The following is a 71,925-nucleotide window of genomic DNA, read 5'->3' on the forward strand; positions in this document are numbered from 1 at the left end:
TTGGAAGAAACTCCTGGTTTCTGGCTTAGGATCAGCTCAGCTTCAGCCATTGTGCCTTTCTGGTGAGTGAACTGGCAGGTGGAAAATCTTTATCTGTCTTTTCCTTCCCCCTGAAAATCTTCATCAAATAAAAATAAATAAATTTAAAAAATATTTTTAAAAAGTGAAGGAAAAACGGAATTTATGATAAATATTTTGGTCCAAAATTTGGAAATCCTTATATTGCAGGGGTTTTCAAATGTATTTAGAAAATGCTTATTATTCATATGCATTTAACATTTTTTGCTCAACATCATCTTCATTAATTCCATAAACATTTTGACATTGCCTCATAATCTTTAAACCTCCAAAAGTTAAGGGATAAGATTATGTTTTAGGCCAGTCACTTTCTGAGCTCAGAGCTACAGGTTATGAATCAGTTTCACTCCCTGTTGCCTGATTGCATCAGTTGACTACTGCCTGGATAAGGTGACGCAAAAGTCTCAGGAGGGACTAGGAATCATGGCAGCATGGGAATGGGATTGACGTGACTGGCAAGGGCGGTTGAGGGCTCTGTGGAGACAGCTGAGGAAAACCAGGAGCACAGTGAGGCTGAAGTCCTTGAGCTCTGCTGGGTCATGCTGTCAGAAGGGCCACTGATCTGACTGGGGAACTGACAGCTGCCAGTGCCGACTGTAACCTCCTGGAAAACATGAGCAAATGAGCCAGCACGAATTCTCTTGAAATGAAAGCTGTGGCTTCCATTAAAGTTAAAAAGACATCCATTAATTTTGCAAGATCTTTACAACTTTCCTAACAATTATCAAGAACCCTGTCTTTTTTTTTTTGTAATAACCTTTCTTTTATATAGCTAAATTTATCTGGTATAATTTTTTGATCTTTTTCAGTTTTCTCGTTTAACTTCTGTAAGGGTTGGTTTTGGTATTTAAGGTTTGTGAGTTGTGCTATTAGGTTTCCACAAGCATCTGTGGAATGTTTCAGCTGTGTTCAAGCCTGGGGGTTTTTAGATACTTTCAATATTCATAGTGTTGAATGCTGTCTTCCCCCCTGTGAGAATAGGTGGTGCAGGCTGTGAAGCTCAAGGACCCTCAAGGGAGATGGATTTGCTTTGGGCTCAGTGCAGTAGCCAAGGGCCTTGTCGTGGTTGTGTTTGAATAGTTTGTTTTGTGGAATTCATAGATCTGGTCCTTGTCTGCTATTTTTGTGTGTATCTGCTGTGGGAATCCATTATTCATGACTTCTAGAACAGGGCTCTGGCTAGAGTTGGGAGATCTCTGAGATTCTCTTAGACTCAGTGGGTTCCCCCTGCTCTAATGCCTCTACTTGTGGCTTTTCTCCTTGCACTTCTGGGAAAGGTGCCTGAGGAAGTGTGTGTTCCAGGGGCAGGCCAAAGGCTTGCTCAGGAGGCAGATGTTCGTTGGAGCAGTTCTGCTTGGCTATGTGTGGCTGCGCAGGCTCAGTCTTTAGGCCAGATCACCTGCAGTGTGACTTCAGCTCTATGCAGTGAGCATGCAACTGAAGGCAAGTTGAGTATTTTTCTTTCCTTACTCCTCTCCAAAATAAAAATAATCACAGGGCTCACTACATAAGATTATTTTGAGGATAAGCTTCATATAAAAAAAAAGTTTAAAGCAGCTGGCCCAGGAAGTAGAGTCTCAACTAGATTGGGGTTCTTAATATCAGTTATTTTCAGAACAGCACTATCTTTTTAGGGACAAACTTTTTTCAAATTCTGCCTGATGATCCTACATGTTCCCAAAGAGGAAATGGGAGGATATGTTAGACAGGGTCTCATTTTTTCTTTAATATTTATTTGTAGTTTTATTGGAAAGGCAGATATACAGAGAGAAGATACAGAAAGATCTTCTGTCTGCTGGTTCACTACCAAGTGGCCTCAAAGGCTGGAGCTGAGCCAATCTGAAGCCAGGAGCTAGGAGCTCTTTTGGGTCTCCCACGCAGGTGCGGGGTCCCAAAGCTTTGGACTGTCCTCGACTGCTTTCTCAGACCACAGGCAGGGAGCTGGATGAAAAGTAGAACAGCCAGGGTTAGAACCAGTGGACAGGGACTCATTCTATCTGTCAGGATTATCTGTTCTAGAAGTGACAATGTTGAACATGATTTCATTATCAAAAAGCTGTTAGAGTGCAACAAATTTTGATAATTTACTCCTCTTTGTCATTCTTTATTTTCTCATTCTAGGGCAAGGTTCCTAAAAACATGAAGGAAACAATATGGAAATAATAGTCTTACCCACTTTCCTATAGCCCTTGAACCTTTTTACCCCAATTAACTTTGTAAAGATTGTCAAAAATATAATTTAAAAAGTTAAAAAAAAACCAAACATGGTTGTATAAGACAATAAAAAATGATAATAAGTGAAAAAAACATGATAAACATAAAAAACACATGGTTCTTTTTTCTTGTGATTATATAATGCTGAATTGGACACAAAATCTATTCATTATGAAAATTTACCATGCCAAAAACTTGCACTAATCCTAAAAATATCAAAGTTTCCAACTGTACTATTAAAATAAGAATTTATGACCATTATTTTGAAGAAGTGGAAGTTAAATTTTAGCATGGATTTCCAGTTGCAATTTATTTAATCAACACTGTGACTGTTTTTCTTCTACTGTCATGCCAGATGCTAAACAATATTTATCCAAAGTTCAAAGGCTTTGTACCTATGTGGCAATAAGCTGGCATGCACTTATAAATAACTCTGGAATCTCAGATTTCAATTGCATCTGCACAGATCACGTCAATGGATCTCTTTGTTGTGGTGATTTGTCTCTCTTGCTTAGTTCTTCTTTTTCTTTGGAAAGGAAGCCATGGCAAAGGGAAGCTCCCACCTGGCCCTACCCCTATCCCAATTATTGGAAATCTTCTACAGATTAATACTGCGAACATCAGCAAATCTATGAGCATGGTAAGTATGTTTTTCTTTCTGTGTTTTGTACAGAGTTAGTAAGACTGTCCAACAGTTGAAGAATAAATGATCCCAGACACCATTCTTAAAGATACCAGGCTTGGGCCTGGCGCGGTGGCACAAGTGGTTAAGGTCCTCACCTTGAACGCCCGGGATCCCATATGGGCGCTGGTTCTAATCCCGGCAGCCCCGCTTCCCTTCCAGCTCCCTGCCTGTGGCCCGGGAAAGCAGTCGAGGACAGCCCAAAGCTTTGGGACCCTGCACCTGTGTGGGAGACCCAGAAGAGTCTTCTGGCTTCGGATCGACATAGCATCGGCCATTGCGCTCACTTGGGGAGTGAATCATCGGATGGAAGATCTTCCTCTCTGTCTCTCCTCTCTGTATATCCGCCTTTCCAATGAAAAAATAATAAAAAATAAATCTTTAAAAAAAAAAGATACCAAGCTTTTAAAAGGGAGTGTCTCTATATATCCTGATGTGGTTTTAGAATGTAGATGGCTAGAAGAGAGTGATATCTGTGAGACAGATGTTGAAAATGCAAAGAATGCACTCTCCCTATTGTGACATGGTGCCTTATTTTGTAAATATTCGTGGGCAAAGTCTAATGGAAATTAACCCGATCTTAGTTTCATTCATTGTTCTTCATGTAATAGTTCTAAAGGAAACCTGGTTCCTTTTTTTTTTTTTTTAAATTTTTTTTTTTTTTTATTGTTGCTTACATTGTATTATGTAGTACAGTTTTATAGGCACTGGGGATTCCCCCCACCCCTCCCATACCCCTCCCCTCATGGTGGATTCCTCCACCTTGTTGCATAACCATAGTTCAAGTTCAGTTGAGATTCATTGCTTGCAAACACATGCCTAGCATAAAGTTCAGCGTCTTATTGTCCAGATAAGTTCAGTGGCCTCTTGGGGAGACCTTCTATGGTCTGAAGATAGGTCTAACAGAGTAAAGATCCGGTCAGTTAAAAGCCCCAACAAGGCCTCAGTATCAATATACAACATTATGGAAGTAATTGACATAGTAATGGGTAAACAATATGTTAAAAATAATGCAAGTTCCATTCTTCGAAACATCTGGGTTGAGACAGTATCAATGACAGGTTCAAAAAATAACAAACAACCAAACAAAAAATTACAGGTTAAATCAAGGCAAACATGTGGTATCTAACCTTTTGGGATTCGCTCATTTCCCTTAGCATTATAGTTTCCAGTTGTGCCCATTAGCCACAAAGAACTGCATTTTGTTTTTTTTAATAGCTGAGTAGTATTCCATGGAGTAGATGAACCAAAGCTTTCTTATCCAATCTTCTGCTGATGGGCATTTTGGTTGCTTCCATGTTTTTGCAATTACTGATTGTGCTGCAATGAACATAGGGATGCATGTTGGTTTGTCGTAAAACAGGTGTTTTGGATATATTCCTAGGAGTGCTATTGCTGGGTCATATGGTATGCAGATTTTGAGTTGTTTGAGTGTTCTCCAGACTGATTTCCATTTTTATTGAAAAGGCAGATATACAGAGAGGAGGAGAGACAGAGAGGAAGATCTTCCATCCAATGATTCACTCCCCAAGTGACCACAACAGCTGGAGCTGAGCCAATACGAAGCCAGGAGCCAGGAGCTCTTCTGGGTCTCCCACTCAAGTGCAGGGTCCCAAGGCTTTGGGCTGTCCTTGACTGCTTTCCCATATCACAAGCAGGGAGCTGGATGGGAAATGGGGCCACTGGGATTAGAACCAATGACCATATGGGATCCCGGCGCGTGCAAGGCGAGGACTTTTACCATTACACTATCGGGCCAGGCCCAGCAAACCTGATTCCTTCCTATAGAAGGGTAAATTGTTGCTTCTGGGTCAGTTAGAGTTTGTGCCCTCTCTGAAATGGGATACAGAATGTGCTTACTGATCTGGACTGATCTGAGCCCCTGTTGCTCCCAGCCCTCTCAGATACCCATTAGTGCTCAGCCGGCACCACAAGAACCTTGCATGGCCAGGTTCCATTTCCTTATGTATTATCACAACTTAGAAACCTTAACATTCTGACAGTAACAAAAGAAGTCTGGGAGATTATATAATGAAGCATAATTGCTAATTTAAACTTTGGCCAGTGGGATAACTGTCTATTAAAGAGAAGAAACATTTCATTCTTTTCTAACTGCATAGAGAAGGCAGAGATTTGCTATATTTACAGTTTTTGTAGTAAAAATTAATAAAGTAACATGAACATGGCATAATACACATCCTGCTAAGTTGTTTGGACTCAATAAACTGCAGATGATAATGGTAACTGCAATGTTACTAATAATATAGTAATAATTATCATTTAAATAATGTATTTTTTTATTAAATTAATTACTTTGAATTTGAAATCTTTTCATTAAGAGCTCCAAAACTGCATACTGGCAATATTGACATACAAGTGCATGTTCTTTCTTCTCTGGCTTTTATTTTTAAAATTGTCTTCTAGTTTAATTTCATCTGCCATAAAGAAAGAACATGTGGTATTTGTCTTTCTGTATCTTATTTTTTTGCAGCATGATGTCCTCCTTGACATTTTTAATAATAAATGGAAAAATATTAAATGTGTCTTGAGTAATATTAAAATATTTGTCTTACCTATCAACACCAAGTCTTTGCTATTCCTTTCATTTTCACCTCCTGTTCTTTTTCTAGCTAGCCAAAGAGTATGGCCCTGTGTTCACTGTGTATTTTGGCATGAAGCCCACTGTGGTCTTGCACGGCTATGAGGCTGTAAAGGAGGCACTGATTGATCGGGCAGAGGAATTTGCTGGAAGAGGGATTTTCCCAGTGATGGACAAAGTGCTCCAAGGCTTAGGTATGTTTCTGTTGATAAAAGGTTCATTACTTATAGGTTGCAAAGATTACAAACAAGCTAAAGAATTGAGAAATCAGAATCATTTAGGGAAATGTTTGAAAGACTTGCCATAATTGAAAAATAAGCTTGAGAATAATTTGGCAAATGATTATTAAACCATTTTTAAATACTATGATTGTGATACAGTATTTTCATGAGATTAGTTTTACAAGCCTAGTAGTCGTCTTTGAATTTGTTCTCATTCATGTTAAATTGTACCTCTGAGACTAGGGAGATAAGGAAAGAGATCTTAGAGGAAAATGGCTAAGTGGTTGAATGGTTTTACTCACCAACTATTTTGCTTCTTAGCTTGAGTCATAAATCCCAAGAGTGTTTTTGGAAGCTTGTATAATACACCTGTGATCACCATAGGTTAGAACATCTAGACTTGTCGTCAGTGCTTTATTCCTAAGCATAAGAATTGACATCCAGTGGCCTATGCCACTTAGTGGCAGATGTGCTGTGGGGAGAGGATCATGAAGAAGCATACAGTGAGCAGAGACTTCAGTGGTCTAAGCAAAAGTTTACTCATCACATGAGGATGCTTCTTGACTTATGATGGGGTTATCTCCAGGTGATCTTTGCAGAAGGTGAATACTCCAAGCGTGTGGAAACCACAGCAAGTCACCTTTGATGGGAGTTTGAACAGAAAGAGAATGTTGAAATGAGCAACAAGATTGTCATGAAACACACAAAAGTTATCTCAACTTCTCTTGAACATCAAAGTCTCTTTTCTTTCAATGTTCATTTGCAATAAATATATTCATCTCTGAAAGTTTAACTGATTTATTACCTCTGTCATCAGAGGGCAGGCTCGATGACTCCACTTCAACCTGCTTTAAGGGAAAAATAGACACAAAATACTTCCATTACAGAGTAAATCTGAAGTTTTGAGGGTTTGATAAAATAAAGGTTTAGTGATATATAAGACCAAAAAGTGATGACAGTAGAATCCCAAGTTGCACTGAGAGAGTAGGCTAGTGCAGGAGGCACAAGAATAACGGTAGCTGATGTCACTATATTGGCATCTCTGCTTATCAGTATCATTTCTTGATATTGTCTGATCTCACCTGTAACGAATGACATTAATAGATATCCTTGATTTTTTTTTCATGATAGGAATTATTTTCAGCAATGGTGAATGTTGGAAGGAAACCCGGCGTTTCTCACTCACGGTTTTGCGGAATATGGGAATGGGGAAAAAAACTGTTGAAGATCGGATTCAAGAGGAAGCCTTGTGTCTGGTAGAAGAATTAAAGAAAACCAATGGTGCTTCTTTCTTTATTTAATTCACAATAACAGTTTGGGTAGACTAAATGCTATTATGAATGGGCTAAAAATTAGGTGGAAGATCCTAAACAACTGGAATGCACTTTTGTGTACATGAGAGTTGTAGAAGTTAAGTGGGGCACAAAATTCTTCTCAGACACAGGTTGATTTGGGCTTTAAACCTTTGGCATCTTGTCTCCAGTGTAACCCAGAGTCCAACGCTTAGTGTGGCAATGGAAGAGGAAAGGATCAAGAATAGTGCAATGAGTTTATAGGCCAGGAATGGAAGCAGGCCAAAAAACTTCTAGCACATCTGTTGGCTATAATATTGTATATGAAATAAAAGGTTATCTGAAAATCAGAATGAGAGAGAGAGAGATAGAGAGAGAAAACTTTCATTCAGGGGTTCACTCCAGAATTGCCACAATGATCTGTGTTGGGTCAGGTTCAAGCCAGGAGCCTAGAGATGCATTGAAATCTCCCACATGGCTGGCATGAGCCCATGAACCTGGACCAGCACCCCGTGCTTTTCCAGGCCCATTAGCAAGGAGCTAGATCAGAAATATAATAACGGGTGCTCAAACTTTTGCTTACATATGGGATCCCAACATTGCAAGTGCTGGCTTAACATAAAATACAGCTTCGTAAATGGACCACATAGAGTTGTCAGAGGAACTGGATGATGTGTTCAGCTGTGTGCACAGGAAATGTGAACATTGATGTAATGAGCTAGCAGCCTTAGGTTCTTATTGCCACACTGTGGTTTTAATAGCCCAATAGTTCTGAATTGCTGCCAATCTCACCATTCCAAACATGATTAAATATTTCTAGAACCCACTGACTGACACAGTTTACTTTAGAGTCTCCGTTTTCCCAGATTTTCACTGCCAACACATAGCTGGGGTAAATATTAATTTGTTCTATTCTCTGTACTGTTGTGGTTCCAGGTGTCCTCTGCAGGTTCCGATAGACTGCTATATCCTCCATGTACACCTGGATATGCTGTCTACTGTTCCATCTGAGCCTCTGAGAGGCTCGGCTTTGACACTTGCACTCTATAGTCAGACCATTGAAACCTGCACTTCTCTTCATGGTTGGGGTTCTGAGATCAGCAGTTCAGTTCAAGGGATCCTCAAACAAACTGTCTGAGGTGTTTCCTGGCCTGACTCCTGTGTGTGCATGCCAGTACAGGGTCCAGAACAGCCTGTCGCCCCCAATCAGCTTATGCATATGTTGGTGGTTGCAATTGCTGGGTTACTTCTGTTTCCAGCCATGTCTTCTATAAGAACCAATGGGTGCTGGCATCCAGCCTGATTCTGCCCACCTAGATATGTTAATATGCTTAATTAATTCAATGGTAAAACATTCCATTATGTTAGACTTACCACAATTTTCTTACCTGGCTTTTAGTTTTTGGCTAGGATTGTTTATACATTTTCTATTAGGACACAGTTACAATCTTTTTAACTCATTGTGTTTTTGGACAATCTTCTTTGGATGAAATTTATAAATAGAAATACTTAATGAGTATTGAACTTTGATATACATTTTGCAGGAATTGATGTTTTTGCAATGAATTTATATTTCAAGGAGAACTCACCATCAATTGATTTGACTTTTCCCACGTTGACTGTGATCTTTTGTCAGGAACCTGACCTTGCTAACCTACCTCTGCCTGATCCCCGATTTGTGGAACCTTATTGCTTTGGGGAAGCCCTTTCATCTCTGGATATTTCTAAGGGTTGAGAATTCTTTTCACAGATTTGTGCAGCATCTTGTGCATGTAATTTAGCAATTTGTATTTGTTGCTGCCGACAGGCAGCAGTGAAAATTCTCCTGAATTCTGGTTGGGATGTTGAGGCTAATGATGCCATGCACACATCAACATCCCAGGAAAAGTCTTCATTTACTGCCTTCTTTGAAGAGCAGGGTGATTTCCAAATCTGAATATTGTGTGAGAAAGCAGGGACAGAATATTGGTTTGAGGTTTTCATGGTGTTTAGGGAGGAGAGGAGTAAAATGATTGCCATGTGTGGGCAAGGACCTGTGTGGACTAGACCTGGTACTTGAGGTAAAGGAGAGAGCCGTTGGGCACTTTGATCCACTTGTCCATGTGTGAACAGAAGGGAAAATGGAGGACAGTGAGGTTTATGAGTTGTCAACAGTCAAATTTCAAAAACTGAAATTGTGTTCTTTATTATCTATGGGAAACTGGTTTCCAAAAACATTTTAGGAACAATTTGAAGGCAATTCTAAAGTTTCTTTTTATACTGCTCTTCTGCAAGATAGTATGACAGTTGTTTCAAATGAGTTTTGGAAATACAAATTCCAAGTTGTTTCAGTCTCTTGGCTTTGATATTAGCTTGCTCAATTTTTTGTGGACCTGCTGAGGAAGCATCCACACTGAGATTTAAATTGCTGACATTGATAGATATTTTAGAATAAATTCTTTTCACTTGTTCTCTTATCTTGGTTAAGGACATTTAGAAATGGCTTAAATAGGAGAAATTTTGGGGGAATACTAAAAACCGGACTGGATTGAAACATTGTGTTTGGGAAACATAATCAGCAGTCACTTGAAGATTTCTGTGGGGACTGTGTACTTACTCCCTGTTTTCGCTTTCTCTCAGCATCCCCCGTGATCCTTCCTCCCTTCTGTCCTACGTTCCCTGCAATGTGATCTGCTCCATCATTTTCCAGAATCGTTTTGAATACAGTGATCCAAAGTTTCAAGCGTTGGTCAAGTATTTTCATGAAAACCTCAGGATTGTAAGCAGTCCCTGGATACAGGTAAGGTCTCATTGTATTTAAATCAAAAGAAAATTTCTGGTTGATCTATTGCTCAAGTCTATCACCTTCTACCTGCCTATTTTATTTTATTATTTTTTAAAAAGATTAATTTATTTTTATTGGAAAGGCAGATATACAGAGAGGAGGAGAGATAGAGAGGAAGGTCTTCCATCCAATGATTCACTCCCCAAGTGGCTGTAACAGCTGGAGCTGAGCCAATCCAAAGCCAGGAGCCAGGAACTCTTCTGGGTCGCCCACGCAAGTGCAGGGTCCCAAGGCTTTGAGCTGTGCTCAATTGCTTTCCCAGGCCATAAGCAGGGAGCTGGATGGGAAGCAGGGCTGCTGGAACTAGAACCAGTGCCCATATGGGATCCTGGTGCTTTCAATGCGAGGACTTTAACCACTATACTATTGTGCCGGGCCCCCTTGCCTATTTTAAATATCAATATATTTACCACACTACCATTTGTAACCACATGTGTTAACATATCAACTTAATGTGTTGAGATGAAACTTGAAGCATGCAATAAAGCAGAATATGAAGAAAAACATACTATCAGAGTTCTTTATTGCTAGAAAGATTTGCTTTGAGACATCCTATATTCCATTTTGTGCAATGTTTACAATTATAGAGATTGATGATATAAAATTGATTTATTACTATGATACAGTATCGTAAAATATGTGTAAGTTATATTGTGCAATCATTAAAAGCTACAATGCAGGCTCAGTGTGGTAGCCTAGCAGCTAAAGTCCTTGCCTTACATGTGCTGGGATTCCATATAGGTGCTGGTTCATGTCCTGGTGGCCTTGCTTCCCATCCAGCTCCCTGCTTGTAGCCTGGGAAAGCATTGGAGAACGGCCCAAAGCTTTGGGACCCTGTACCCACAAGAGAGACCCAGAGGAGGCTCCAGGCTGCTGGCTTCAGATCAGCTCAGCTCTGGTTATTGCAGCCACTGGGGAGTGAATCAGAGGACAGAGGATCTTTCTCTCTCTCTTTCCTCCTCTCTGTATATCTGCCTTTCCAATAAAAATAAATTTTTTTGAAAAAAAGCTACAATTCATGATCTCCAGGGTTGCCCAGCACATGTACTTGGTGTTGTCCAGTATGCCTTGGGCATGTGCTGACCTTCCTACTTGGAAATGTTCAGTGTCAGCCTTTAGACCATGTGCCTGGGGGCCAAAGTGAATCCCAGGTACTACCAGCCAGACCTGACAATACTTGAAGTTCAACCAAAGTGTGGGGAACTAAACATGAGTCTATAGGTCTGAAAGAGAAATTACATAAACTCCAAAGTTCTTAGCAGTAGAAACTTCAACCCTACCAAGAGATCTGTGAACAACATTAGTTCAGAAATACATAATTTAAAAAAAATGTATAGACTCAAACTGCACATATTTTTAGTCCCCAATCCAATACTAACTGAAAGAGGAGGTGCTTAGTAGATAGTAACTGATACTTTGGAATTTAATTGTAATTCAGCTAACAATTCGTATGAACTTCAGTGTTCTTTCTCAACTTCTAATTGTGGTTGGAAAACACTTCAGTCTTTAACATCATGCTGTTATAAATGTGAATAAGCTTGGTTACAGTGGCAAATTTAGAATTATAAGCACAATAAAATAATATTTGCAGTGAAACCCCCCTTTAAGTTTCTGTGAAGATTCATGGTCAGGATACCTTCTTCCTGGCAAGTATCAAAGAATACAAATAGTCTAACCTGTTCAATCCTTGAAACAGGAAATTAGGACTCAGAACTAATCAGCTTATTTTCCAAAGTGGCTTATTGAAGACCACAGGGAGCTGGTTTTGAAATCTAGTTCTTGTTGAGTCTGATTCTATTATTTATTCCACTAGCAAGAATACATTGTTTCAGTGTCTCAAGGGTGTGAAGTCTCTAAGGGATTGTGTGAAGCAGAGTCAGTGGGCACTTGGAGCTGCAAAAGCCCAATGAGTCAGGTGGATGTGCACACTCAAAGGGACAGTGAATGCCTATGAACAGAATGCTTGATCGTTTGGGGATTAATGTTTATGATGTACCGTTTCTTGTCATAGCAAAAGTGCGTAAGTCCCATCCACTTTGAGGTGACACCCCAGAAAAATGCACATAGGCCAAAGTGGATTCCAGCTCTGGTCACACTCAAGTGGTGCCATAGAATCACAAACTTACCTTTTGAAGTCAGTGTTCTCGGGTGGATTGAGCTGACAACAGGGCAAGTTCTTGTATTCCTACAGAGAGGGAAATGAGTGTGAGAGGGTTTGAAGTTGATTTGCAACCTGTTCATCTTCTAACCGTAACTGTTTTGTTCTGTGCCCTCTTCTCTAAATGTCAGGAAGCAAGTCTTATTTATCTTTATCTACTCCACATGTAGCAGATGGTATGTGACACCTAGTAAGGTCCTGAACTGCTGCTGAATGAACTAATAAAGGATTCTTTCCTCTTTTAGTTTTATAATGCTTTCCCTGTTTTACGTTGTCTCCCTGGGTGTCATAACGAGTTGTTTAACAACATTGCCGCCCAAAAAAAGTTTATTTTGGAGAAAGTAAGAGAGCATCAAGAATCTTTGGACTTGAATAACCCTCGAGATTATATTGACTATTTCCTGATTAAAATGGAAAAGGTATGATGTGACCATACTTTTCTACTTAATCTCTCTGTGTGATGTGACTTCTGGATTACCTTTGTTTCTCTTGGTTTCTGGGATATTAAATAAAATTTTCCTCTTCTAAGATGTATTCATTGCTTGCACACCCTCTTTTTTATATGCTATTTATAATACATGTGCTGAACAATTAATTCTGGTATTCAATCCTAGGAGAAATACAATGAAAAGTCTGAATTTACCCTGGACAACCTGTTTGTTAGTATATGGGATCTGTTTACTGCAGGAACAGAAACCACAAGTACTACAATTCGATATGGACTCTTGCTCCTGCTGAAACACCCTGAGGTCGCAGGTACGATTCTAGATGAAAGCAGAACAACAATGAGAACTGTCTAGAAAGTGTATGGAAAGCATTTCCAGGAAAAGTGCATGTAACTACTACTAGATGGATTTAGTTCATGTGAAATAACTTAAAGATATAATGGCATATTTTAATAACAGAGACTGGGAGGGGAGAGGCAGCTGTTTCTCCTGACAGTGTGCCAAGTATACTACAGCAATAGCTACGGAAGAGCACCCTGAGTCCTTTACTCAGCTGTGGACAGGTGTAGAAGCTATTGTCTCAGGATCTGCAGAAAAGTAGATGCTTTCCATGCCCAGATAAATTTATCTTCTCAAAAAGCACTTCTACTCAACTGTTAGGATGCAGAGATTTGCCTAACAAGAACACAATCTGTGACCACAAAAAGATCCATTCATCTGTTAAGAGGAGTTATAGCCACGGTAGGAAAAGACCCTCTTTTTAAAAAGAAATTTCTTAAATGCGTCACCGACTTCTCTTGGAGATGTAGCTTTTCCATTTTTTTCTACCTCGTTATGGTGTCCTATCTAAGAGAAGGTGTTCTTTATTACTGTGTCATGTTTTAGATTTTGGTGCGTTGAGACATGGTTAGTATGATTACATTTAACAGTGCTTGTCTTCAGGAGACTGGCATCCCATGTTCTCACTTTTGGGTCCCCCTTTTCCTCTCCTATGAATAGGAGAAGCTTTCCTTGTAATGCCATGCAGAAGCACAGGCTGCACACCCCTTCTGCTGGCCTTTGTGAGTCATGCTACCTCTGGGCTTTTCCCATGACTCAGACTTCCTCAGCTGCATACGTCCTGCCATGATAACAGCTGAAAATAGTGTAGGACATTGACTCCCAACCTTTAAATCTTGTGCAGACGAAGAGCATTGCAATAGCTCCTCTTACATGCTTTTCTCTGTGACTTAGACTTTCCATTTAATGTTTTATATAGTCTCTCCCTATAGATTTTACTCTTCATTCTTCCCTTGTTTGTCGTTACTCTGGCATTCTTCTGAGCGTTCTGATTTTATCAGTGTTCTTTAAAACTCTGTGTCGTCACTCTCTTCTGGATGAAAATCCATTTTCTCAATCTGGGAAGGTAAAATTAAACTTGTGTGTGATTCACACGTTTGTTCTTGTTCTCAAGCCTGGAATTTCCACATACTCCATAGGAAAGACAGATCTTCATCTAGTAATAACTGCTAGACCAACATGATATCATGGGATTGCTACTTTGGGATTGGGTTACTAACACTAGTACTGGTGACTTGGGATTGGGTTACTAACACTAGTACTGGTGACTTGGTGTTGTTCCTTTCCTAGTTGAAGCTGTGTTTGCCTAGAATCATGGCTATTGCACTACATCTCTGACTCCTTGTTTGTTTAAGGGAGATCTCATGGGAAAGCCACCCATTCTCTGTGTAATCTTAGGAAAGTGGTGTACTTGCCTAGGTTGGGCCTCAGTAAAATACGCAAAATAACACTCAGCATATAGAACTATTCTTAATTGTTACAAAATAAATGATAAAATGAATAGTTCAGCTTATTAATCATGAATCACAACTTCATAAATGGTATCTTAATTCCTATGCCTCTGTGCAGTACCAATTAAGCACCTTATCACCTTGTTCTACTTTTAAACATGTTATACATGAAACATTTCATACTTTTGAAATTGGCATTTAAGATAAAAGCTGGCATCCACAAAATTATTGAAGTTCATCTTCTTTGATGAATTCTCAAATTGCAGAACCCCAAATAGTCCATACATACAAGCTCTGGATTGGGAAATGAATTTCATGATACAGCTGTGTTTCATATATGCACACATGTTTAAGTGTATAATGAACTTGCAATTTTCCCAGGAAATTGAAACACCTCTTTTTTTTTCTTTCTAAGGTAGCACTGTATTCATTCATGCCTCCACATCTCATGTCACAGCATGACAGTGATGAGGGGAACCACTGAAGGTACTTCATATCTTTGTCAGTGCCAAACGCAAGCTTTGATTCTTGCCTTTGCAGCTAAAGTCCGTGAAGAGATTGAGCGTGTGGTTGGCAGAAATCGGAGCCCCTGCATGCAGGACAGGAGCCGCATGCCCTACACGGACGCTGTTATGCATGAGATCCAGAGATACATCGACCTCGTCCCAGTAAATCTGCCCCATGAAGTGACTAAGAATGTTAAATTCAGAGACTACTTTATCCCAAAGGTGAGATGCAGTTTCATCTACACATCTCCTCAGGGATCCTCAGTTACTCAGGCATTTTACCCTGTGATTTTTATGCTCCTTACCTTTTAGTTTGTTGATAAATTATTCTATAAGAATGTTTATATCCCCACAAGATTTTTAGTTTATAGTTATTTCCACAATCTCTGTGTCAAGCTGTGCAATTTTTTGTCTACTTCCCTGTTTTCCACTGAGTGTTCTATTTTTCTTAATAAATAATTAGCATCCTAGATTTCAACCTGTCTGACTACTTTCTGTTTTGCTACTAGTAAAATGTCCAGTACAATGGTTTCCTTCATCTCTGTTGGTCTTTGGGTTGCTGATGGCTTCTGAAAAAGACCATGCTGTTTAGCAGGATGCTGTTGTTATTGCTAACTCCAAGTTTGTTGGAATTGTTTTCATGAACTCTAAAAATATCATCAGCTGTGCCCCACAGTCCTGATTTGCACCCCATCTGAACTTGTTTAATATCCTCCACAATGCTACTTTGAACCCTGACCTCTCCTTGAACTTCTAACTTCCTCACCATCTTTTTCTCAGGGGTCTTGGCTTTCCACCCAGAGGTGAAATCAAGTGTCCTGGAAGGGAGCTTTCCCAGTTTCCCTGCCCTGGATTTGCAACCTTAGCTAGATGCAGTGCCTTTGAAGTCTCTTCTGTGGCCCTTGTGTGACACCTTTCTTCTCAGGAGGATTCTTTCCCTCTTGTTATTTAACAGTTCATTCAGTGAGGAGTTCAGATTGTATGCAATTTTATAAAGAGGAAGAGTCATTGATTTGTAAAGGTAAACATTAACTTATACTAAGTCTCTCATTTAAGGAAAAGCCTTGCAGAAATTGAATATAAATTCATTTTTTCCTTTACAAATGTGAAAATTCATGGGAAGAATATAGCCAGAGGTGGAGTAGTTACCACTTTCTCATCTTGGTGGGAAATTGAAGACTTCAGAAGAATATGATAAAAGACTCTCACACTTGATTCTGAAAGGAATAAGCTGAATTTACAGTGATATCAGCTATATTAGAGAACAGAATCATTTACTTGTCAAAACCAACGACCCAGGGTGGGGGGAATTCCTTGATTTTCTGCCAAGTCATGCTACTGTCAGACTACAAACTGGAGAGGATGGGTCTCAGAACAATGTGGTCTGAATTGGGCACTGCATGAATCAAGACCTGGAAGGATTGTTCATTATTTTGTTCTGTGACATTAGAAAATAATTCTTGTTTGGATGCCTCAATGACTCTATCTGTAGAACAAAAGATTGCAATGGGGGACTGCTATGCTTTTTACATTCATGATTTCTATATTGTTTTTCTTTCTATCAGGGCACAAACATAATGACATCTCTGACTTCTGTCCTGTATGATGACAAAGAGTTTCCCAATCCTGAGAAGTTTGATCCAGGCCACTTCCTGGATGCAAATGGCAATTTTAGGAAGAGTGACCATTTCATGCCTTTCTCAGCAGGTGAGTAAGCTTCCATTTCATCTGCACATCAGGGCCCTGTGAGATGAGAGGGAACTTTCCTGACTGTAGGAATTGCCTTTTTGTATGAGCCCAGAGACAGCATTCTCAAGGTCTAGGTTGGGGCTGAGGCTACTCTCACTGCTTCTGCTTTCTCATCTATCACAGAGATTCTCTAGAGCTTCTCCTGGGAATCCAGCCCTTTAGGCTCTTCTCATCAGCCCTGAACAGCAGGTTTGCTCAGTAAAACTTACTGGGACCCTTACATGTAGCAATTAAATGCTCAGATCCAGGAATATACATAGGAGTCTGAAACAGATGATTCATGTAAGAGAAAGGATGAGAAAATTAGGCAGATTCCATTGTGGTATCTTTGGCTGGATGATATATCCTGCTGAGGAAAGCCATGTACTCCCAACGAACCCCTTTCTTCCTCTGAAAGAGGGGATTGAGGATAAGTGATATTGTATACATTGAACATGTGCTTGCATAAAATCAGTGAAATCAGGTGAATTCTAAAGGATGTGGAAAATATCAATAGTATGATGAGGTAGAGCAGAAGATGTCAGCACTGAAGTTAAAGGAATGACTCAGTCTGAGATAAACTTCCAGTGGGCTCTACTTGGGAACTGGTTAATAGTTGGGGGAACTGCACTGAGGAGTAGAAAGGAATGAGGCTCTCAGAATGGCATGTGGTCACTTGTGACAATTCTTTTTATAATTGACAGTGGTTATTTAATTTCTTGAAATCTGATATATGAGAAGGTTAAGAATGTCTTTTCAAATCTAGATGAGTAGGAATAAATCTGTTGAATACCTGATGGGAGATAGATGAAGAAGCCCATATTGTGTGAATGCAACCGAATGTGTGTGAAGAATGATGGCATTGGCAAGGCTCAGCAGAGCAGTTCGAATGTGGGTGCACAGCAAACACTTGTATGGCACAAACAGAAATGTGTGTTAGAGAAATGAAAGAACCTTGGTTTGGATGAGAATTAAAGATGTTATGTATTAGTTAATCACTCATTAACATATTCAGTGATCACATATTTATTTAAAGTCCCTTGAGTATTAATTCAGAAACACAATAAATGATTAATTGATGTGTGTTTTTTCAGGAAAAAGAGTTTGTGCTGGAGAAGGCCTGGCCCGCATGGAGTTGTTCTTAACCCTGAGCCACATTTTGCAGCAGTTTACCTTGAAACCCCTGGTTGACCCAAAGGATATTGACACTACACCTGTTTTGAATGGGTTGGGCTCTGTCCCGCCCTTCTATGAACTGTGCTTCATTCCAGTCTGAAGAAGACATAAGATGCAGAGGGAGGCTGTCCTGCCTGTCTTATGGCCTGAATCACACCATGAGCTCTGTCTCTTCTGACGTTTTCATCCTTGAAGCTCCAGTTCAAATCATCCTGCATGAAAGAAAGCTCACTGTTTTATCACCAGTTGAATTATTTTTAGAATATAATCCTGAATCATAAGCACCTTGTCATCAATGGTACATACCTATGGGAAAGCATATATAAGTGTGATATCTTGTTGCAATGAAAAGTAATAATCAAACGTAATCTTGTAAAAGCATCCAAGAAATGCTAAAATAAACTTTGAAGTTCATTCATCTCTCCTGCCTATAAATTTACATGGGAATAAGTCTCGACGTTGGAACATTCTGTGTTTCCCAATGCTATTGAAATATAGCTACTTGTCTATATGGAAACATATATGATGAACATGTAGGTGTATGTATTTAGGTGTATACAGATAAAGGGAGAAAACAAAAGAAAATTACTTTAGCCCAAGGGAATAACATGAGCTAAAGTTGGAATATATCAGTTTGTTCCAGGATACCCTTTCTTGTATTCAGTGGTTAGGTACACACATACACACACTGAATGCATAATAATCAGTTCAACAATAAAGGAATGTGTGGATATGATTATACTTGAACACATAAACAGGCTAACATGTACCTGTTTTTTTCATGTGTGTATTGGAAGCTCTTATTTAACTATGACACATAACAGATACGCTTACAAGTCACATAAATACATGTACTTCATTGCATGTTAGTGTAGAATTTCAAAATTATTATTCTGTTGAGATCTACTTCCTAATCCAGCGATATTTAGATTTAAAAAATCTTAAGTACAAGTGCTATTATTGTATGTTTGTATCATTATTCTTACACTATTTAGACTGTTTTTGTGGATGTGGAATGGTTGTGCTACAAAGAGTATCTGAACTTATAATTTTTTTTTAAAAAGCTTTATTTATTTTTATTGGAAAGGCAAATTTACAGAGAGCAGAGACAGAGAGAAGGATCTTCCTTCTGCTGGTTCATTCCCCAAGTGGCTGCAATGGCCAGAGGTACACCAATCCGAAACCTAAAGCCAGGAGCTTCTTCTGGGTCTCCTAAGTGGGTGCAGGGTCCCAAGGCTTTTGGCCACTCTTTACTGTTTTCCCCGGCCACAAGCAGGAAGCTGGATGGAAAGTGGAGCTGCCGGGATTAGAACTGGGATTCTGGTGCCTGCAAGGCAAGGATTTAGTATCTTGGCTATTGCATGGAGAAAACATGCAGTTGGGAGCTGTTGGGATGTTTCTGGATTCCCAGATATGGGATCAGCTCACCTAAGCCGCTCTGGACTGGGGGTACATGTGGCCATTGCTGCTCTCCACTAATGTAAGCAGATTCGAATACCCTATGATATCTTAGTCTGGCTGACTAATTTTGCTACGGGACAAAATCCTCAGGCTCTTGCTGCTTAGATGCTTTACAAAGTGGCAGTAATTTCTGGAACCAAAGCATGGTTTTCCTGTCCAACAAGCCAGCTGAAAGGTCTTCTGCGAGGAGGAGATAGCTGCACGTGGAAGTGGGACTATTGAGTGCAGTCAGTTGATTGCCAGGCAGCTCTTCAGATCAGAAAAAGTCTGGGTGGAGGAGTCTAGATAATGCTTCTCAGCTCAAATGAGAGCTGCCTATCCTTTGCTCAGCTGGGAGTGAGAGCTGCCTTTCTAGGTCATCTCCTTTCAGCAGTCCTTTGAGATTCATATGAAGTGTTATTGTTTGGCAGACACAGGTAATTTATACCACCAGCAGTCAGTCCTAGCCAGCTGAAATATGAAAAGGGAAGGGAACATGCCTTCATTTTGGCTATGATTTGCATAGGTACCAGTAGGTGTGTTCTCAGGGAGATGCCCAAGAGAACTGATATACAGAGCCTGTGGTTGTTGAGACCATTCAAGATTGTCAAAACCTGTCAGGCTAGGATCTAGCCATATGGTGCCATTCTCCTTGGGCCACTGTCTCTGTGTCCCATGTTTGCATATACACTGTGAGTATTGGCAAACAGGGTGGTGTCTAAACCCTGAGAAGCAGACCCCTCAGCAAGGGGGGAAACTTGCAATTCATGGGAAGAACACTGTCCCTCAGTATGTGGCTAGGAAAATAACACCTTCAAGCAGCAGCACAGGAATTGCCCTGCCATTTCCTAGCTGGTGACGAGACCATCAATGGGCAATGTCTTCTGCAGACTCCAGCTCAGAGAGTCAAAGAGGGAAACTATTAATAATCCAGGATCCTTCCTGAAACCCAGCTCCAGCTCTCTCTCTCTCTCTCTCTCTCTCTCTCTCTCTCTCTCTCGCTCTCTCTCTCTCTCTCTCTTCCCCGCCTTCTCCCTTTCAGGAGAAATGGCATCTCCCAGTTCTCTCTTGGGAGGTGCTTTCCCTTTCTTCCTTTTTTCCACATTCATCTGTTCATTTCACAGATAAAACTGCTCTGTCTGCAAGAGATTTCAGGCTTTTTATTTCTATACTAATAAAAGGACCCACTGAGCTTGCTGGTTATAGTTCTGAGGTGTGTTTCCATTTGCTGATATGAGTGTCACTTACACTTCACTGTGGGTGTACAATCATTGTCTCTACATTGACAATGAGTTACTTAATCAGGAAACTGCTACAATGATTCCTTTTCTCAGTGTGACACACATCATCCAATCAATTGAGTGCCAAAGCTGGAACATTCATCTCTGTCCCTAGATACTGATGTACTTGCTCCTGGGCCTTGGACAGTGGTGTACACCAGCGTTTCTTTCGCTTTCCTCTTCTTGTGACATTGACCTCAGACTGGGGGTTGCACTCTTGGTTCTCAGACCATACACTTACATTCCTGGTTCTCTAGTTTGCAGATGGCATATGATGGGGCTTTCTGACTCAGCACTTGGGCAAAAGTCTCATACTATTTCTATCTTTTTATGTCTCTGTTTATCCTAGGTGTTTTGTTTCTCTGATTGTTCTAATATCCTTATTCAGGAATTAGACTCCCATCATTTTAGCCTAGAAAATGGATTCTGCACTTTGGTAGTTCTATAGACAAAGATGCCTACAAAATGTCAAGGAAAAATGGAATGTTTTAGAAAGCATTTAAAATCCTTCCAGATGGGGTCTTTAAATGTTAAAAGCCTATTTTGAAAGTAAAATGCTTGGGTTTCATTTTTTTTTGCACCACTATAATTTATGATTGTGACTACTTCCCAGTCTTTTTCGAGGGAGTATTCCTCAGATAGTTACACTTCTGACTCCAGACATTTCACCTAAACGCTTCATCATCCATTCAGGTCAGAGATGCTCTTAAAATAGAGGCTATTCCAGTTTTGCCAGTAGAATTAGTATTATTTCTTAGCTACTAGTTGATTACAACATCATTACATAAGTGGCTATTTTTGAGTTACTGTGAAAATGGCATTTAAAAAAAATGAAACAAGGCATTGTTTTGTTAACAAGAGTCTGAAGGGAAAAAAGAAACAATGCTTCACTAAGGTTTGGATCATCTACAGTTTTAAAGATTTATTTATTTTTATTGAAAAGGTATATTTACAGAGAGGAAAAACAGAGAGGAAAGACAGAGAGAAAGGTCTTCATCCCATGGTTCACTCCCCAAATGGCCACAATGGCTGAAGCTGAGCTGATCTGAATCCTGGACCCTCTTCTGGATCTCTAATGTGAGTGTTGCATTCCAAGACTTTGGACTGTGCTTTACTGCTTTCCCAGGCCACAAGCAGGGAGAGCTGGATGGAAAGCAGAGCAGCTGGGACATGAACTGGTACTCATATGGGATCCTAGTGCTTGTAAGGCAAGGCCACTGGGATATTGCTCTGGGCCCAAGATTTTATATATATATATAAAGCATATATTTTCCAAAAGAGTTAAGATTTAAAAGCAAGTGATTTTAAAAAAAATTGTTGAAATTTTTTTCAGATTCGGGGGATGAAGAGTCTCATATTGAAGAAACCAAGATTCTTCCTCTAGGAACTGTGCTACACCCCACCACTTAGTTATATTCACGTTTTTGATTCTCTACCTACTGTGATTGTTCCCCAGACAGGAAATAAGGGGATGGTTCTGAACAGCTATTCCAGCTCAGCAGTTATGGTGTTTCTATCCTTTTGTGAAGTAAAATAAACAGACAGATACACCCCAGCAAAGTTCATGTACACAGAGCTAGGACACTCAGGATCATGAGGCAAGTTCCTTATGCAAAGGGTGTGCGCTGAGCAGGGCAGGGATGGTGGTAGAGGAGAATATGATATAATGAAATACTTGTATGTTGTTAGATATTTAATTGTTTTTTTTTGTTTTTTTTATTATTTTTTATTATTTTTTTTATTGTTGCTTACATTGTATTATGTAGTACAGTTTTATAGGCGCTGGGGATTCCCCCCACCCCTCCCATACCCCTCCCCTCATGGTGGATTCCTCCACCTTGTTGCATAACCATAGTTCAAGTTCAGTTGAGATTCATTGCTTGCAAACACATGCCTAGCATAAAGTTCAGCGTCTTATTGTCCAGATAAGTTCAGTGGCCTCTTGGGGAGACCTTCTATGGTCTGAAGATAGGTCTAACAGAGTAAAGATCCGGTAAGTTAAAAGCCCCAACAAGGCCTCAGTATCAATATATAACATTATGAAATTAATTGACATAGTATTGGGTAAACAATATGTTAAAAATAATGCAAGTTCCATTCTTCGAAACATCTGGGTTGAGACAGTATCAATGACAGGTTCAAAAAATAACAAACAACCAAACAAAAAATTACAGGTTAAATCAAGGCAAACATGTGGTATCTAACCTTTTGGGATTCGCTCATTTCCCTTAGCATTATAGTTTCCAGTAGTGCCCATTTAGCCACAAAGAACTGCATTTTGTTTTTTTTTAATAGCTGAGTAGTATTCCATGGAGTAGATGAACCAAAGCTTTCTTTTTTTTTTTTTTTTTTTTTTTTTTATTATTGTTGCTTACATTGTATTGTGTAGTACAGTTTCATAGGCGCTGGGGATTCCCCCCACCCCTCCCATACCCCTCCCCCCATGGTGGATTCCTCCACCTTGTTGCATAACCATAGTTCAAGTTCGGTTGAGATTCATTGCTTGCAGACACATGCCTAGCATAAAGTTCAGCGTCTTATTGTCCAGATAAGTTCAGTGGCCTCTTGGGGAGACCTTCTATGGTCTGAAAATAGGTCTAACAGAGTAAAGATCCAGTCAGTTAAAAGCCCCAACGAGGCCACAGTATCAATATACAACATTATGGAATTAATTGACATAGTATTGGGTAAACAATATGTTAAAAATAATGCAAGTTCCCTTCTTCGAAACATCTGGGTTGAGACAGTATCAATGACAGGTTCAAAAAATAACAAACAACCAAACAAAAAATTACAGGTTAAATCAAGGCAAACATGTGGTATCTAATCTTTTGGGATTCGCTCATTTCCCTTAGCATTATAGTTTCCAGTTGTGCCCATTTAGCCACAAAGAACTGCATTTTGTTTTTTTTAATAGCTGAGTAGTATTCCATGGAGTAGATGAACCAAAGCTTTCTTATCCAATCTTCTGCTGATGGGCATTTCGGTTGCTTCCATGTTTTTGCAATTACTGATTGTGCTGCAATGAACATAGGGATGCATGTTGGTTTGTCGTAAAACAGGTGTTTTGGATATATTCCTAGGAGTGCTATTGCTGGGTCATATGGTATGCAGATTTTGAGTTGTTTGAGTGTTCTCCAGACTGATTTCCATAAAGGCTGTACCAATTTGCAGCTCCACCAGCAGTGGAGTAGGGTTCCCTTTTCCCCGCATCCTCGCCAGCAAGCGTCGTTGGTGTTCTTGTTTATGTGGGCCAATCTTACTGGTGTTAGGTGGTACCTCATCGATGTTTTAATTTGGATTTCCCTTATTGCTAGGGAGCTGGAACATTTTTTCATATGTTTGTTTGCCATTTGGACTTGTTCCTTTGTGAAATGTTTGCCCATTTCCCGTGCCCATTTCTTGAGTGGCTTGTTTGTTTTGGTTTTTTGGTTGTTTTGAAGTTCTTTGTATATCCTGGAAATTAGCCCCCTATCGCCTATATCGTGTGCAAAGATCTTCTCCCACTCTGTGGGTTGCTTTTTTACTTTGTTGATTGTTTCCCTTGCTGTACAGAAGCTTCTTAGTTTGATGAGGTCCCATTTGTTTATTCTGTTCTCAACTGCTATTGCTTTTGGTGTCCTTCTTAGAAAGTCGGTACCTACTCCTAGGTCTTGCAGGGTATTTCCTACATTTTCTTGCAAGAGTTTGAAGGTTTCTGGATGTAGGTTTAGGTCTTTTATCCATGTAGATTGGATCTTAGTGTATGGTGATAGATGTGGGTCTATCTTTTTGTTTCTACAGGCTATCAGCCAGTTGTCCCAACAACATTTACTAAAGAGGCCTTCCCACTTGCTTGAACTGTCATTGGTCTTTTTGTCAAAGATTAATTGGCTGTGTTTGTGTGGGTTCCCTTTTGGTGCTTCTATTCTATTCCATTGATCTTCCTTTCTGTCTTTGTGCCAGTACCAGACTGTTTTGATAACCACTGCTCTATAGTATGTCCAGAGGTCCGGGATTGTGATTCCCCCTGCTAACTTCTTATTTTTCAGGATGGTTCTAGCTATTCGTGGTTTTTTGTGTTTCCAGATGAACTTTTGAATCATTGTATCCAGTTCCGTGAAGAATGTTTTGGGCAATTTGATTGGAATTGCGTTCAAAATGTATATTGCTTGTGGTAGTATAGACTTTTTAATGATATTGATTTTGCCTATCCAGGAGCACGGGATGTTATTCCATCTTTTGAGGTTTTGTTCAATTTCCTTTTTAAATAGTTTGTAGTTTTCTTCGAATAGGTCTCCTACGCTTTTGGTTAGATTTATTCCCAAACACTTCATACTTCTCTCTGCTATTTTGAATGGTATCCTGTTGGTTAGATCTTCTTCCATCTTGGTGTTATTTGCGTACACTATGGCTGTTGATTTTCGTTCGTTAATTTTGTACCCCGCCACTCTGCCAAACTCTCGTATAAGTTCTAGCAGTTTCTGTATTGAGTCTCCTGGTTTTTCTATGTATAGGATTATGTCATCTGCATATAGTGAAAGCTTGACTTCTTCGTTTCCTATACGTATGCCTTTGATTTCTTTTTCTTGTCTTATGGCCTCTGCAAGTACCTCTAGGACTATGTTGAATAGCAGTGGTGATAGCGGGCACCCTTGTCTTGTTCCAGATCTCAGTGGGAAGGGTTCTAGCTTTTCTCCATTCAGTATGATACTGGCGTTGGGTTTTTCATAAATTGCTTTGATTATGTTGTGAATTTTCCCATCTATGCCTACTTTGGCTAGAGTTTTTAGCATGAAGAGGTGTTGGATTTTGTCGAAAGCTTTTTCTGCATCTATTGAAACTATTATGTGGTTCTTGTTTTGCAGTTTTTGGATATGGTTTATAACATTTATGGATTTCCGAATGTTGAACCATCCCTGCATTCCAGGGATGAATCCTACTGATCCGGATGAATGATCTGTCTGATGATTTTTTGAATTCTATTGGCTAGGATTTTGTTGAGAATTTTAGTATATTTTTAAAACACAAAGGAGGATCATTATATGATGATAAGGGGTTCCATCCACCAAGAGAAAACAATTATAAATATATATGAAATATTGCAACATCCAAATGCATGAAGCATATATTAGTAGATCTAAGTGGACAGGACTCTAACACAATACTGATAAGAGATGCTATTACCCTACTTGCCCATTCAGCTGCCAGAACCATTTGAAATATGAAAGCACACTCCTCTGGTATAGCACTTTCTGTACCACTATAGCCAAAGAAAACAGGGTCCCTCTCTGTTCTCTTAATGGCAGTAGATTTAGAGAACTTTTCACTATGTAGTAGACTTTCTATGTACTGCTTCTTCTGTCTGGTAATACCCCTATTTTGCCTTGCAATTTGGTAACAGTTTGTTAAAATTGGTCAGCCAGTTTTAACTGTTGCATTGTTATTAATAAGTGCCCTCACTTCACATTATGTTTCATTCTTGGTGTGATATGATTTATAGATTTAGGAGAATGTACAGTGTCTGTGTCCACAATAACAGTGTCATATAGAATACTTTCTCTGACCTAATACCCTCCATGCTCCACTTATTCATTCCCTCTTCCTTGCTCCTTGATCTCTGGAAACCACAAATCTCTTTACTTTGCAAATGGTTACACATTCTTCTGAATGTCCTACAGTTGGAATCATGCAGTATATAGACTTGGCATATTGTCTTTCTGTTAGGAAGATCCATTTAAATTGGTCTCATAGACTCTAGGGATTTTACTGTTCAAAGGTAGATCTCAGTGCTGCACCCTTTTGACCATTTTTTTTTGAGCTGCAAAGGATTAAATTAATTGCTATAAATTATTATGATAAAGTTGCTCTGGAAATGAGAGAAGCCAGTACCAGGGCAGCAAGTGTCACCTGAGCATCGATTACCAGGGTGGAGTTCAGTCTTGGGTCAATTCTCCATTCTGTGAGACAGAGATAATTCAATATTTATGAGATATTAGCTTATGATTTTTACTACAGAATTTTGAAATATTTCTGATATTAAGGTAATATGAACATCATAAAATGAAATGGAAAAGTTACCTGCTATGCAATATTTTTTCCTTGATTTTCCATTCTCCCATCTCTTCTTGTCATTGTTACATGATTGTGTCTTTGAAGTACCCAATAATTTTGGTTAAATACCATACATGTGAAAAAATGCAGATGATGTTTATCTTCTTCCAGAAAAGACTTTGTCTCTTCTTAAATGGGCAGAAAGAATGATGCACCATTCCATGTGAACCCAACATCTGTGCACTCCTGAAGATGTTCCTTTCCCCATAGTTATTTAAGATATTGCCTACTTATTTCTAATATCACTGACCACAATGAAACCTAACAGTCAACATCAAAGTCATGCAAATGAGCTTCCCCTTTATGTGACTTTTCTTTAGACTGCCTACCCACATCCTCCATGGGGAAGCCTGAAGGTTAACAACCAGGGATCCTAATAATGGTACATTTCCTCACATTTCTCTGTGTGTGGGTGTTGTCTCTCTCTTGCTGTCTTTGTGAAAATGCAGACAATAAAAAAAATGGCAACAGTAAAGCTAGATCTCCTGATATGTTTCCAGGATGTGTCCACAACCTCAGGTTCCCACAAAGTCCTGAAAAGGGAGTGAGATTACTTGGTATAAAATGGTATCTCCTTCCAGGTTGAGATCTTGCTTTTCTTTTACAGCTCAGGAAGTAAGCTCATTGCCCCAGATTGGTTGCTGAATGTGTAATTGGAAGGATCTGCTTATCTGGTTCAGTTGTTTGCTATTAGACAGGATACAGTTTACGGTATGTGATGCTTAAATTGATTAGGTGCCTCTGTTTTGTGCCACTGCAGTTGACTGGATAATTTGAATTGTACACTGATGTGAGCTTGGTTGATTGAATGACTTGCATCATATGCCTATGCTCTTAGTTGATTGGATGATTATTGCTTAAAAACCCCTGAATATGGCTAAGTGGGGCTTCTCTCCTCTTCCACTTACAGTCGTTTAGGACAGTCCACCAGTCAGTGCCAGCTGATAAATTAAAACTCCTGAGTTTCCACAAGTTGGCTTCTGGCTCATTTCTGGAATAATTTGGTCAACTGACAAAAGTCTTGGTGGTTGAGCTTCCTGTGATTCCTAGCCTTCAGTAAGGAACATTGTACTCTAAATAGCCATTCACTGGGAAGATTTTATTGAAGAGGTTATTAGACTTTACAGCCAAAACAAAGGGGCACATCTTTTTTTTTTCAAATTTATGTTTAAATTTTATTTCTGATTATGATTACATACTTGAGATAGATGCATGCCCATGTGGACCATTGATTAGGGTGGGAAGGGTCAAGGAAGAGGGAAACTTGGATGACATCATTGCTTCTACTTTCCTTTTCCTTCTTCCTGTATCTTGGGGGAGGGAGGCAATAAGAGGAGAAGTAGCACTCAGCATCCTAATTGCATTTGTACCCGGGGATGGAGGATGGCCACCCAATGTGGAGCATGCCCCTAGGGTATTGCTCAAATGTTTTTATTTATTTATTATAGTACTTATTTATTTATTATAGTAATTATAGTAATTATTTATTTATTATAGCAATTATTTATTTATTATAGTATTTATTATAGTAATTATTTATTATAGTAATTATAGTAAATAATTTATTTACTTATTATAGTAATTTATTATAGTAATTATGTGATACAGTTCCATAGGCTCTCAGATTTTCCCTACTCTTCAATTCCATATCAATACAACAGTATAGTTCCTCATAAACAGTCATAAGTCCATCATTGTGGGCCTGGACAATGGCAGAGAGTCCAGCATCCCAATGTCAAGATACATCTAACAGTTTCACTGGGAGTCCATCCTCGATCCAGAAGTAGAGATGCACACTGCAACATATCCTCACATCTGGACATGCCAGTCTCCACTACACAGTCAATATAAATCCCACCAAGTGAAAAGCACAAAGCAAAATAGCTGACAGGAAGAAAAATGAAATTTATAATGTTATCAAGTTAAACAACATGCCACTTGATATGAAAATCTCCATTACACAGTTACTATATGTCCCCTTAAATGAAAAGTCACAAAACAAAATCAACGACAGGAATAAAAAATTAAAATTTAAAATGCCATAAAGTTAAACAACATGCACTGAATGACTAATGTGTTGCTAAAGAAATGAAAGAAAATCAAGAAACTTCTTGAAGAAAATGGTGCTACTGGGGCCTGGTGCAGTACCCTAGTGGCTAAAGTCCTTGCCTTGCACGCTCTGGGATCCCATATGGAAGCCAGTTCTAATCCTGGCAGCCCTGCTTCCCAATCAGCTCCCTGCCTGTAGCCTGAGAAAGCAGTCAAGGATGGCCCAAGACTTGTGACCATACACCTGTGTGGGAGTCCCAGAAGAGGCTTCTGACTCCTGGCTTCAGATCAACTCAGGTTCAGCCATTTCAGCTGCTTGAGGAGTGAATCATCAGATGGAAGATCTTCCTTTGTCTTGCTTCCCCTCTGTATATCTGACTTTCCAATAAAAAAGAAAAAAAGAAAAAGAAAGTAATGCTGCTGTATGATCTATGAGTCACTGAAGAATTTAATAAGACTTTTGAAGAGATGAAACTAAAACAAAACCATCAAAATCCATGAGATACAGTTTTTGTTGATCTTTGTTGCTGAGATGTGTTTCCTGTAAGAAACAAATAGATGGATTTCGTGTTTTTAATCCAGTCCACCTATCTATGACATTTGATTGATGAGTTGAAGCCATTTACATTCAGGGTTAATATAAATAGGTGGTGATTTGGTTTTGTCATTTAGCAATGGGTTGTTCATTGATTTAGTCTTCTGTTGTTATTTTACTGGGGTGTGCTTCACATTTGCAACTGGGACATGAATTAGTTCCCATATGGGATCTTGGAACTTGCAAGGTAAGGGTTTAGCGACTAGACCATTGCACCAGGACCAAGCAGTCCTCCTTCAAATAGGAGTGAAGCAGAGTTGGTATTCCGGTGGTACAGAAGCAAATCCATTGACAACTGGGGTGATATTGATGTCCTTTGGGTCAACCAGAGGTTTCAGCTTGAAGTTCTGTAAGATGGTGGTGAAGAACAAAAACAGCTCCATGCGGGCCAGGCTCTCTCCCACACATAATCGTTTTCCTGAAAGCAACAACACAGAGGACAGATATTCCTTAAATAATAGATTACTATTTTTATTTTTTATTTATTTATTTTTAAAGATTTATTTTTATTATTTTTTTTATTGGAAAGGCAGATATACAGAGAGGAGAGACAGAGAGGAAGATCTTCCATCCAATGATTCACTCCCCAAGTGAGTGCAACGGTCGATGCTATACCGATCCGAAGCCAGGAGCCTCTTCTGGGTCTCCCATGTGGGTGCAGGATCCCAAAACTTTGGGCCATCCTCGACTGCTTTCCCAGGCCACAGGCAGGGAGTTGGAAGGGAAACGGGGCTGCCGGGATAGAACCAGTGCCCATATGGGATCCCGGGCGTTCAAGGCGAGGACCTTAACCACTGTGCCACCACGCCTGGCCCTAGATTACTTTTGATTAAAAAAAGGATGAATCATAATTGAGGCCAAGTCTAGAGCCTTGGAGAAAAGGAGGGCGATGGTGCCCAATTCCTTTTTTAAGAATTATTTTTATTTTTGATGATTTTTACATAAGTGATTAAGGTGATAAGGGTCAAAGGCTACAAGAAGGTAGCTGAGACCATTGTTTCTTTTTTTTAATATTATTTTTTATTGATTACATTGCATTATGTGACACTGTCTCATAGGCTCTGGGATTCCCCCAACCCTTCCCCATATCCTCCCCCCATGGTGGATTCCTCCACCTTGTTTCAGTATTACAGTTCAAATTCAGTTAAGAATCTTTCATTGCAAGCATAGAGTCCAGCATCTTATTGTCCAGATAAATTCAACGGTTTCTTGGAGAGACCATCTCTGGTTTGAAAGCAGAGCTGGCTGAATATCATCTCAATTAAAAGCCACAACATAACATCAACATCAATTTACATTATGGAATTAATTGACATGGTATTGAGTAACAAATATGCTAAAAAATGCAAGTTCTTAACCACATCCTCTGACTACTTCATTGACATTTCAATTTTGGTGTATACACAGAACCGGTTGCTATACACCTTAAAATGGCTATATGGTACTATTCAGCTGTCTCGTGGCTATTTTCATTTTAGCATTCAGCAGTTTATAGTGTTGAAGCTTAATTTTGCTGATCTTGGCATATTGTGGGATAGTCTAAACTGGCTTATAACTCTAACAAGGCATATGTGAACAGTTGAAGTGCGGAACAGTTTTAGGAGGGGTATGCAGAGAAATCTTCAATACCTTGGTGAGGAGTAACTAATCTTTGTGTCCTACCTAGTAAGGCATGTGTGGGTCCATGCTGACTGTTTCCCGTCTGGTTCCAAGCTTTCCTTGTTGTTCTCTGTCTATCTATTCCAATTTGTATGTGTGTGTGTTGTGTGTATGTGTGTTTTGTGGTGGGGGCTTCGGAGTAACCCTGATAGTCATTGCAAGATAGGGTGGGGACCCAAAGTTGGTTCTAAGTGAGGACCAGAGAAAGCTCTCTCCCTAGTCCTGAAGGAAGCTTACTGCTCCAATGACCTTGGATCCTGCAAGGAAGGGTTTGGGCTTCTTCCATCCCATGTGGTAGATCCAAACGGGGTAGATGACCTCAGAGTTCTTGGCCTCCGAAGGCGTTCCAGTTCCCCATGGGGCTGAGATCATTATTTCCACATTCTCTTTTTTCCCTTCCTGCATCTGGGGGAAGGAGGCAGATAAGAGGAGGAGCCACACCCAGGCTCCCAACCACCTCCATATCCTGGGATGGAGGACAGCCACCTGACACCATCCCACACTCTCTGATGTGGGGCATGCTCCAAGGGGATTTGATAGTTCAACAGTTCTGAATTACTTCTAATCATGCCACTTCAAGCATGATGAAATTTCTCCAGACTCTATTTGCTGAGATAGTTCACTTTAGTCTCCATTTGCCCAGATATTCACTGCCAACACTTGACTGGGGGTAGTTGATCAATTTGTTCTGTCCTCTGTCCTCTTTTGTGGTATCAGGTGTCCTCTCCAGACTCCAATGTACTGCCATATCCTCCATGTGCACCTGGATATCTAAGACACTGAGGAGGCTTATCTATGCCTCCTCATATATATGATATATGCATGCCACGATCAGACCATGGACCCTGCAAATCTCTCAATGGTTGGGATTCTGAGTCCAGCAATTCATTTGGGGAATCCCCAAAGAAATTTCATCTGAGCTGATCCCAGACCTGATTTTTGTATGTGTTTGCCAATACAGGGTCTGGCATAGTCTGTTGCTCCAATCAGCTTATGCACATGCTGGTGGTTGCAGTTGCTGGGTTAGTCCTGCCTTCAGCTCTGTCTTCCACATGAACCAATGGGTGTTGCAACTCAGCCAGGTACTGCTCACCACACACTTGACCATTACACAAACCAGTGGGAGCTGCAGTCTAGTTGGAGTGACCTGCAATAACCCCCAACAGGCCCACCTCCTGCCCTGGTTCCCATGCTTGCTAGTATGTACAGCAGACTAGTCCAGTCTGTCCCACATACCATTCAGCTCTCATACATGTCAATGGGCATTGAAGCCTAGTTCAATCCAACCAGGCCACACACGTGCTGTTAGGTGCCACTCTGTCTAGCTATGTCTGCCTTAGTCCTGGCTCTCATGTTCTCCAATAGGAGTGACAATGCAAGACAGAGGTGCCCACTGTTTCTCTACTTGCCCCACTCCCACTCCCAGAACTTGCATTCTCCCAATGGTTCTACAGTTTACCTTGACAGAATTGCCCCCGCCTCCCCTCCCCCCCATGGCAGCATCTGCTAGCTGATGCTGTGGCAGAGCCCAACCAACCCACACCCACTCTGGCTTATGCATGCACTAGTAGGAACAGTCAAGCCAGCCTAGTTTCCCCCGATCCAGCTCACATGCAGCCAACAGGTGTTGTAGCCCTGTCCGGTCTGGTCTGCTCCTATCCTAACTCTCACGCTCACCAGTGGGAAAAGTGATCCAACAGAGGAGTCCCACACAGCTCCTCTACTGGGTTTGCACCTTCCCCCACCCCCGGGTCTCATGTGTGCTGGTTGACACCGTGGCCCAGTCTGGCATGGCCCACCTCACCTCGGCATTTGCCAGTGGGTACTATAGCTTGGCTGGGCCTGGCCTGTTTTCAATTCCAGCTCACACTAGTGGAGGCTATAGTCTAGCTGATCCCCAATCCTAGCCCTCACATAAATTGGCTTGCATTGCAGCCCAACCTAGCCTGACTCACACTCCATTCTGTTGCTCAGATTCACCAGTGGGTGATATGAACTGGCTCAGCCTCGTTTTCCACTAACCTGCGCCAAATGTATGCCAGTGGGTACCATTACCTGGCCTGGTCTGGGCTACTCCCTATCATGGTTCTTGCATTCACCTGCAGGGACTATATCTCAACAGAGAGGTTCCTCAAGCTCTTCCATCAGAACCTCTCCCTATACCAGATCTCATGCCCACTGGTGGGTCCATGGGCCAGCCCTGCTTAGTCCACCTCCTGTCCTAGTAGGTATGTGGTCTTTCCTGACTGGTCTTCACCCATTCTGGTTTTTACTGTTAAGTGTTACAGCCCAGCCAAGCCTTGTCCACACTCAGACATAGCTCATACATGTCTCAGCAGGGGCAGAGACCTCACCCAGCCCATCCTACACCTACCCTGGTTCTCAGAGCACCAGTGGGTTCTGGAGTCTAGCCTGGTCTGGCACACCCAGACCCAGTCCACACCCATGCCGAGGGACACTATAGCCATGTGCAGAGCAGACAGCAGCCCCCACTCTGGTGCTCACACTCCCCAATGGGAACCACAGCACAGACAGAGCATGCCCTTTGCTCCCCAACCAGGCCTGTTCCAAGCCATAGAGCTTGGGTGTGCCAGTGGTTGCTCTGATCCAGCTTGCATTAGTCCCTCCCTGTCTTGGCCTTTGCATTTGGATGCTATAGCCTGGCCTGACCCAGCTTGCCCCCAGGACCATCTCTTTCAGGCCTTGCTCAGTCTGCTCCCATCTGTGGCTCATGAAGACCAGACAGGCATGACTGTGCTACAGCCTGATTTCTGCACTTGCCAGTGAGCTAAGTTTGCTTGGCCCTGCCCAGTCTACCCTCTTCCAAAACCAACCCACACATTAGGTAACAGTTGGAGCTACCTTGCCTAGCTTGCCCGACCCCCAGGCCTGGACCACATGCTCACCAGCAGGAGCTATGACCCACTCAGTCCACTCCCAGACCTAGGTCTCACGCATGCCACTGGGTGCTAGGCTCTTGCCCAGCATAGTCTATCTTGGCTAATATGAACTGGTTAATGTTGTGGTCTGACTCGCCCCATACCCTGTTTTAGGATGTACATGTGGTGCTGCAGCATGAAGCTACCCAGCCTATTCTCAGCCTCAGTACCTGTGACTGTTGGCAGGTTCCATGGCTCTGTTCATCACCTTGCTCTGTCCATCACCACCCCAACTTTTGAGCTAACCAGTGGGACTTGTATTTCCACAGGGTTTGACCCACATATCCTCCACAAAAGGTACTCCTGGATCTAGTTCTCTTGTGTGCTTGTTAGTGTCATGGCCCTGGCTAATGTGACACATCCCCTGCTCCAGCACTCACTGTCAGGTACTAGGATCTAGCCCTGCTAGACAGGCCCCCAGCCCTAGCTTTTGCATGGACTGGCATGTAGTGGTCAGCAATGTTCCATGCTTACAAGCCCAACTCAGGATTTCCATGTGGGCTGATGTATCAGTGTGACCCATACAGATCTTCTGGTCTCTCCCTTTCAAACCACCAGGTCTCAGTCCCCTCACTTACCTGCAGGTACAGTAGCCCTGTTGTTGGCAGTCCCTTAGGATTCATTCCTTACCTACACGTACAGTGACCTTATCTATGGATGTCCCTATGCAGTAATTCCATGCCCCCATGACCCCAGAGCTCACTGCCAGGGGGCCAATGGGCAAAGCCCGGTGTTGTTGGCACTCTGGTTACCCGCATGCTCAGGATCTGTTCACCACTTTGCAGTGGTGTCTGGGGCTAGGGCCCTAAGTGTTGAACCCAACCTAGCTCAGGTTCCCGCAGCAGCCACAACACTGCTGGGATGTCTATACACCAAAGCAGTGAGGTCCAACTCACCTGGGTACCTCCCAATAAGATGGCAGTGGAGGAAGAGATAGGAATCCCAGCTGCCTGAGATCCCTTCACAGTGTAATTACTGTGGGAGGAGAAATCTCTTGAGCCTAGGTGTCCAATTCTTACACCCCATCTTACAGTTCACTGTGTGATGTACTAGATGGGCTAGTGTTGCAAAGCAAAAAACAGAAACAAACAAGCAAACAAACAACAATAATAAAAAAGACCTTGGAGTTGCCAAGACAACTGAGACAAAGGAAGTTTCCCTTTCACTTCTCTGTGAAGACATGGGTAACAAGAAGTTGCAGGCCATACTCACAGAATAGGGCAAGAAACTTGTTTGAATTCTCTCATTCAAGATGCCTCTTTATTAGCCCAAGTGCCTAGATACCTCTATGTCCTTTTCTATGATCATGATTATGAGAAGAAAGAAAAAAAAAACCTTTAAAAAGCCCAAGGCATCTTCCTTACAGCCAATGTTCAGTTGGGCATTCCATTTCCCACCATTCATTTTCCCACCTTATCAATTTGCTTTGAATAAAATCACTACACTTGAAATTGTTTCCTGCTTTTTATTCCTATACTAACCTGAAGAAAGAACTCACTATGCTTCGCTAGTAACAATAACTATTTGTTAGAAAAACTAGATGGATGGATGAGTGACAAATATATAGCATAGCAGGATAGACGCTTGATAAGGTATACTTGTAGCTTCTGATTCATGTTCATATGTGTAGCTGAGATCATGCAGCTCTTGTCTTTCTAAAGGTACTCCAGGACTCCCTCAGCTGTACATCCTCAGATTTTTTTTGGCTTTAGTCAGCATTAAACATAGATCACTTGAGTCATTAATTGCTCATTTTATAGTTTGAAATAATGTGCATTACTTGAAGGAGGGAATTATGTGTGGATGAGTGATAGATTGAGAGACATAATCCAAACCTTTCTTTGACTCTTCCACTATGGAAAAACACAACATTGTCCCCAAAATGAGGCTGTATCATGAGCAAGGAAGGAGCATAAGCTCTGAGGGTGGTGTTTATTACCACGCATACAGTGAAGTTTAGCCAGCCCCAGAATAGGCTTCCCCAAGGACCATTGACTCTATGATGATATCTTTCCCTCTGAATTAGGAACTGAATTTCTGTTACCTGTTGAGAAAGGCATGAAGTAGTCACTCTTCTTAAAGTTACCATTCTTGTCCAGGAAGTGTCCAGGATCAAATATCTTTGGGTTGGGGAATTCCTTCTCATCATGTAGTACTGATGTCAGCGATATTAATATGTTTGTGCCCTGGAATGAACAGACACAGGTTAATTGAATTAAAAAGGTATCTCATAAATGGAGTTAACATTGAAGTTTTTGTAATCTCTCTGATCTCTGGTTGGGTAAGTGCTCATCTAAAAAACAGTGGTGGCATTTCTACTAGACATACAAGTAATAAAAGGTATGCATTTAAGGCCAGTGACATCCTTGTTAAAAGAAGTTACAATTTCACTTTAAGGTGTCAGCACTTCAGCAGTTGGGTGTCAAATTCTCTGCATTTGTTCTCCTTATCACCACATAGACAGTAGTGCAGCTATTTGCAACCTGTTGCTCTTTTGAATCCCTTGTTTCAGACATATGGTTTAAGATGAAAGATTGTGTTGGCTCCTGAAATGTCCAGAAGGATTTCCAGTCTTTTTAGACCAAGAATCTGTTCTGATTAACAATATTCTCTTGCCGAATTACAACAAGTTCTGTTGAAAAATCGGGTAAAATTGAGTATTTAACACTGAAATGAACTTTTTTTCCTTTTGATTTAAAACATAGCAGAGCTCTTTCTTTTGTACATATCTAAGCCTGCTGCTGAACATCATCCTAAACTGTTTGGAGGCATTATCATGGTACTAGTTAGCAAAACCTATCCCAGAAACAAGTCAGAGGGTGACTCTTGGAGTCTTTATTCATTGGCTGGCACTGACTGGTAGACTGTCTCATACCACTGTCAGTGGAAGAGAGAAGTAGCCCCGACCAGCCATATTCAGGGGTTTTTAAGCAATGATAATCCAATAACTATGAGAGCACAGGCACATGATACAAAGCATTCAATCAACCAAGCTTACATCAGTGCATAATACAAATTATTCAGTCAAATGCAGTGGTGTGAAACAGACACCCAATTTAAGCATCATGCACTTTAAACTATTCAATCAGTAACAGCTGTATCCTGTCTAGTAGTGAAAAACTGAACCAGGCAGACAAGCCCTTCTCATTTCATGTACAGAAACCAATTTGGGGCAATCAGTTGACTTCCTGAGCTGTAAAAGAAAAGCAAGATCTCAACCTGGAAGGAGATACCATCTTATGATAAGTACTCTCACTCCCTTTTCAGGACTTTGTGAGAACCTGAGGTTGTAGACACATCCTGGAAACATATCAGCAGATCTATCATTATGGTTACATTTTTTATTATCTGGGCTGTCACACTTGTAGAACCCCAAATTGGGTCCCCTTGCCAGATATGTAGAAAGCTAATCACTGGGGTGGTGGAAGAAACAGGTGTCTATTGCAATGCATATAGCAAGGAGCTTGGCAGCTATTGCTTAATTTCCAGGCTTCCCAAAGAGTCAGGAATGAAAGTTCTTACAGAACAAAAATTGGGGCTGAGAGATGCATATGTGCAATGCTTCTGATTGGTTACTGATGTCACGATCTTCAGAAAATTTACCGTGGGGTAAGGGTTACTTGAACATAGTTACAAGACTTCCTTCCAGACAAAACTGGCCATTAAGGCTCTTATTTACTGGAGAAGCAAATGACTCCTGGGGAATCACTCCTTTAAGTCTGAGAATTCCTTTTGATAAAATGCAGCAAAGACACCTGTGTTAAGGAAGACAGACAAGGGCACCTGGGGCTAAGGGAAAGGACATGAGTCTGGACATGGTCTTTTATATTATAGGGATTTGATTTCACTCCTTCCTACTACTCAGTTCTGATGGAACAATTCTTCTGGTCCATGGAACTCTTTCCATTCGTGTATGTTTGAGACTTTCAACATCAGTCAGCTCTAGCCTGCTAGGATGTCTCTTTAGTAATCTGTTAGCAGTCACATACAGGTTCCCCAGAGAGATCTAGATACAAGGTAGCTGATTAAAGATGATACAATTTTGTTAAATAATAGGATTTAATATCTCCCAAAGAGGTAGGAGTGAGTCAGTTACCTATTTTTTACTTCAGAAATGGTAGTACACAGTGATCTATAAGCACTACAGTGGACTACCTATATATGCACTGTTCCATCCCCTGCATCACATCACAAGCAGCTGTTCTCAGATGTATCAGTGAATCTTAGGTGGCCAGATTCTACAACAAGATTAATTTTAAAAAGTTCGGATCAATGTTTAGTCCTCATCCTTACTTCTCGGGTAAGAGATCAGAAAGCTTCCTCAGCATTTTCTTCTGGTGCTATACATAGATTCTAGCATTAGGATTGAAAATAAGCAAGGATTATAACTACTTTGCATTTGTCTTTTGAAATGGGCCCCGCCAGCATTCCATTAGGGCTCTACGGCCCAGTTGCCAGTTCCTATGTTAAGGCAAGGAACCAGGAATGGCATGCCCCTCCGGTGGGGCTAGTGGAGAAGGACTTCACTGCTTTAAAGCAAACTTTCAATAGAGATCATAGCCCCTAACAGTCCTTACAACAGCAGCTAATGTAATGAGATTATAGGGCTTACTTGTTGCAGAGTGCAAGAGATCACACTAGACAAATACAGGATTGCTGAGAGTCTTAATTGGACAAACTTGGCAAAGGCAGCTCCCATCACTCTAGGAATCACCAGCATGTTTGGATTCACCCCTTCCTAACTACTAGCTGCAGGTACTAGGCAACCATTCATCTGATCATAACAGAAATTGGCAGACAAAGCTACAGTGGCAAACTAGTCTGAAAGGAAACCCTGAGAGGAACAAATGAAGTTCGTCCATTAACTGAAGATCTATGTGCAAGCTTCCCCAGCAATGTAAGTTATCCTAAGAGACATGCAGCAAACACATTGGGCACACTTCCAGAACTGTAAACATTCACTTCTCCCTGGCTTCTCTGCCCAGGTTTCATCACTGCTACGCCTCACTTATACATCTATGTCCTTTGACTTACCCAAGCAGTGAATAGAGGGTAAGGAATACAGACATACATGGGGTGTATTCAGAGGTTACCTCTGTTCTCAGTGTGAGGAGTGATTCAAACATCCCATCTTGGACCTGGTGCAACTTCCTGCTTCCCTCCTCACTGCTTGTGAACTTTGCACCGTTTGGTGATCCACCAATGAAACGTAATCTCACCTCTTACCTAAGAATCCCAGTCCCCAATCTCTCCGGCTCCTCCCCTTAGTTTCCACCCACCTACCTGTGGCTCAGATAATCTCAGCCACCAGTTCCTGGGGCTAGCACACAGCACACACAACCCCTTCTTTCTCCTTCCCCTTCTCTCTTCCCTTCCCTTCTTACCTGACTTTCTCTCCCTGTCCCCCTCCATCCTGCCCCTTACCCTACCCTGGCAGCCCCCATCCTGTCACCCTGACAAATGTGTCCCTTCTAGTTTTCTCCACCTCCACCCCTGCTCTTGTTTCTACTACCCTGTTGGAATAAAAAGACCTCCTAATATCTCATCGCACCTGGTGTTTTTCCGGCTTAAGGCAAAAGGACTTGGTTGTGGGAATTAACTGAGCAAAAGAGCATAAAAGCTTTAAAAACTTTAAGTGCATTTAAAAAACCTAACACTCAGAGTCTGACACAGAGAGCAAGTCGGGACAGGGGAAGCCAAGAATCAGAGAACCAGAGCAGCAGAAACATGAGAGAGAGAAGAAAGAGAGAGAGCCCCTATTATGGGCCTTAATGGGGATTGTAAGGGGTGCGGTTACACAACAAAGCAAAAGACCATGAAGGTCAGGGAGGCATGGCTTCCAAGCTTGAGATCCTGAACTAGCTGCCGAAGACCACAACAATGCTAAGATGCATTTGGAAATGTGTACAACGAATAGTGGCCAATACAGTCAAGAAAAAGGAAAACAAATCTGAAAGACACCTCTGGCCAGATATGAAGACAAGTTATGGAACTTTTCAGTTTAAAGGTATGTAGTTTGGAAATAGCATTGAATCCATCAGGCTGCCAAAACATGTGAGATTTGTTTTTGTCTCATATTTTGTTGGTGGTGACTGGAAGAATACTGTGAATCTGGGAATTTCAAGAGCATTGAGAGGCAGTGTGAGAGAAACACTCTTACTTTGGGGATGAAGTAGTTTCTGAATTTAACGTCACACGTCACTGCATGGGGCATACTGATGGGGATGAGGTCGATGTATCTCTGGATCTCGTGGATGACAGCGTCTGTGTAGGGCATGCGGCTCCTGTCCTGCATGCAGGGGCTCCGGTCTCTGCCAATCACACGCTCAATCTCCTCCCGGATTTTAGCTGAGAAGACATAAGAAAGAATCAATGAGAAAGAGAAACCCAGCACAGTTGTCACAGAAACTTGGAGTTATATGAGGCATTGGGTTATCCCAAAGGTTTTTAACTGTGAATTATTTGTTTTGCACATTCTTAGACATGTAAAAATAAGTGCAGTAAAACGGAAATATGTGACTCTCTCACAAGATAGGTGTAATGGTGAGTTTGTATATGTCAATGTAAATAGAATAATGAAAAGATGACACATTTCAAAATACAAACATAATTTATCACATAATTAATTCAAGAAACTGCTATCTTTGCAGGAAAAACATCAGGAGAGAATATTGGTTTTTGCCACTTAGGGAGTGAACCAGAAAATGGAAGATCTTTCTCTTTGTATCTCCTTATTTCTATAAATCTGCCTTTCCAATAAAAATAAGTAAAATAATATAGGAAATTTTTAAGGCTACATTTTACTATAAATCTCTATATATGGCCTCCGACTTACAAGGGGTTTATGCCTTAATAAGTCTTTCATAAGTTAAAAAAGTAATCGGTTTGAACTATCGTAGTTCAGGTACATAGTTCTTTTTGCTAATATTCGCTGTCATGTAACAATTGTAGTGAAGGCATTTAAGATGTGGCAGGCTTATGAAGTACTGTTTTAAAAAAATAGACATTCTCATCTGTACTTTACTTTTTGGTTATGCAGCCACTTTAACATTATAAACATTTATATCCCTTATAAATCTGGTCAGAAATCACTTCTGATTGGGTAAGTTAAGTAGTCTTTAATAGGTAGAATACTGGGTACAAGTGCTCCAAAGTAAGATCAGACTAAAAATGATAATTCTTAAAAAAAAAAAGAGAAACTGGTTTATGCACTAAACGTTTTGTGCCTTGGTCTAATATTAGCACGATGTCTGTGTAAAATGACAGAAATGAACCAGTGTTGAATCATGCTGTGTATTCCATCATGCTACATTCTCTTGGATTGCTAAATGTATTCTTTCCAAGAAGTTCAACTGAATTTATTGGATTCATTTGCTGTCACCTGTGATAGATGTGTCATCATTTGAGATTGCAGTGGGAAATAGAGCCTAAAGTTATTCTCCTTACCAAACCCACATTCTCGGAACCACATTACTATGACGGCTTTTGTGTCTCTGGGCATTGGATGTCTTAAGCTGAGTACAGTTTAGGGAATCATTCCTAACTGCAAGGAGGCACTGCTCTCCTCAACACTGTGATCTGACCTGTGACAAATCTGTACTATACACCGTGTAAATGGCTGACAAGTCAGTTGCAAACTGAATGTACAAACTTTAGCCCTGGTGCTGAAATCTGCTGAGTAGTCCTGATTTCAAAGCGTGTTAAAAAAATGTGCGAGTATCAAGTGTCAATCAAGCTGAAGATGAAACACTAATTAATGTTGAATTCTCATGCTTTAGGCATACTTTCTTTTTAGGTTTTTCAGTTCTCTGCTTTTTTTTTTTTAACGGTAACTGTTTCATTTAAATTTCCTGCACACTGACTTCATTGTGTGATTGAAATAAAATTGCAGTATATACACGTTAAAAAAAGTCATCAGTTTATAAGCACACTAAATACACTTAGCCTCTCAAACACTACAGGTTAGATTAGGCTCAAATCCTTACAAAGTCTAAAACTGATTGAAATCACCTAATACAAACCCATTTGTAATTCATTGCATGTAGTACATTGTCACCTCTTGTGACAGTGGGACTGACTGGAAACTCCAGCTTGCTGTCAAAGCCCAGTTTCACAAGAGGATATCACATTGTAGAGGGTTGCCTCCAGAAAGATCAAAATTCGACATTTGAAGCATGGTTTCTACACGGAAGTGAATCTTTTCCACACCCCAGTAAAGTAAAAAACGTTGTAAGTCAAATGACCACACAACTGGGACTATTTGTATATATGCGTCTGTCTGTGTTGTGCATGTTTTGTATATGTACATCTGTGCTGATTCAGTTGCCAGTTACCCTCTTCAAACTCTTTCTCCCTAAATGCGGCATTTTTGAATCATTCTGGCTGTCTTCTTCTATGCAATTCATAGTTCTGAACAACGCTTCCATCTATGCTCGAATGTCTTGACCTATCCAAGTTTAGACAACATCTTGTGACTTCCTATCATTATATAAAAGGATTGACATTTCCATCTTCACCTCAAACCAAATATAGACACAATCAGATCCACATAGTTGGTGCACTTCAACCAATTATGCTATCACGTCTCTGTTTTCATAGCAATTTTGACTATACACACACACATATAGTGTAAACTATTATAACCACATGAATGTTGATAATTATAACTATGTTACTTATGGTACAAGTTTTAATTTGTTTTGAACGATTTATGTCAATTGGCTGGTTACCTTCTTGTGTTTCCTTCCAAAGGCTCAGTGAAACTCCTTGTAATAAATTTTGAAACATAAAACCACAGATATTAATTACTTCATTTGTTTTATTCCTACCTTCCCTCAACACTACTTCACCTACTTAACAAAATCTGTGTTGGTTAGCTCTGTGGTTAGCTCTGAGATGGTTAGCTCTGTGGGCTTCCTCCTCATGAAAGACACGTTAAAATCTTTTAATACATTGCTGCTTTCATATCTCAACCAAAAACTGTGTTGTCATTACATAGGCTTCCTGCCATGTCCTCCTCATGATGGAGTGAAGCCAGCAAGCAAGTTTTCCAAGAAACTAAACTCACACGTGAGATACTTGCTATCAGATTTTACTTAGATGACCCCTTTTAGGAGCGTAACCTCCTTGGCTGCCTCGTTAAAACCGAAGACAAAAGAGATGGTCGGTCATTCGTGAGACCCTCGTCTACCGCTAGACTAAATTTTCTCCTTCCTATATCTTCAAACTTTGTCCTCTTTGTTTCAGTTCAGCAGCAAGAACAGGGACTGGGTCTTCCGTACATTTCAAATACTGGGTGAAGCACAGAGTCAACTTTGTTTCTGAGGACGTGAACATAGGGAACACAATTTCTGGCAAACCTATGAATCTGAAAAATCTTTTTTTTTTTTTTTTAAACACAAGATAATACAGTTTGAGAAATCTGATGCCTTGATGATTCCTAATGTTTTACACATAACTTGACTTGTTTCTGAAAAATGTTGTGATTTTAATTTTAACCTTTTGTGTTTGATCCTGTGTCTTGGGGTGGAGGATTTTAATTCTTTCCCTCTGCTGGAAATTTGCATAAGCATTTCTGTCTTGCTGGTGGCAGGTAGGTCTTGCCCTTATGGTTGTAATTTCTAAGTTTCAGATTTCAGGAAGGAGAAAAGGACCAAGTGTGAGGAGTGACTCGAACACCGGCCCTAAAGGCTTCCGCCATTTTGGACTCTGTATTATTTTAGATATCTGCTTTGCTTTTCGCAGGGCTTTCAAATTTCATGCCCTTCCAGTTGCCCACCAATCCCTTGCAGCCCCTCCCCCTAATCCCGCCCATCTACCAGTTCCCTGTGTCTCTGACAATCCCATCCACCAATGGCCGCCCTTCCATTCACTTCCTCTTCCTTCCTCACATCTTCCTCTCTCCCCGTGAGTGTGTTGCAGCTTCGCAGTTCGGCTGCTGTCCTCCTCCATCCTCCTTCTCATCCTCCTTCTCATTCCCCTTGCAGCCCATCCTGCCACTACCTCCACCCCTGACTGTCGTTCCTGCCCTGCTGGAATGAAGAACCTTCTATGTACCTTGCTGTGCATCTGGCATTTTGGTTTATGGTGGCAAACTTATCCTGACGAGAGGACTTGGCTGCGGGGAAATTAGCTGTGCATAAGAACCTGATCACATATAAAAACTGACACGGAGTCTCGAATTTCAAGATGTGGACTTGTTCTCTTGTCTTCATCCCAGCTGTGTTTGCTTGTTTCTGTGCTTCTGCAGCGTGTCCCCGCCCACAAGACCTCTTAGGTATTTGTTTCTCCAGACTTTCCTATGGAAGGAAGACATAGAGGGACTCACAGCGATGGCCTCCTCACTCAGCCTCCATCTCCCCTCATTTACTCGACCCTCGGTACCTGCGGAGACCGTCTGAAGGGATTTTGGAAAAGCAGATCAATTTTTACAAATCAGGAAATCTTCATTCTGCAGTCTAGGTTGCAGTCTCATCTCGGCTGAGGTGGTTGTACCCTTTACTTCTGTGTTTCAGAAACCCATGGCAGAACCGTTACCTTCTATGCCTCTGACAACTTTGAAAGGACTTATTTCTGGTTGTAACTACTGTATAAATCCTTTCCGGGGGTTGCCGAAATAGAAGTCTTTCCTGCTTCCACTCTTACGAGAAAATCTGGAATTCTTTAAAAGTAAGTCTCTGAAACAAAGGTATTCATCAATTTAACATTGGTCACTTAAAGAAAAAAAAATTTTGAAAAATACTAGTTCAATTAAAATAGATTTCTGGAATAACGGAATTGTTGTAAGCACACCTTCTTGCCTAAATCGAAACATATTTTTGAGGAAATCTACCTTTTAGAAACTTCTCAGGCTACTTTCGGCAACTTCACTGAATTTCTAAAATTTATGCTTAATCTTCCTTAAGGAAAGATTATTTTTTTTCATCCAGTAAGAGGAGACTTCAATGTCATTTCCTGGAATGATTTCCATAAGAATAAATCAGTAATTTTAAGCAGTTTCTTTCTAAGTAAATGGATACATAGCCTTAAGGCAACTCCTGCCAGCTATTGCCTGCCAGCAGTCATTTCCGGTGGCAGTTCAGAAGATCGAATGCTGCCGTTTGCTACTACTCAGATTGTTCTCTCACTGTCATCACTTAATTGTTTTACTCAGTTTGTGTCAAGGCAGTTGTTGCCATATGTTTTTCAATACCGAAAATTTTAAAGCAGGAATAATACAGAGAATGCTAGCAGTGTTTGCACAAACTTGTATAGTAAAATTTTGCCCTGCTCACCCTCTGTGCTCATACCTGTGACCTCAGGGTGCTTCAGCAGGAGCAGAAGCCCGTATCTCAGGGTGGTGCTGGTGGTCTCTGTCCCAGCAGAAAACAAATCAGCTGCAGTGAATGTCAAGATTTCAAGGGTATATTCAGACTGCTGGTTGTGCTTTTCCTGTGAATGATTCAATGAAAAATTGTTTTCTGAATTTAAATAAGTATAAAGTAAATCAGATTATATAGTTAAGCCACCATGTGAACTAAAGCGAGTCAGCAGGTAAAATCTTAATGTGAGATAGTGGATTGTACAGTAGATGATCCATTCTTTATTTCCTACACCCTTCTTTTCAACATCCCTGTTTTGCGGTAATATCTATACATTTGGTTATTGCTTATAGTGATATTTGTATTGCTAATGCTTGAGCTCTTTGTAGAAGATTGAGCTTAGGACTGTAGAAAAAAAATAAGAGAAGGTGGTTGGAGTGAGGGAAGGAGGATGTCTTTCCGTTCTTAAAACTGTATGTATGAAATACATGACGTATGTTCCCTTCATGCAAATGGAAGCATGAAGAATTTGAAAATTCACTATCTTGTGTTTCACAATTTACTCAAAGTTATTTGCTTTCAGTGAGGTGTGCCTTCTGTTCCCTCAGGCAGATTGTCATTAGCCAAAGAGTGGAGTTGAGGGTTTTAGTGAATTTTAATTCTTCAGGATATTTCATGCAGATTGCTACACACAAGAAGTACTTACAGTACTTGTATAGCATGCCTTTCCTGATCATATATACATTGCAGGTAAATTAATAAAGAGAGCCATTAAATGTCATCAACTAACAAAATTGTTATTCATACTTCACCTGCTCCATTTTGATCAGGAAACAATCAATGAAGTCCCTAGGGTTGTTCACATCTAGGGATTGTTGGTGTTCTTTTACTTTCTCCAAAATAAAATTGATGATAAAATGCATATCTTCAATAAATTTGTTATGACTCCCCGGTAAATAATCAATGAGAACTGGAAAATTATTGCAGATCTAAAAAATAAACAAAATTATTTTACCAAATCAAAACATTTAGTTCACATTTATTTATGTTCATACAAATTGCATGAAAAGTGCAGGTTAGAAATTTTAGGTTTAAAAATATTTTTAGGGAATTTTAGGTTTAAAAATATTAGGGTATTTTACAAGACATTTATAGTCAGACTCTCAGAGAAATATGTGTGGGGGAAAACTTGGACCAGAGGTTTACATTTGATGCTCATGCCCTACAGGTATGCCCTCAAATGTTATTTTAGAAGTAAAAAAGAAATGGGGCTGGCATTGCGGCTTATGGGTTATTCTGCTGGCCTGTTTTGAGTCTTGGCTGCTCGTATCTGATCCAGCTCCTTGATATGCCTGGGAAAGCAGTGGAAGATGACTCAAGTGCTTGGACCCTTGAACTCATGAGGAGAAACCAGATGAAACTCTTGGTTCCTGGTTTCATCCTGGTCCAGCCCTGGCTGTTGCAGTCATGTTAGGAGTGAACCAGCAAATGGAAGATCTCTCTATTTCTCATTCTTTCTCTGAAACTCTGCCTTTCAAACAAATCTTAAAAAGAAATAAAGATAGATTTATGTTAAGTCTATAATTTTTCAAAACAAATATTTCCTATAATCTGGAAATACATGGTCGCACGAATGACCACAATTAATATTTTGTAGATCACAACAGACATTAAGGAAGTTTGAGTTCCTAACAGTGAGCACAATGTTCATCTCTGCTGTTTCTCACTTGCAGCCTCAGATGTAGAGCAATTATTTAGAACAGGGAGAGTTTGGAAAATGCCATTCCATCCTGTTGAACATTTTATTGATAAAGTTGCTTTGCACAAGAAGAGTTCAGCCACTTCTCAAAAATCTCATGAGTGTCTTTTAAAAAGTAATGCAGGACGTATTAGCTTAAAATAGAAAGATCTTTTGTCCAGTGGTTTACTTCTGAAATGGGCACAATGGCTGGAGCTGAGCCAATCCAAAGGCAGGAGGTAGAAGCCAGGGGCTTCTTCCGGATGTTCCATGTGGCTGCAGGAAACCAAGTCACTGGGTGATCCTCTAGTGTTTGCCCAGGCCACAAGCATGTTGCTGGATGGGAAGCAGAGCAGCCAAGACATGAACTGGTGCCCATATGGGATCCCAGTGCTTGCAAGTGGGAGGATTAGGCAATTGAACCATTGTGCCAGGCCCTAACAGAGTATTTCAGCCAAGAATCGTGCTTCCCAATCATGGTATCCTCCACGAAATGCTCAATGTCTTGGTCTATGTCTTTATTCATGCTTTTGTACAGCCAGCAAAGTGCTTTATGAAAATGGGTGCTGGGGTCCGTGCAGTAGGTGTGAATAACACGAAGGTGTGAAGAGAACAGCTCCCCTGCTTGGCAGGGCCCAGGGGAGCTTCCAGCTGTTTGGCAGGGCCTGGCGAATTTCTCTCTGACCACCTTGACACAGTTTCACCCCCTTTTGCATGGACACTCAACCACCCCACTAAGAATTTTGTAATCTATTGAGGTATGGTTTGCCCTGTGAGATGGCTTTTGCAATCAACATGAGCTTGAGAGTTAATGTTATTGATAATGTCTTGATGAGTGGGCCTTTAACTGCACACAGGAGTACAATTAAATCCATGCCATTTCTAGACACCTTATTTTGTGCCTACCCATTGCCATGAAATCTGGCCCAGACATTTAGCATGCTTTCTGGGAAATGGCTTGATAAGAATTTTACAAACTAATGAAAGTGATGAGAGTATGGGCTGAAACTGCTATGACAAAAAATTTAGCTACTGGGACCCTAAAAGCTATCCTGTTACTGGGACCCTAAAGGCTATCCTGTTATAGCTACCATAATCCTAAAGGCCATCCTGCTATGACAAAAAATATAGTTACTGTGGCCTTAAAGGTTAGCCTGCCCTTGCAACTCTTTAGAACATAGAAAATGTAGTTGTTTTAGCTGCTTTCATAATTTTTTAACTAGAGGAAATATAGGATGATTTTACTAACATCATAAAAATATACTTTTGATTATTGTTTGATTGTTTCTGAGGTTGTAGAGCCTGCAGTTGTAGAGGGATTTAATGTTTGAAACTTTTTGTCTTAGATCTTTATGTTTTTTCTCTTTTGATGTATTTCTCCAATTAAGTGATGAATAAGCTGTAGAATAAGAATTGTAGTAGGAGAGTATTCCTGAATAAGATGTGTTGTCTACTGAGAAATCCTTAGCGGCAACATCAGAATGGATAATGTCCTGTCTTAAGGTGAAACAATTTGTAGAATTATCTTTAGAGACATTCACTTGTCCATTGTAGAGTTGAAACTTAAATGGAGTAAACATGGTTCATTGCTAATTGCAATTCTTTCTACCATTATAACTCTTGCTTTACTTGTTTAGTTAACAAACTGTGTGAGCTTGCAGGCCAAATGGCCAGCGTGACCTTTAGTGCCAATGGCCCCCAATCCCCATAAACCAAGACCCCAGACTTACTAACCCACACATAATTCAAGGTAGGGGTCTGGTTGTCACAGGTATGCTAAGGATAGAACCCAGACTTGAGGAGAGCAGGCGGGGCTGGCAAGCCAAGATAAACAAGGAATGTGGAATCCTTTCTCACTCAACTCTCAAGCAGTTGTAAATTGTGCTCCCCTTGAAGCTATGTCAAATTGCCCCTAAAGAAAACTTTGTAATTGTACTGCTTGGGGCCACACTCTGCGGTCGAGTGGGTGCAACACCATGTGGGTGCAACACCATGATGTAAAAGGTCTGTGCCAGAGCTTGTGACTGTTTCTGTATAACTAAAGCAGACAGCTTTCTCGCATTGTCCACAAAGATCTTGGAATTGTAGTGGCCCATTTCTCTTCTTTCTACGCCTATTTCACACACCCTTCTCGAGCTCTGAACTCAGCTCGAGCTGGACTCCAGCAATGGGGCTTTGGAGCTTAGTGGAAACCCCACTGGTCAGTGAGCCACTGAGTTTGAATGTCTGTGAGGTATTTTGGCATGGGTAAAATACAGTGTGCAAAATATAGTGCTTACCTGTAGTAGTTCCTAGATGTCCACTGATAATACTGAGCTCAGTGCAGAACTTTAATGTCCTAAGAGTTGCTTCACAGCTTGGTCAATTAGAATGATCAATAAATGACATAAATACTCTCTTGTAATAAAAGGGGTTTGATCTCACCTGGATCCATGGGGAGCTCAAGATACTGAGGCCTTCATTCAACAGTTTCAAAAACTTAAGAAAAAATTTATCTGTATATTCAAAACGGTCCTGGAAAATAATGGAGCAGATCACATTGCAAGGAGCACAACCTAGGATAGAGGTGGGATCACAGGGCGACGCTGAAAAAAAAATATTTACAGACATTTGTTTTACAGAAAAATTTCAGCAGTATACATCAGCCAGTCAACTTACACCACCCACGTGGTGAGAGGAGGAAAGAATTCATACCAATACAACTCTTTGATATCTTTGGCTATTTCTAGCAATAATAAATATCTTAAACAAGTGTCACAAAGTGTCTAGTTTGTTTTTTGAAATGGGAAAGTTACACATTTCAGAAGTGAATATAAATTATGAATCAGGAATAAACCTAATGCTCCAAGTAGGAGTGATGGTTAATAAACTAAGATACATTGAATTTGTTCAAGCACTGGTATTTCGATATATAAGGATACAGCATATATAACAGTGCTCACTTCTGCAGCACATATACTAAAATTGGAATGATACAGAGAAGATTAGCATGGCCCCTGCACAAAGATACAGCATATATAACAGCTATAATGAGAAGTGAAAAGAGATTCACCTAAATGAAAATATTAGAACTAATTTAAGTACAAAAAGTAGTTAGAGCCCATGGAGTACAAAATTTGACAAATCAATGTTTACATGTCCCATTTGGCCAGTGGCCCCGATACTGGCCCTGTCAGTTCTCTGCTGCCTTCAGTAGCTTGAAGGGGCTCAATTTGTCATCACATAGCTGGTAGAACCAGGCATGGTGGTAGGTCTGTGATGAGTTCCTCCATAGATTGCCATATGGAGCCAAGAGCCTTGTTGATTAAAATTTGCAGAACTAGATGGAATAGTTGTGGTGAAAGTGGGCTCGTTATCCAGTTCTGGGTCTTAGTGGAAATGCTTCTAGCTTTCCCCCATTCAATATGATACTGGCTGGTGGTTTGTCACATATTGCCTTGATTATGTTTATGCATGTTCCCTCTATACTCAATTTGCTTAACATTTTAAAATTTATCATAAAAGGATATTACATGATATGAACTAATTTTTCAGCAATTGTTGAGATAACCATATGGCGGTGATTCTTCATTTTACTAACATGATGTGCATCGTTTATTGATTTGGATGTATTAAACCATTCATGCATCCCTGGGACAAATACCATTTGTTCTAAGATAATCCTCTCTTTTGCAACTAAATGGATGTGATTAGAGACCATTATGTTTAGTTCAAGAAGCCAAAATCCAAATAGACAAATACTATATTTCTTTCTCAGAACAACAACAAAACCCACCTGAATGTGTAAGAGTAAAACTGAGTAATATGCTATGATTTAATTATTATTTCTATAACCCCTGTTGGTATTCTTGTGCAAAAATAGTCTTTCTACTTGTGAAACACTAGATTTGGTGGAAGATTTTGCCTATAATTGTAAAGGAAATCACAAAAAGTTAAAGAAAGCAAGCAAGGAGAAGCAAGGGGGGGAAGGAAGAAAGCAAGAAATATTCTAGCTATGAAATCTGTTCTCTTCATATGAATGAAAAGGTTTTAAAGACATAAATGAGCAATGAGTAACAGCAAACCTTCCGGTTCTCTAACCCAGGATAGGAACCTTTAAACATGACAGAGCTGGTAAGATTTCAGAACAAAAGTTCATTCTAGCTACAGAGACAGAGGAATTTGTGAAGACATGGAATTTCTTGTGTGTATATGTCTAATAGGTAAAAATTGGATTTTCAAACTTTTGCTTCATTTAGGAATGATACTTAAGAGCAGTATAATTCAGATCCAAGTAAAAAACTCCAGATCACATGAAAACACATTAAGAATTACTGGAGCTGACAGGGGTGAATAATCACCTTAAAATCCTAACTCAAATTTCAATAAAAAGGACAAAAAATTAGAAAAGAAAACCTTGACGGCAGAGCAAAGTAACAGGGGTAGGTATGAATGATAGTTGAAATCAAGGTAAATTTTATAGTTCCACATTTGTTTGATCAGAAGAAGATTACGCTATTTGAAATAGATTATGCAGTAGGCAACATGAAAGTGTACTGGTAAAATTTTTCATGTGTGATTTATTTCCAGAGAAATTGCAAAGAATGAGATTTTGTGATGTAACTAAACCAGATGTTGGCATCATAACTGGTAGAAACAGCAAGCCCCAGCCTTTGAAGAAATCCTCAGGCAGGTCAGTAAGGCTGTCAAATGTAGCCATGGAAAGTGAACTCACATGCCGCTTGATTTGGTTTCCTAGGAGTAGAGAGAGTATTTTCACTGTGAATGCTGGCATGTTGTTCATGGTGAAATGCTGTTGAATCGAGACTTTACAATGTTAAGAGAAGCACTGTCTTTCTTTAAGAAAATGAAGTTCATATACACACACTTAGTTGAGCCATTGCTGTTGTAGTTAAATCCACATTTAAAGGAAGCTAGAATGAGGAGCCAGAGGAGGACTCATGCAGGTATTCCCAAAAGAGACAAGTATTCTCAGTTCACGTGAGGACACAGACACTGCTTTTCATCACCACCATAGAATGAAGAAACAACATCCCAGGGATATCTAACACTGATATGCTGTCTTCTGATTCAGGAGTGAGAAAGTAAACTCTCTAAGCTTTGGCAGATGTTCTGTGTATCACCTAGTCATTTTTGTCATCATCAATATAAATGCCTGTTTCAATAAACACCTTTATGATAAACACTGAAAAAAAAAAAGAAAATGAAGTTCAAAATCCTCTACCCGCCTGTTGTAAAAGTTTAAAAATAAAGAAACAAATGTGGACAGACAGAAGATATCACGGCGTTTGACAGTCATGCCACAGGTAGAATCATCCATGTCCACAAACAGCATAGATACACATAAGCTTTCCTGGCTCTCTGCTCCAAACTATCATTGCTCTAATTGGGAGCTGACTGCAGAGTCTCAGAAGAGAAGGTCTGGAAACCCATAAAATGTTTCTGAGGGCACTACAGAGATGAAGTCAGTATGAGAGGGTCAGTGGTGCAGAGTAAAAGGTCACCCACCATTGGTTTTCCTCAATTCCTCCACCAGGTAGCAGGCCTCCTCTTGAATTCGGTTCTCAATACTCCTCTTCCCCACCCCGAAATTCCGCAGGGTGGTGATTGAGAAGCGGCGGATCTCTTTCCATCTGTTTCCATTGCTAAGAATGAGTCCTGCCAGGAGGAGAGTAGAGATTTAAGAGAAGGATCCTAGACGAGGAAGAGGGAAAAGACACTCAGCAGCCACATGTATGGACTAAGCTCTCTCGAGAAGCTCTTGAAGTTTGTGGTTTTCATCTTCTGTCTCTTTGCCACTCTCTAGAACATTCACACATTTAGGAACAAACATGCACACAGACGCATATACACTCACCAAGACCTTTATTGATTTTTTCACCCAATGGGAAAGGGCCTCTCCCGGAAAACTCCTCTCCCAGATCAATTAGTGCCTCCTTCACAGCCTCGTATCCATGCAGCACCACGGTGGGCTTCAGGCCCAAATACAGGGTGAACACAGGGCCGTAGACTTTCGAGAGCTGGGAAAAGAGGAGCAAAATTTATCTAGAGAAGCCATTATTTGGTTTACATATTGTGTTATTTAAGCTTTCATTTAAAACACATGATTCTGTCATACACATTTTCAAATAATTCTGGACTTGATTCTTTAATGTGATTATTGTGGGTGCTTGAGATGGTATATGGTGTATCAAGAACTACAGTATATGGTTTATATAGATTGCCATTAGCTCACCACCTTGAAGCAGGTTTATGTATTCTGCATTATAAGTGGAATTGAAGACAGATAAGAAAATCAAGCACACAGTGTCAAAATTTGTACAACAGATTTGCATTTGAATCTTGTCTCTGTCAGATTCTGATGCTTGAGTACAGCCAGTTCCCAGTGCCACCACATACAGAGAAAATCCCGCTGACCACTTAGGCATTATCAGCACAGCTTTTCCTAGAGGGATTGTTATAGCATCCTCTTAAAAAAAATTACCAGGTCTGTGAGTCTTTAAAAATGATTGTGGGTGACAGTAAGACTCACTGTACTTGAGACTGTGGAGATTTGCAGCACAAAAGAGAGAGAGTAAACCCAAGAACAAATGTAGGGGCCGGTATTGAGGTGTAGTAAGTTAAGCCACTGCCTGCAATGCTGGCATTCCTAATCAATGCCAGTTTGATCTCCACATGCTCCAGTTCCTATCTAGATCTCTGCTCATCCACCTGGGAAATCAGCAGAAGATGGTTCAAGTTCTTGGGGCACATGTACTTATTTGGGACATCTGTGTGCAACTCCTGGCTTCTGCCATTGTGATCTTTTGGGGAGTGAACCAGTGAGCAGAGGTCTCTCTCTCTTGGTGTGTAATTGACTTGAAAATAAGCAGTTTTATAGTTGTATTTATATCTTCAGATATAAATGTGCTGCTGAATATAAGATCAAAGAGATTGTTCCCTATGTTTTCTTCAGAATCATTTATGATTTCAGGTCCTCTAGATCCCATTCAAATGGAATAGAATTGCTGGTTGCAAGAGGCCTGGATGGTTAGGTGGATGAGAGAGATGAAAGATACTCTTCAAAAGTACTTAGTTATGGGTAGATAGCAGGGCTACTTCCAAATTTCAAGACAGCCAGTTATAGAGAGACAAAAGGTAGAAAATTGATTGTTTAGACCTGGGCATAGTGGAAAGAGGCTGGATGACATGGATGATATGGATATGGAGCATCTTTCTTGATTGATAAAATGTTATAAAAACTGCTTAAAGTTTTAATTTGTATAAATTTGTTTTAACTGTACATTTTAGATAAGTGAATTGCATGATATTTTATTTAGTCTCAGTAAAGCATTAAGAATGTGGATATAGGGTCTGGTGCAATGACTCAGTGGCTGAATCCTTGCCTTGCATATGCACCAGGATCTCATACGGGCACCGGTTTGTGTCTCAGCTGCTGTACTTCCCATCCAGCTGACTTTTATGGCCTGGGAAAACAGGGAAGGATGGCTCAAAGCCTTGGGACTCCACACCCCCATGGGAGACCCTGAGGAAACTCCTGGTTGCTGGCATGGATTGGTTTAACTCCAACTGTTGTGGCTATTTGGGGACTGAACCAGTGCCTACAAGATTTTTCTCTCTGTCTCCCCTTCCCTCTGTAAATTTGCCTTTCCAATAAGTATAAAGAAAATCTTTTAGAAAAGAATATGTTTATAAGGAAAATTGAAATTATGTTATGACAAAAATTAAAAGAAAAAATGAGAAAGGAAGGATGGGAGATTGAAAGAGGGAGGGGTGAGGGAAGAACAGTTTTCTCCTTGGAATTGTATCTGTGAAACACACCAAACTATTTTCTTTATATTAATATATTTTTAAAGGAAAGATAAATCCAGATAGATTTAAGTAGCCTTAATAATGCATAGACACAAATAGAATTAACCCAGAAAAGCAACAGGAGCACTTTATAACAACTAAAATGATAGAGATATTTAAGGTAGGGAAAATAGGCAAAGTGGATGAGAAGTATATATATATTTTTTTTTTATTATATTTTGACAATTTTTACCTAGTCAACTGGGGTAAAAAGGTTCAAGGGCTACAGGGAAGTGGGCAACACCATTGTTTCCACATTGTTTCCCTCCTGTATCTGAGGTAAAGGGGGACGTTGAGGGAGAAGCCCCACCCAGTTTTCCACCCACCCCAAGTCCCAGTTGTGGGGCATGCTCTGAGATATTTGCTCAAGTGGTTTCGATAGTTCACCATTCATGAATCACTACCAATCTCGCCATTCCAAGCATGATGAGTCCCTCATAGAGTCTCCTTTGGCCCAGTATTTCGCTGCCGACAAATAGCTGAGGTTGTTGGTTGACTTGCTCTGTCTTTTCTTGGTTAGGGCTCTGAGTCCGGCATCTCGACTGCGGAGATCCCCACAGAAATTTTGAGGTATTCCCAGTCCAGATTCCTGCGTGTTCTAGTAAGCACAGGACTCGGCACAGTCCATTGTCCCATCAGCTGGTGGTTGCAGCTGCTGGGTTGCTTCTGTCTCCATCCATGTCTTCCAGTGGAACCAATGGGTGTTGTAGTCCAGCTTGGTTCTGCCCAGCACACATTCGGCCCTTACACAAACCAGTGGGAGCTGCAGCCCAGTCGGAGCGACCCATCGTAATCCCAACCAGGTCCACCCCCTACCCTGGCTTGCCAGTATGTATGGCAAACTAGTCCAATCTGTTCCACATTCTCTTCTGCTCTCATATATGTCAACGGGTATTGTAACCTAATTCCATCCAATCATCTCATCCATCCAGCCCTCACAGATATTGTTGGATGTCTGTCTAGCCACCCCAGCCCCTGTCCTAGTTCCCGTGCCCTTCCGTGGGGGGTGTGACCCAAGAGGGAGGAGCCCACTATTTCCCTCCCAAGTTGCTCCCACTCCCTGATTTTGCCCTCTCCAGGTTGCCCTGTGGTTCAACTTGATATAACTAGCCCCCTGTGCCAGCCTCCACCAGCCAATGCTGCGACCAAGCCCCAACAACCCTCACCCACTCTAATTGTAGATTGCACCAGTAGGAATAATCAACCTAGCCTGGTTTTCCCCCGATCTGGTCCACATGAGGCCACAGGTGCTGTGGCCCTGCCTGGTCTGGTCTACCCTCTTCCCAGCTTATGCTCCCCAGTGGGAGTAGCTGTTCAGCTAGGGAACCACCCCTTATTCCCCTGCCAGTTCTGCCCCCTCCCTTCCTGATTCTTGTGTGTGCTGGTTGGGTGCTGCAGTCACATCTGGCACAGGCAACCTCACCTTCACATTCTGTCTTGAGTACTGCTTTTGTTGTGACTGAACCTGGTTCAACCCACACTCTGTTCTGGCATTTGGATTTGCCAGTGTATGACGTGAACGTCTGCCCCCTACCCATGCCAAATGCTTGCCAGTGGGACACTTTCCATGACCCCTTGGGTGTTTCCTTCCATGCTTCTTGCGCTAACCTGCAGGGTCTGTGTCCTGCCAGAGGAGTAGCCCGGGATCCTCCATCAGAACCCCTCCAAGTACCAGCTTTCGTGCGTACCAGTGGGTCAATGTGCCAGTTCGCCTCCTGTCCTAGCAGGAACAGTGGCCTTTCCGAACTGGCCTTCAACCCATTCTGGTTCTTGCTGTAGGATGTTTCAGCCCAGCCACGGCTCATCCACACCCACATATAGCTCATATATGGCTCAGTTGGGGTTGAGACCCAGCCTAGTCCGTCCCACATCTACCCTGGTCCTCCAGAGCACCAGAAGGTGTTGCAGTCTGGCCCTGCCTGGTGCATCTTATCCCAGTCCACACTTGTGCCAAGGGAGACAATAATTGTATCCTGATCCGAACGCAGCCCCATTCACCTGTCGCAACCCCTGCCTTAGATGCTGTGGACTCAGATCTGTGGCTCATGCAGACCAGTTGGTGCAAAAACCTAGCTGGGTATATCCTGAGCTCCACCCTGTTTTCTGATCATGCTTGTGGGCTAAGGTTTGCTCAGTCAAACCTTCAGGTCTCAGTCCCACGCTTGCCCTAAAGTTTCATGTCACTGTTCCTGGGGATCCCTAGGAATTCGTGACTCACCTTCACTAAAGCTGGCCTTATTTATGGCCAGCTATATCATATTGTAAAAACCCCAGAGCTCGCCGCTGGGCGGCCAGCAGGCAAAGCCTGGCACCATTTGGTGCACTGGCCACCCAAAGCTAAGGACTCTGCCCCGCCTTGCGGTGGTGGGCTTTGGCCGAGTCCCCAGTGGGTTTTGTCCAGCAGGGGTGTCCCCCACAAGTGCCACCTTGTGGAGGGGTTAAGGCTGCTCCTTGCCCTAAGACTGGAATCCACCTGACCTGTCCTGCCACCAAAAGCTGGCGGCAGGGCAGAGCTAGGATGTTAACCCAGTTCCCAGGCATCCCTCATGGCTACTCACCCTGAGGGGATCGTTGCTCCTGGGCCAGGAGAAACTGAGGACTCTGCCCAAGCCTTGCGGTGGGGGGGCTTTGGCCGAGTCCCCAGTCAGATATAATGTTATAAGTATGAAATGAAAGGTGTTTCAGGGAGCTGTTTTTGGGTCAGGTAGTTGATACACTTAACACAGAAACCTCTACCACAAGATCATCACAATGATCACTACCTTCTCACTTCAGAGGACTTCCTCTCTTACAAGCAGCTTGGTCATATTTGGACAGTTGGAATCATTGGACAGATCTCCCTCAGACTGAGTCAAATAGATATTCTAATTGATAGGCACTGGATTTTGTTCAGAACTGTGAAATTTACTTTTCATCCTTATGATTCTTTAACATTTTCTTATTTTCATCTTTGAGACATTTTTGTAATAGTAATCATATATGTTTGTGGATTACAAGGTAGCCTATATACCTATATGCAATGTGTATTGACCAAGTCAGGATTATCAGTGTTTTCTTTCTTGTACATAACTACATGATTGGAAACTTGGAGTTACTTTTATTTGCTCATAAAATATATAATACTTCTTTTAGAATTATATTTATCCCAACTGTAACAAAATTTATGGCACTGGAGTGTGTCGGGATAAGTGAAAGAGGATAGACACAGAAAAACAACTCTAGCAAGTTCTCTGTCACGTATGAATGCTAAAACACACAACAGGCACTCAAATATCGTGTTTAAAATGTTGAATTTTCAAACTTCATTTACTCCTTTCTTCATATGTAAGATGACGTCCTCCTTAATCAGAGATCATTTTCTTCTTCCTTTCTGCTTTGCAGATCTTTCAGCTGATTTTATGGCTTAATTGCCTTGCATTGTTCTGCAGGACTAAGTTGAATAGCCAGACAAGCTCGGGTGTTCTTTTTTTTCCCTATTTATTATATTGCATTATGTCATACAGCTTTTTACGTACTGGAATTCCCTCCTCTCTGCCCCCAGTCCTCCCCCCATGGTAGATTCCTCCACCTTGTTGCGTATTCACAGTTCAAGTTCAGTTGAGATTCCTTCCCTGTGAGCATATACTTAGCATAGAGTCCAGCATCTCATTGACCAGATAAGTTCAACAGTTTCTTGGGGAGACCCTCTCTGGTCCAAAGTTAGAGCCAACAAAGTAAAATCCCTGTCAGTTACAAGCCCAAACATAACATCAGCAATAATATACAATTTTGTGGAACTAATTGACATAGTATCGAGTAAGCAAGTTCTTAACCACATCCTGTGACTACTTCGATGACATTTCAACAACTGAGGTGCAAAACAGTTTAGGAGGGGTGTGCAGAGAAATTCTCAGTACCTTGCTGAGGAGTACTTGATCTTTGTGTCCTCCCTAGTAAAGTGTGTATGAGTTTATACTGATCAGGCTTTCCTTTTTGTTCTCTGCCTATCTATTTTAACTTGTGTGGGTGTTTGGAGGGGGAGCCTCTGGAGCAACCCCAATGGTCATTGCAGAGAGGGTGAGGACCCAAAGTTGGAACCAAGCAAGGGCCAGAGAAAGCTCCTCTCCTCAGTTTCGAAGGAGGTTTACTGTTCCTGTCTGTTGTTCCGATGGCCCTCAGTCCCACGATGCAGGGCTCGGGCTTCTTCCATCCTGTATGGTGGGTCCGGGGGGTGGGGTGGGGAGGGAATGTCCTCTGAAGCTCAGGTGTTCTTTTTTTTTTTTAGTTTTAAAGCAAGATTTATTGGAAAAGTTGAGAAGAGAGGTTCCCGTCCTAGTGACAGGAGGGGGCTCTGAAATAGGAAGGACCCTTACCCTCTGCCATAGAGGCAGGAGGAAATGTAAAAAAGACCCTAGTCCTCTGCCATAGTGGCAGGAGGACAAGAAGAACCCTCGGGTGTTCTTAAATCTTAATGTTTTCAACATTGAATATGAAGTTAGGGTTGTCATATGTGGTACTTATTGTGTTAAGGTGCATTATTATTTCTGTGTTTAATTTGTTGAGAATGGCTATTATGAAATGATATTGAATTTTATTAGATTCTTTTTTTGCACTTACGGAAATAATCATATAACATTTGTCTTTCAGTCTGTTAATGTAATTTGTTGCCTTTATAGATTTATCTATATTAAATCCCTGCTTATATCCCATGCTTATATCCCTGGGATGAATACCATGGATTATGGAATAACCTTTCAAACAAATACGACTATAAGATAAGGCAGCTAGGGCCTGGTGCGGTAGCCTAGCATCTGAAGTCCTCATCTTGCATGCTCCGGGATCCCATATGGGTGCCAGTTTGTGTCCCTGGTGGTCCTACTTCCCATCCAACTCCCTGCTTGTGGCCTGGGAAAGCAGTCAAGGGTGGCCCAAAGCCTTAGGACCCTTTGCCTGCAAGGGAGACCTGGAGGATGTTCTGGGCTCCTTGCTTTGGATTGGCTCAGCTCCAGCTGTTGTGGCAACTTGGAACTGGCACCCATATGGAATCCCTGAGTTTAAGGTGAGGACTCTAGCCACTAGAGTGCCAGATTCAGGATTTTTTAAAAAAACTATCGTGTTGCTATATGTTCTTAAGTAGATGCCTTAACTCTCCTAAAGCTGTTAGCATTCATGGGGAGCAGTTAACACATTTATCCCCAGAGCTTTGCCACTTCACTGCTTTGATTCCACTTGATGACAACTGCATGTTTCTCTGCTCCCAATCATCCAGTGATGACAATAAGAAACTTAAAAAAACATGGAAGCATCAAGTTCCACAGGAATATTTGCCATACAAACATCTCCCAACTTTTTGGCTCTAGGAATATTTTAATGGTAAATTAGTATTTACTTATCTCTTGCAAGACACTATATAGGAACGTAATGAGTACTCACTCACATTTGAGAAGGATTTGCTGATGTCCTTTAAATCCAGCTGCAGGATATTTCCAATAATCGGGAGAGGAGTGGGGCCAGGAGGGAGCCTCCATTTTGCATTGCTGCGTCTCCTGAGTGAAAGAAAAAGCAAACAGGAGAGACCGAGCAACAGAACTGTGGTTAGATCCATTGACATTTTTTTCTTTTTCCTGAGACAACTGGGAGCCTGGAATCCCAGTCTTTTATAACATCCTCTGGTAATATGTTGACTGTATTCCTTTGATATGCCAAGTGATGAGTCAATCAGCTAGGTCAGCGCTAATCTTTTCTGAGTGGACTTCTGCCCTGTGATAGAGATAATGAGTGTTTTTAGTTCAATCTTTTTTTTTTTTTTTTTTTTCCCTTTTTTTTTTTTTTTTTTTTTCCTTACATTGTATTATGTAGTACAGTTTTATAGGCGCTGGGGATCCCCCCCACCCCTCCCATACCCCTCCCCCCATGGTGGATTCCTCCACCTTGTTGCATAACCATAGTTCAAGTTCAGTTGAGATTCATTGCTTGCAAACACATGCCTAGCATAAAGTTCAGCGTCTTATTGTCCAGATAAGTTCAGTGGCCTCTTGGGGAGACCTTCTATGGTCTGAAGATAGGTCTAACAGAGTAAAGATCTGGTCAGTTAAAAGCCCCAACAAGGCCTCAGTATCAATATACAACATTATGGAATTAATTGACATAGTAATGGGTAGACAATATGTTAAAAATAATGCAAGTTCCATTCTTCGAAACATCTGGGTTGAGACAGTATCAATGACAGGTTCAAAAAATAACCAACAATCAAACAAAAAATTACAGGTTAAATCAAGGCAAACATGTGGTATCTAATCTTTTGGGATTCACTCATTTCCCTTAGCATTATAGTTTCCAGTTGTGCCCATTTAGCCACAAAGAACTGCATTTTGTTTTTTTTAATAGCTGAGTAGTATTCCATGGAGTAGATGAACCAAAGCTTTCTTATCCAATCTTCTGCTGATGGGCATTTCGGTTGCTTCCATGTTTTTGCAATTACTGATTGTGCTGCAATGAACATAGGGATGCATGTTGGTTTGTCGTAAAACAGGTGTTTTGGATATATTCCTAGGAGTGCTATTGCTGGGTCATATGGTATGCAGATTTTGAGTTGTTTGAGTGTTCTCCAGACTGATTTCCATAAAGGCTGTACCAATTTGCAGCTCCACCAGCAGTGGAGTAGGGTTCCCTTTTCCCCGCATCCTCGCCAGCAAGCGTCGTTGGTGTTCTTGTTTATGTGGGCCAATCTTACTGGTGTTAGGTGGTACCTCATCGATGTTTTAATTTGGATTTCCCTTATTGCTAGGGAGCTGGAACATTTTTTCATATGTTTGTTTGCCATTTGGACTTGCTCCTTTGTGAAATGTTTGCCCATTTCCCTTGCCCATTTCTTGAGTGGCTTGTTTGTTTTGGTTTTTTGGTTGTTTTGAAGTTCTTTGTATATCCTGGAAATTAGCCCCCTATCGCCTATATCGTGTGCAAAGATCTTCTCCCACTCTGTGGGTTGCTTTTTTACTTTGTTGATTGTTTCCCTTGCTGTACAGAAGCTTCTTAGTTTGATGAGGTCCCATTTGTTTATTCTGTTCTCAACTGCTATTGCTTTTGGTGTCCTTCTTAGAAAGTCGGAACCTACTCCTAGGTCTTGCAGTGTATTTCCTACATTTTCTTGCAAGAGTTTGAAGGTTTCTGGATGTAGGTTTAGGTCTTTTATCCATGTAGATTGGATCTTAGTGTATGGTGATAGATGTGGGTCTATCCTTTTGTTTCTACAGGCTATCAGCCAGTTGTCCCAACAACATTTACTAAAGAGGCCTTCCCACTTGCTTGAGTTGTCATTGGTCTTTTTGTCAAAGATTAATTGGCTGTATTTGTGTGGGTTCCCTTTTGGTGCTTCTATTCTATTCCATTGATCTTCCTTTCTGTCTTTGTGCCAGTACCAGGCTGTTTTGATAACCACTGCTCTATAGTATGTCCAGAGGTCCGGGATTGTGATTCCCCCTGCTAACTTCTTATTTTTCAGGATGGTTCTAGCTATTCGTGGTTTTTTGTGTTTCCAGATGAACTCTTGAATCATTGTATCCAGTTCCGTGAAGAATGTTTTGGGCAATTTGATTGGAATTGCGTTGAAAATGTATATTGCTTGTGGTAGTATAGACATTTTAATGATATTGATTTTGCCTATCCAGGAGCACGGGATGTTATTCCATCTTTTGAGGTTTTGTTCAATTTCCTTTTTAAATAGTTTGTAGTTTTCTTCGAATAGGTCTCCTACGCTTTTGGTTAAATTTATTCCCAAATACTTCATACTTCTCTCTGTTATTTTGAATGGTATCCTGTTGGTTAGATCTTCTTCCATCTTGGTGTTATTTGCGTACACTATGGCTGTTGATTTTCGTTCATTAATTTTGTACCCCGCCACTCTGCCAAACTCTCGTATAAGTTCTAGCAGTTTCTGTATTGAGTCTCCTGGTTTTTCTATGTACAGGATTATGTCATCTGCATATAGTGAAAGCTTGACTTCTTCGTTTCCTATACGTATGCCTTTGATTTCTTTTTCTTGTCTTATGGCCTCTGCAAGTACCTCTAGGACTATGTTGAATAGCAGTGGTGATAGCGGGCACCCTTGTCTTGTTCCAGATCGCAGTGGGAAGGGTTCTAGCTTTTCTCCATTCAGTATGATACTGGCATTGGGTTTTTCATAAATTGCTTTGATTATGTTGTGGATTTTCCCTTCTATGCCTACTTTGGCTAGAGTTTTTAGCATGAAGAGGTGTTGGATTTTGTCGAAAGCTTTTTCTGCATCTATTGAAACTATTATGTGGTTCTTGTTTTGCAGTTTTTGGATGTGGTTTATAACATTTATGGATTTCCGAATGTTGAACCATCCCTGCATTCCAGGGATGAATCCTACTTGATCCGGATGAATGATCTGTCTGATGATTTTTTGAATTCTATTGGCTAGGATTTTGTTGAGAATTTTAGCATCAATGTTCATCAGAGAAATAGGTCTGTAGTTTTCCTTCTCTGATGGTTCTCTGTCCGGTTTTGGGATTAAGGTGATGTTAGCTTCATAGAATGAGTTTGGGAGGGTTGCTTCCTCCTCTATTGTTTTGAAGAGCTTGTAGAGGATTGGGGTTAGTTCTGTTCGGAATGTTTTGTAGAATTCTGTAGTGAAGCCGTCTGGGCCTGGGCTTTTTTTCGTTGGGAGATCTTTGATGACTGTTTCAATCTCTACCTCGGTTATGGGTTTATTTAATTCTGCAGTTGCCTCCGGACTGAGTTTTGGTAAGTGGTGGGAGTCCAAGAACTTTTCTATTTCTTGGTGGTCCTCAAATTTGTGGGAGTACAGTTCTTTGTAGTAATTTCTAATTATCTTCTTAATGATTGCAGTGTCTGTTGTTATGTTGCCTTTTTCATCTTTAATGCTATTGATTCTCACTTTCTCTTGTTTTTTTTTGGTCAATCGGGCCAGTGGAGTGTCTATTTTGTTTATTTTCTCAAAAAACCAACTTTTTGATTTGTTGATTTTATGTATAGTTTTTTTGATTTCTATTTGGTTTATCTCCTCCCTTGTTTTGATGATTTCTTGTTTCCTATTGTGTGTGGGACTCTTCTGCTGCTGTTTTTCCAGATCCTGGAGGTGTGAGGTTAGTTCCTGTATTTGGCGTCTTTCTTGGGCCTTGACATGGGCTCCGATTGCGATGAATCTACCTCGTAGCACTGCTTTGGTGGTGTCCCACAAGTTTTGGAATGTTGTATCAGAGTTTTCATTGGTTTCCATAAATTTTTTGATCTCATCTTTAATTTCTTCTCTGACCCATTGTTCGTTTAATAGCATATTGTTCAATTTCCAAGAGTGCCTATACTTCCTGGGGAGTTTTGAGTTGTTGATTTCCAGTTTCATCCCATGGTGGTCTGAGAGGGTACATGGTATGATACTAATGTTTTGGAAGTTGTTTAGATTCGCTTTATGTCCTATCATGTGGTCGATTCTGGAGAAGGTGCCATGCACCGCTGAGAAGAATGTATAGTCTGTGGCCTTAGGATAAAAAGTTCTATATATGTCTACTAAGTCCAGTTGTTCTATTGTTTGTGTGAGCTCTGTTGTTTCTTTGTTGAGTTTTTGTTTCGTAGACCGGTCCATTGTTGTTAGAGGTGTGTTGAGATCGCCTACAAGAATTGTGCGGGTGTCTATGTCTTCCCTTAAGTCTGTAAGTAATTGCTTTACGTAAGTAGGTGCATTAAGATTCGGTGCATAAACATTAATGATGGTGATTGCTTCTTGATGGATCATTCCTTTCACCAGTATAAAATGGCCTTCCCTGTCTCTTTTGATGTTAGTTAGAATGAAATCTATCTCGTCTGAAATTAGGATAGCTACCCCAGCTTTTTTTTCTCGTCTATTGGCGTGAAATATCTTTTTCCATCCCTTCACTTTCAGTTTCTTTGCATCCTTTCTGGTTAGATGCGTTTCTTGTAGGCAACAGATGGTTGGGTCTTGTTTGATGATCCATTCTATTAATCTCTGTCTTTTGATTGGTGAATTTAGACCATTTGTGTTGAGAGTTAAAATTGAGAGGTTGCAATTTTGCCCTGCCATGTGATTGTGTTGTGTGTGTGTTGTTGCCTATGTAATTGTCTTGTTGGTGCGGCCTTTAGTTTGGAGACCTTCTTATTTGCCAACTTTGTTTGTGATTTGCCTCCTTTTTGTCCGGGACTAGCGCATTTCTAAGGAGACTTTGCAGAGCTGGTTTTGTGTAGACATATTCTTCTAGTTTTTCTTTGCTATTGAAGTATCTGATTTCGTTCTCATATACAAATGAGATCTTTGCTGGGTAGATTATTTTTGGTTGACAGTTGTTTTGTTTCAGGACTTGGAAGATCTTTGTCCATTCTCTCCTTGCTTGTAGGGTCTCTTCGGAGAAGTCAGCAGTGATTCTGATGGGTTTTCCCCTGTATGTGATCTTTTCTCTACTTCGTACTTGTCTCAGGATTCCTTCTTTGTCTTCATTGGAGTAGAACTTGAGCACCGTGTGTCTGGGTGAAGATCTCTTTGGATCATGTCTGTTGGGAGTTCTCTGTCCATCCTGTATGCGGGGTGGGTTCGTGTTCCAAGTGTTTTGGAAGTTTTCCTGTATAATTTCATCGAGCACTGCTTGCATCCCAAATTCTCTTTCTACTCCCTCGGGGAGGCCGATGATCCGAATATTCAATTTTCTAAGGTAATCCTTCATCTCTTGCATCATTTTATTAGTTTTGCTGAGGTTTGTCTCCAGCTGTTTAATTCGCTGGGCACTTTCATTTTGTGTGTCTTCTGTTTCAGAGATCCTTTCCTCTGCCGCATTTATTCTGTTGATGAGGCTTTCAATCTTATTATCTTGGGCATCCAGTTTGGTTTTGATTTGTTGTATTTCGGTGATTATGCGGTTCTGGAGGTCTTCCAGCTTTATGTCCACGTCTCTGAGAGATTTTAGCATTATTTTCATCAATTCCTTTGTTGGTAACACTTCCATGTCTTCATCTCGTATCGTCGATATTGATAATGGCTTTTGGCCCTTGTTTGGTGGGGTGCTGGCTCTTTCATCTGGAGCACAACTCTTTCTGGTGGTTTTTCCCATTGCGTTGGTGTATTCTGGTGAGGCAGATGGGCCCGTGTGTTGAGGGGCTGTCAGGTGCTTTCCTGTAGAGATTGGAGCCTGTAGGCGTGGTGTTGCCGGGCGTGGTAATTTTCAAGGCACCGTTGGTGCGTTCTCAGGGCCCGGGGCTGTAGAGCACCACCTTGGGGGCCCAGTGGATTCCAGGCACACTCTGGGCACCTCTTCTACAGGTGTGACACCCCAGGGCGTGGCGGGATGGAGGCGCTCTCTGGGTGTGCTCCCTTCACGGGAATCCGCAGGGCGTAGAAGGTTTTATGTGCTTTCTCCCTGCGTTCTCCGTGTCAGGGACTGCAGGGTTTTTCAGAGCCCACCTGGTGCGTCTCCCACACACGGGACTGTGGGTGAGGCACTTTCCAGGCGTGGCTCTTATGCAGTGAATCCACCACTCGTGGTGTGTGGGTGTTCAGAGCCCCTGCTCCCGTGTGGCTCCCCCACACAGGCCCTTAGCGGAGGAGTGGCCCAGGCGCCCTGTTATAATGACTTCACGGCGGCAGGTTCGCACCGTGTCAGTTTGGTGCCGGAGTTCTCCTGTCACCTGACACCTGCGCTACGGAGGTGCTGCTGCTGTAGGCGGGGCGCCCAGCCCGCTCGGTGCGGCGTTCAGAGTCCTGGTGGTTTCAAGCACTCACCAGGCAGGATGTGGGGGACTCCAGACCCTCGCCAGCTACCTCTGCGCACCGAGCCGCACTGGTCCCCTCAGCGCAAGAACATCCGATGCGCCTTCCCGGGGCCCCCTCAGCCACCAACACAACACCACTGTACGTAGTTCCACACAGACCCAACAGTTTCGGCCGTCTGCTCCGCGTTCTGAGGCTGTAGCCTCAGCAGGGGGCAAGAAATGCGGAGGCTGCCACGTCAACCCCCAGCTCACCAAACGTCCGGCCGCTGCAGTCTGCCTCCACCGCTGCCGAAGGCCTCCCGCCGGTGACGATCCCCCTGATCTCCCCGCCTCCGAGCTGGCCGCGTCTCCCGTCAGGCCGTTTTCAAGAGTGACTCAGCAGGTCTGGAGTGGGATGTCGGTTTCTCTGCCTTTGCCCTGCTCCGTTCTCGTTGTTCTTCTGAGTTGTGTGGATCTTTTTGGCTCCACACTGTCCCAGGGAGCTTCACGGACCTCTCCCTGCGGTTCCCTGCTGTTCCTCTTTGCTGCTTCTGTAGCGTTCTATCCCTCTCTCACTAGCTGCTCCCTCACAGCCTCCCTCCTACGTCGGCCATCTTCCTCCCAGACTCTAGTTCAATCTTTAAAATCAAATCTCCTTCACCTGTGAGTTTTCAGTTCTTTATAGGAAATGGCAGAGAAGCTAAAATTAGAAATAATAAATCAAATGGTATCAGTGGGCAGCTAGGATTAAAAAGTAATGAGGTGGGCTCAGTGCAATGGCTTAATTGGCTAATCTTCCCTTTGTAAGTGACAGGATCCCACATGGGTGCTGGTTCATAACCTGGCTGCTCTATTTCCTATCCACTTTCCTGGCTGCTGCACCTTCCGTGCTTGTGGCTTGTGAAAGTGGAGGAGGATGGCCCCCAAACCTTGGGATCCTATAGCTATGTGGGAGATCTGGAAGAAGTCCCTGACTCCTGTCTTTGGATTGGCTCCAGGCCCAGCCGAGATGGCCATCTGGGGAGTGAACCAGTGGCTGGAAGATCTTTCTCCTTGTCTCTCCTTCTCACTGTAAATCCAATAAAAATAAATAAATGTTATAAAATTTCAAAATGAACAAAAAGAAACAATGAGGTAAATCATGTGACCAAAAATATTTTCAGCATTTTGGATTCTCAGATGCTACACAGTTACAAATTAATGTGAAGTAAATGAGTATACTTTACAGCTTATAATAGAAAGTGTTTATTTTAGCTTTTACACATATGTTCTTCCCCGCAGTGCCTGGTTTGAATTCTGGTTCTACCACTTGTGAGCTAGCTTCCTCCACTGGCATAGCTTGGGAGTCATCAGGTGTCTGGGTCCCAGCTACCCAAATGGGAGACTCTGAGTTGTATGCTCTGGACTTTGGTCTGCCTGAGCTTTGGTTGCTGCACAGTTTTGGAAGTGAATCAGTGGACTGAAGATTTTGATCTGTGTTTTTCAAACAAAATAAAAATGAATTTAAAGAAGCCACATGGATATTTTTTCTTTGAAACTGGAAGCCTTCAATATGCCTTTGAGCTTAAAAAAAATAAAACCCTAACATTATTCTTGCCAAATATAATAACTAGCATAACTCATTTATTATTAAATTTATTTAAAAATTGTTCTATTTATTTGAAAGAGGTGCAGAGATAGGGGATAACATTTAAACACAGAGAGGACATGTTTTATCTTTATTACCCAAATGGCTACGATGGCCACAGAGGGGCCAGGCCCAAGCCATGAACCTGGAGTTCCATCTACATGTCCCATTTGGTTGACAAGCTCACATGTACTTGCGCCACCTTAAGCTTCTTTCCAGGTGTATTGCCGGGGAACTGAATCAGATGTTGGAGCAGTTAAGACTCCAATCCAATGTTCCTATGGGATGCTGGCATCACTGGTAGTGGATTAACTCAGTGCCACACAATGCTGGCCCTTAACACATAAACCTATATATAATTGTATCATCTACAATGTTATGTTCTCAAATGCATATTCATTTAAAAGTTACAAAATCTGGCTAATTAATAATTGCATCCCATTACAACAGCTATAATGTATATGGTTGAAAGCACAAAACATCCACTATCTTTCCTTTTTTTTTTAAAATTTACTTATTCTCATTTTTATTTGAGGAAAGGGGGCTATTGGAGAGAGGTGTCATCCCTCTCTGAATTCATTTTCCAAATGTCCTCAACATCAAAGGTTGAGGAAGGCTGAACCTTGGAACCTGAACCTAGATCAAGGTCTAGAGGAGGGGATGCAAACTACTGGAGCCATCACTTGATGTTTGCCAAATTATACGATAACAGAAAGCTTCAATCAAAGATCAAGTACAGCATGAATGCAGGCATGAGCTCTGAAGTGAGTGCGGACATTTTATGCGACATCTTAAAAAATATTCTCAATTCCTACCATTTGCTTTACATTTTTAGAAACACAACATATTAATCCTACAGCAAATTTCTTGCAATTTATTCCTGTACCTAATTACAAGTAACTCTCCTTTGGTCAATATCTCCCCCATTCTCTACTTCCCTATTGATCCCAGTGTTTGGTAACAACCATTACCTCTCTGCTTTGAATAGATTACCATTTTTAGATGACACATATGAATGAGATCCAATGTCATCTGTCCTTCTTTCTTTGGTTTAATACACTTAACAAAATGTGTTCCATGTTCATCCATATCGTAGCAAATGGCAGTGGCAACAATTTATTTTTGCTGACTTAGTGGTACTATTTTTGGACATTTTTAAGGAGCCAAAGTATACAAAGTAGTTAGTTAACTAAACATACACAACTTCCTTTTTTTAAAATTGGTATGCACTCTAAAAGCACTGTAAGATTGTTTACTTTGAGTGCTTATTTTTCAAATGTGGAGAAGGGACTGTGAGAGAACAGTCAGCTGGAGAACAGAACAGCTTGGAGTCAGTTAGCTCACAAGCAATAGGGCTGGGATTTAAACTGGGAGCTTCTGACATGCATTGTGATGCACTGTAGCTTGTTATGTCCTTGCCCTTGACAGCACTTCTAGCAAATAAAAACTATCAGATGTTGGTTGGTCTGATATCCTCTACACTAACTCTGTTTATCCATCCTCAGGTCACCGTAATAATAGCTGGGACACAGATTCCAATAAATGGAGGGGTAGGGTTTATCACCAAAACACAAATCTCTAATTCTTCCTACATCTCACTTCCTTGCATTTCAATATTTAATAGCATTGTTTTTGACAATGACATACAATTAACACAACATAGTAGACTTATCTGGAGGTGAATAAGAGATGGAAATCTCAAGGCCCCCTAACAAAATACTTCTCTTTCTGTTCTGAGTTATACCAAGCAATGATAGAGAGGAATCTGTGTCCCAGGGTCTTTCTCAAGAGGTTTTGATAGTTCAACAGTTGTGCCAATCGCACCATTCCAAGCATGATGAAATCTCTCCAGAATCCACTGGTTGACACAGTCCACCTTAGAGGCTCCATTTGCCCAGTTTTTCACTGCCAACATCTGGCTGGGATAGCTGATTGATTTGTTCTGTCCTCTATTGTGGTGTCAGGTATCCTCTGCATTTTCGGTAGAATGCCATATTCTCCATGTGCATCTCGTTGTGCTGTCCACTGGCATTTGCACTCCATGGCAGACCATGGAACCTGCACTTCTCTTCATGATTGGGGTTCTGAGTCCAGCAGTTCAATTGGGGAGATCCCCAAAGAAACTTTTTCTGAGGTGATCCCAGACCAGATTCTTGTGTGTACTTGCAAGTACAGGGCCCAGCACAGCGCATCACCCCAATAAGCTGGTGGTTGCAATTGTTGGGTTGGTTCTGGTTCCAGCCCTGTCTCCAGTCACAAGAATCTTGATAAGATGACTTACAATTACTCTCCCATGTATTGTTGTCAACCCTTCTGAGTTTGCTCATTTTATCACCATATGGACACATTGGTGTCTAACCCCACATGCTGCTTTTTGAATCCCTTCATGTTCACACATCTTGTATAGGATTATGGTTTACAAAGAAAAGACTCTGCTAGCTCCTGAAATGTCCAGACAAGGCAAAACCTTTTTAGTCTGCTCGGATTAAAAATGTCTTCTTCTTTTTACTGGATGAAAAAATGCACAGGTTAGAAACAAAATAAAATTTAATACTTATTAACAACATGAAATTATTCTAGTCAGAAATGTGAGAGCTCTTTCTTTTTAAAAAGATGAATTTGGCCAAAGATTTCACAACATAATTAATGAGAAAAATAAACATTAAAAAAATTCTGTTAGAGATCATTAGCCATGCTAAAACTTTTAGATGAATTGTATGTGAAGTTGGATATTCACATGTTCTTAAATTCCATGCCACATATGTTTATTAATTAATTAATGAAAACCAGGGATATTTGACAAGCATTTGCTTTCTAAATTAGCAGTTTTTTGGTCGTCTATTCTGAGAAGTGACATATTCAAGATCAATACTTCATACATCAATAAAATTTAACCTAGAGTAGACCATTAATGTACATGTGTGAGTTAAAGTTATAAAATTACTAGAAAAATGTAAGGGTAAATCTTCAATTCTATCTATTGTAAAATATATCTAGATAGGACACAAAAGCAAATAATTTTCTAAAAGATTTATTTGTTTTTAATGCAAAGTCAGATATACAGAGAGGAGGAGAGACAGAGAGGAAGAGCTTCCGTTCAATGATTCACTCTCCAAGTGACCGCAATGGTCGATGCTGAGCTGATCCGACACCAGAATCCAGGAACTTCCTCCAGGTCTCCCTTGCAGGCAAAGGGTCCCAATGATTTGGGCTATCCTCGACTACTTTCTTAGGCCACAAGCAGGGAGCTGGATGGGAAGTGGAGCTGCCGGTATTAGAACCGTTGTCCATATGAGATCCCAGCATGTTGAAGGCGAGGATTTTAGCCACTAAAATCCTTGCTGGGCCCAGCACAAATAATTTTTATTAGGCTTCTCAAAATGATCCTTGGAGTTGAAATTTTACTCTCTCTCAACTCTCTGCTCCTGATAAAAATATTGGCATTTATCTTCTTAGAACTCCAAGTATCTAATCGCTTAAGTGAAAATATAAGGGCCTAATATATTTCCATTTTCAGGTTTTTTGTGATTTTCACAAGATACTATGAACTAAACAGCAGAATTTATGATTCTTTTATCATATTGTAGTTGTATATTCTAAACAAATAAATTGATAATTTTATAAAATGTGAATATTTGCTAAAATTTGATAAATAAGAACAGTATTTCCCAGGCCACAAACAGCACACTGCATCAGAAGGGAAAGAGGAGCAGCTAGGAATCAAACCAGAGCTTATATGAGATGCCCTGTCACAGGAGGATTAGCCTGCTATGCCACTCCCATATATTTGTTTCTGAGAATTCTGATACCTTTTGAATTTTGCTGCTGTACTCCCAATCCCCCTGTTTATGGCCTGGGAAAACATCAGAGGATGGCTCAAGTTCTTGGTCCCCTATACCCATGTGGAGGACCCAGAAGAAGTTTC

At 41.1% G+C, this 71,925-nt stretch overlaps 2 protein-coding genes and 1 non-coding gene across 4 annotated transcripts; 2 read left to right on the forward strand and 1 right to left on the reverse strand.

Moving 5' to 3' along the window:
* Positions 1 to 2,753: 2,753 nt before the first annotated feature.
* Positions 2,754 to 18,132, forward strand: LOC121164006 (cytochrome P450 2C3-like). The gene is made up of 11 exons (XM_040991834.1): positions 2,754 to 2,932; positions 5,605 to 5,767; positions 6,926 to 7,075; positions 7,848 to 7,854; positions 9,706 to 9,865; positions 12,314 to 12,487; positions 12,683 to 12,824; positions 14,845 to 15,032; positions 16,376 to 16,517; positions 17,633 to 17,848; positions 17,889 to 18,132. The coding sequence occupies exons 1-10, from the start codon at positions 2,768 to 2,770 to the stop codon at positions 17,812 to 17,814; spliced, it is 1,473 nt and encodes a 490-aa protein (XP_040847768.1). The 5' UTR covers positions 2,754 to 2,767; the 3' UTR covers positions 17,815 to 17,848; positions 17,889 to 18,132.
* A 10,864-nt stretch (positions 18,133 to 28,996) lies between these two features.
* Positions 28,997 to 60,242, reverse strand: LOC121164304 (cytochrome P450 2C15-like). 2 transcript variants are annotated; one of them, XM_040992424.1, is made up of 9 exons: positions 60,075 to 60,242; positions 52,665 to 52,827; positions 52,316 to 52,465; positions 49,232 to 49,392; positions 45,882 to 46,058; positions 45,058 to 45,199; positions 39,930 to 40,117; positions 35,814 to 35,955; positions 28,997 to 29,589 (listed from the first exon to the last, which is right to left on the reverse strand). In XM_040992424.1, the coding sequence occupies exons 1-9, from the start codon at positions 60,240 to 60,242 to the stop codon at positions 29,408 to 29,410; spliced, it is 1,473 nt and encodes a 490-aa protein (XP_040848358.1). In that variant the 3' UTR covers positions 28,997 to 29,407. The 2 variants fall into 2 exon arrangements, with proteins under 2 accessions (XP_040848358.1, XP_040848359.1); XM_040992425.1 differs by lacking the exon at positions 45,882 to 46,058.
* LOC121164409 lies at positions 49,742 to 49,848 on the forward strand. Its single transcript, XR_005885083.1, has one exon. It is a non-coding gene; the product is annotated as a U6 spliceosomal RNA (small nuclear RNA).
* Positions 60,243 to 71,925: the final 11,683 nt, after the last annotated feature.

Source organism: Ochotona curzoniae, unplaced genomic scaffold, assembly GCF_017591425.1.
Source record: "Ochotona curzoniae isolate NIBS_2020 unplaced genomic scaffold, NIBS_Ocur_1.0 contig_66, whole genome shotgun sequence".
In the NCBI taxonomy this organism is placed as follows: Eukaryota; Metazoa; Chordata; class Mammalia; order Lagomorpha; family Ochotonidae; genus Ochotona; species Ochotona curzoniae.

Coding starts and splice junctions, on each gene's coding strand:
- LOC121164006 (XM_040991834.1), top strand. CDS start 2,768: ATGGATCTCTTTGTTGTGGTGATTTGTCTCTCTTGCTTAGTTCTTCTT. Junction 2,933..5,604: donor TCAGCAAATCTATGAGCATG/GTAAGTATGTTT, acceptor TTCTTTTTCTAG/CTAGCCAAAGAGTATGGCCC. Junction 12,825..14,844: donor GAAACACCCTGAGGTCGCAG/GTACGATTCTAG, acceptor TTGCCTTTGCAG/CTAAAGTCCGTGAAGAGATT.
- LOC121164304 (XM_040992424.1), bottom strand. CDS start 60,242: ATGGATCTAACCACAGTTCTGTTGCTCGGTCTCTCCTGTTTGCTTTTT. Junction 49,393..52,315: donor GGAATTGAGGAAAACCAATG/GTGGGTGACCTT, acceptor TTTTTTTTTCAG/CGTCGCCCTGTGATCCCACC. Junction 40,118..45,057: donor GAAGCACCCTGAGGTCACAG/GTATGAGCACAG, acceptor ATGTCTTCTCAG/CTAAAATCCGGGAGGAGATT.